The sequence below is a fragment of the Sceloporus occidentalis genome, unplaced genomic scaffold (assembly GCF_023333645.1).
Source record: "Sceloporus occidentalis isolate IW3139 unplaced genomic scaffold, rSceOcc1.0.p SCAF_4, whole genome shotgun sequence".
NCBI classification, from domain to species: Eukaryota; Metazoa; Chordata; class Lepidosauria; order Squamata; family Phrynosomatidae; genus Sceloporus; species Sceloporus occidentalis.
In genome coordinates, this window is record NW_028316984.1 from 5134480 (window position 1) to 5205673 (window position 71194).

Consider the following 71194-nt stretch of genomic DNA (forward strand, 5'->3'; position numbering starts at 1 on the left):
AAGTTTAATAAACATTGGGCTATTATACTGATGTTCTGTGTAAGCAAAGTGATATTCAAAATTTTACACTATATTTTCCATATATGGACAAACAAAAGCTGGTTTCAGAAAAGGAAGAGGCACAAGGGATCATATCTCAGGAATATATTGTATAATGGAACACACCAAAGAATTTCATAAGAAAATTAACCTACATGTCAACAGCAAAGCAAAGCTGTTGACTGTGTAGATCATGAGAAATTATGGTTCACTCTAAAAGTGAACAAGATTTGATTGTCCTGGTGCATAACTTCGGAACAAGAGGCCACTTTTGCAATACAGAGAAACAGAGTAGTGGTCAGACAAAGCTGCATTTTATCACTCTTATCTGTTTAATTTTTATGTAGAATATATAATATGGACATACTCAGACATAGTTGTGGCAGAAGAGCTCTAAGAAGCAGAGCATGTTTGCATTTGTTAGTATCCTTTATCAGAAACACATGTGATCAGAAGTATTTTGGTTTTTGGAATAGCTGTATTTGGATATACTTGTGTTGTGTCATATCACTATTTATGTTGTGTATGAGATGCGAGGCTGGAGAGAAACTAAGGATCTGTGAAATTGTGGGAATCCAAGCACAGTGCTCAGCATGAATTCATTCTTCCCATGAATTCACAGATCCTTGCATCTCTCTCCAATCTCACTGCATAGGAGATCTCTGGCAGCTTCTACCTTTGAGGAAGCTGCTGTAGTGCTGTGGCTCCTTCATCTCTCAATCTCTTTCCAACCTCTTATGTCATTAATTTTCTGCTTATGTTGTGTATGAGACACAAGGCTGGAGAGAGACCGAGGATATGAGAGACTAATGAGTATGAGTGCAGCAGCCATCACCTTGAACAGAGAAGTGGGCAGCAGGCACCAAAAAGTTTAGAGTTTTGGAGATTTTAAGATTTCTAGATAAATGTATATGCATAAAAACATCAGAGAGGGAAGAAAAAAGATTAAGCTGAAGGTAATAAGACCCGAGAAAACAGAAGAAAATCTTTCCTGGGCAAGACAAGTTGAAGAAGTGAAGAAAGAAGAGACAAGGACCAATACTGAAATATCAGTTTCAGTTTACACAATATCTTGCTTAGCGTAGGTAGTGATAGGAATTAACTCATTCATAGACGGCTTCTTCTCCAATGGCTGAGAATTCAAAGCAATCATTAACTAGACATTGGCCAAGTTATAAGGTGCATAAATGCATGTGTTTTAGAACACTTACAAACAAAAATAAACTGCACAGCAAACAAATGAAATTGAATAAGCAATATTGTATAGTGAATCTTTTGAAAATTTTCTTCAGCTATTTTCTTCATTGATTTTAAAGAGCAAATCAAAACAAGAAAATCTTGGCTACTCTGGAGTTCCAGACATATAACACTATAAATCAAACATTAATGACCACCTTACAGAAAAATATATAAAACATTCCATGCTTGCATTGCCAGCAATAAAATCAAACTGTGATTGAACAATAGCTTCAAAATGTTTTCTAAAGCAATGCAGTAAGCAAAGAAAAAAACAAAAAGTGGACATCAGGGTTGATATATTAGTTGTATTTGCAAATGATCTGGGAAATGATCCTTTTTAATACATCAATCACTTCATATCCCAAAAATAGAACAACTTATGTGAGAAAAAGAGGTTCTTTTTAGTGCCAAACTTACATCTGCTTCATTCAAACAGTTATGTAAAGATCCCTTGTGTACATGTGTTTATACAGCTCCTTGTGGGCATTTACAGCTGCCAGGGCAAAGTTCTTGTATCTCCTTACGTTGACAGGTAAAATATGTCACAATTGTTGTGCAGTCTTCACGCATATCAGTATATTCACATGCCCGAACTATGAGGAATAAACCAAAACAAATTTAGATACAAAAATGGAGAAATCCATCAGTTTAAAGCATTTAAACTGCATTATACAATCTTCTTAAAGACAAGCTGTTTTACTGTAATTATCCAGAACATTTACTGCCCTTATTCTGAAGCCTCCTTGTCAGGATAGTAAGGGTCCTGTCATACATACGTTGCTAAACTCAGATTTATTTCTGTAATGTACTTTATTTGGAGATGTATTTATAGTATCTGAAAGCTAGCACAGGTATATATAAATTCTGTAGCCCATTAACTAGTAATAGAAAATCAAAGGAGCCACACTGCTCCAGTTATGACTCAACTTCACTGGCTTCTGCACACTCCTAGGTTAAATTTTCTAATTTTTATTATAAGCCTCTGCACTATTCAGTTAAATATATATATATATTTGTGTGTGTATCTGTGTGTGATAAGAACAAATATCAATCTTAGAATAATAGAATCATAGAGTTGGAAGAGACCACAAGGGCCATCCAGTCCAACCCCCTGCCATACAGGAACTGAAAATCGAAGCACCCCCAATAGATGGCCATCCAGCCTCTGTTTAAAGACCTCCAAAGAAGGAGACTCCACCACACTCTGAGGGAATGTGTTCCACTGTCTTATTGTCATGTTCTTCCTAATGTTGAGGTGGAATCTCTATCCTCTAGTTTGAATCCATTGCGCTGGGTCCTATTTTCTAGAGTTGCAAAAAACAGGTCTGCTCCACTTTCAATATGATACCCCTTCAAATATTTGAACAGGGCTATCATATTACTTTTAAACCTTGTCTTCTCCAGGTGTCATCTGTAAATTTCAGAAGGATGCCCTCTATTCCCTCATCCAAGTCATTGAGAAACATGTTGAATAGCACTGGGCCCAGGACAGAACCCTGTGGTACCTCAAAAGTTACTTCTCTCCAGGAGGAGCCATTGCTGAGTATCCTTTGGGTTTGGCCAGTCAACCAATTACAAATCCACCTAATAGCAGCCTTGTCTAACTTTTTACTAGCTTGTTTACAAGAATATCATGGGGGACCTTGTCAAAGGCCTTACTGAAATTAAGATATGCTACATCCACAGTATTGCTTTCATCTACTAAACTAGTCATTTTATCAAAAAAAAGAGATCAGATTAGTCTGGTATGACTTGTTTTTCAGAAACCCATGTTGATTTTTTGCAGTTATAGCAAAATGTTCACAGACCCTCTGTTTAATGATCTGCTCTAGAATCTTTCCTGGTATTGATGTCAGGTTAACCAGGCAGTAGCTGTTGGGATCCTCTCCCACCCACCCCACCACCCTTTTTTTTGCCCTCCTCCAGTCTGCTCCTGTTCTCCAGGAGTTCTCAAAGATTATTGTCAATGGCTCTGAGATTACTTTAACCAGTTCTTTTTGTACCTTTGGATGTGGTTCATCTGGCCCTAGAGACTTGAGTTCATTTAGATTAACCAGATATTTCTTTACCACCTCTTTACTTATTCTGTGCTGCATTTCCTCTAATGCATCCTCTGCTCCATTTCCCTCAGATTGAACACCCTTTTCCTTTATGAGGAGACAAAGGTGTTGAGTAGTTCTGCCTTTTCTCTGTCCCTTGATAGTATTTTGCCATCTTCCCCATTCAATGACCTTACTGTTTCCTTCTTCTTCCTTTTGCTACCAACATAGCCAAAAAAGCACTTCTTATTGTTCTTAACCTCTCTAGCAAGCTGAGCTCATTTTGCACTTTAGCTTTTCTGACTTTTCCCCTAGATATGCTAGCTATTTGTTTGAATTCCGCTTTAGTGACTTCCCCCTTTCCCCATTTCTTATACATGCCTCTTTTAAAACTTAGCTCCATCGAAAGTTTTTTAGTCATCCATCCTGATTTCTTGAGACACCTGCCATTTTTTATCCTCATTGGAACATGTTGTGCCTTCAATATCTTCCTTTTGAGAAACTGTGATCCGTCCTCAATTTCCCTCTCTTTTACTATTTGTGACCCCCAGTTTTTCCCTAAGTTTACTGAAATCAGCTTTCTTTAACATCCAGAAAGTGTGTCTGACTGTGCTTAGCTTCTTCTCTCCACTGTATAACAAACTCCAGGAGAACATAATCACTCCCACCACTCGCACCCCACTAACCAGGTTATCCCTTTTGGTTAGGATCAAATCTAAAATAGCTGATCCCCTTGTTTCGTCCTCCACCTTTTGTACAATGACGTCTTCCAGGCATGTCAGGAATTTGCTGTAACGTGTTTTTGGTTGAATTCAATTTTCAGCTGAAATCATCCATCACTACTATATCTCTCCTTTCTGAGTATGTGATCATCTGTTCCAGAAAGGTATCATCCAATTAGGAGACTGTAGTAGACTCCCACAATAACATCCCTGTTGGTTCTTTCTCCTTTATTTTTCATCCAGATGCTCTCCACCTGGCTTCCTGGTGTAAATATCTCTCACGTATAATGCTCCAGCTCCTCCTTTTCTGTTTGGCCTAATTCTCTAATCCTCCTTTTCTGTTTGGCCAGGTGGAGAGCATCTGGATAAAAATTAAAGGGGAGGGAAACAACAGGGTTGTTATGGTGGGTCTACTACAGACCCCCAAATCAGATGGAGGAATTGGATGACGCCTTTTTAAAACAGATGACTACACACTCAGAAAGGAGAAATGTAGCAGTGATGGGTGACTTAAACTATCCTGATATTTATGGAATTTAAACTCAGCCAAATCCTGAAGGTCGAGCAAATTCCTCACTTGCCTCGAAGACAATTTTATTGTCCAAAGGGTGGAAGAGGTAACAAGGGGGTCAGCTATTTTAGATCTGATCCTAACCAACAAGGATGACTTGGTTAATGGGGTGCAAGTGGTGGGATCATTAGGTGGAAGTGACCACGTTCTCCTGGAGTTTGTTATACAATGGAAAGGAGAAGCCAGACATAGTCAGACACGCATTCTAGACTTTAGGAGAGCGGATTTCAGTAAACTTAGAGAAGTATTGAGGGTGATCCCGTTTTCAGAAATACTAAAAGATAAGGGAGTTCAGGACGGATGGGAGTTCTTAAAAGGGAGATACTGCAGGTACAATTTCAAACAGTTCTAATGAGGAAGAAAAATGGGAGATGACTCAAGAAACCAGAATGGATGACTAAGGAACTTTCAACTGAGCTAAGTTTTAAATGGAACATGTATAAGAAATGGAAAAAGGGGGAAATCACGAAAAAGGAATTCAAACAAATAGCAGGCATGTGTAGAGGTAAAGTCAGAAAAGCTAAAGCGCAGAATGAACTCAGGCTTGCAGCAAAAGGAAGAAGAAGGAAATGGTAGGGCCACTGTTAGGAGAAGATGGCAAAATGCTAACAGGGGACAGAGAAAAGGCAGAATTACTCAACACCTTCTTTGCCTCAGTCTTCTCAGAAAAGGCATAGGGTGCTCAACCTGAGGAAAATGGAGCAGAGGACAGAATAAGGGAATTTCAGAACAGAATAAGTAAAGCGTTAGTACAGGAATACCTTGTTAATCTAAATGAATTTAAGTCTCCAGGACCTGATGAACTACATCCAAAGGTATTAAAAGAACTGGCAAATGTAATATCAGAGCCATTGGCAATAATCTTTGAAAACTCCTGAAGAACAGGAGAAGTGGCAGCAGACTGGAGGAGGGCAAACGTTGTCCCCATCTTCAAAAAGGGGGAAAAAGAGGATCCCAACAATTAGCGTCCAGTTAGTCTGACATCAATACCAGGAAAGATTCTGGAGCAGATCATTAAACAGAGAGTCTGTGAACATCTAGATGGCAATTCCATAATCACAAAAAGTCAACACGGGTTTCAGAAAAACAAGTCATGCCAGACAAATTTTATCTCTTTCTTTGATAAAATTACCAGCTTGTTAGATCAAGGGAATGCTGTGGATATAGTATATCTTGATTTCAGTAAGGCCTTTGACACAGTTCTCCATGACATTCTTGAAAACAAGCTTGTAGAATATGGGCTGGACAATGTAACTATTATATAGATTTGTAATTGGTTGACTGGCCAAACCCAAAGGGTGCTCAACAATGGCTCCTTTTCATCCTGGAGAGAAGTGACCAGTGGGGTCCCACAGGGCTCTGTCCATGGCCCAGTACTGTTCAACATCTTCATCAATGACTTGGATGACAGAATTCGGGGCATACTCATCAAATTTTCAGATGACACCAAATTAGGATGAATAGCTAATACTCCAGCGGACAGGATCAAAATTCAAAATGACCTGAATAGACTAGAAAGCTGGGCCAAAGCTAACAAAATGAAATTCAACAGGGGGAAATGTAAGGTACTGCACTTAGGGAGGAAAAATGAAATGCACAGATATAGGATGGGGATACCTGGCTGTACAAGACTACATGTGAAAGGGATCTAGGTGTCCAAGTAGACCACAAGTTGAACATGAATCAACAGTGTGATGCGGCAGCTAAAAAGGCCAATGCAATTTTAGGTTGCATCAATAAAAGTATAGTGTCTAGATCAAGAGAAGTAATAGTGCCACTCTATTTAAAAAATCTTTGGTCAGGCCCCACCTGGAATATTCTGTGCAGTTCTGGGTGCCACAATTCAAAAAGGACATTGAGAAACTGGAGCATGTCCAAAGAAGGGCTACTAAAATGGTGAAGGGTCTGGAAACAATTTCCTATGAGGAACGACTTAGGAAGCTGGGGATGTTTAGCCTGGAGAAAAGAAGGTTAAGAGGTGATATGATAGCCCTGTTTAAATATTTGAAGGGATGTCATGTTCAGGATGGAGCCAGCTTATTTTCTGCTGCTGCAGAGACTAGGACCCGGAACAATGGATGCAAACTACCGGAAAAGAGATTCCACCTCAACATTAAGAGGAACTTCCTGAAAGTAAGGGCTGTTCGACAGTGGAACACACTCCCTTGAAGTGTGGTGGAATCTCCTTCTTTGGAGGTCTTTAAGCAGAGGCTGGATGGCCATCTGTCAGGTATGCTTTGACTGAAATTTCCTGCATGGCAGGGGGTTGGACTGGATGGCCCTTGTGGTCTCTTCCAACTCTACGATTGTATGATTCTATGATCTCCTCTATGCGTGTCTATGTAAATTTTTCCCCTTCATAACAGTTTGACTAAAATAGCCCTTGATGAACTCTTGCCCTTGATGAACTCCTGCCTTTCCAAAACTGTCTCCTTCCTCCATATAACTCAGTTTAAAGCATGCCTGATCAAATTTTTGAAACTACTGGCAAAAACCTTTCTGCCAACTGGCATGAGGTGCAACCCATACCTTGCCAGGAGTCCCCACCCCTCCTGAAAGCCCTGGCCATAGTCCAAAAATTCAAATTATTCTCAGTGGTACCATCTGCAGAGACAGTTGTCCATCCACTATTTTCCTCTCCCTTTCTGGACTGTGCCCTTCAAATGGGAGAACAGATGAGATGACAACTTGTGCATCCAGGTCTTTCAGCTACCCAGAGCCTCATAATCCCTTATGATATTCTGAAGGCTGTGCCTTGCAGTACTATTGTTTCCCATGTGGTGCAAAAGGAAGGGGTAACAGTCAGTAGGCTTGACAAGTCTTGTTAGCCTCATTATTAAGTCATGTACTTTTGCCCCAGGGAGATAACATACATCTTGAGACATCTTGTCATGCCCACACACCACGGCTTCTGTACCCCTGAACAAGGAGTCTCCCAGATGTTTCCCCTGAAGCTCGGCAATGGCCATTCCCTGTGCTGATTCTGCCACTTTCCCTGAGGACTTGCTCAGTTGCTTTCCGTCATTATCCCTGTTAAGGGACTTCGCTACTTCTACATGTAACATTCTTCCAACTGTCTATGTCCTGTGTATGGAAACTGACTACCTCCCTAGAAACTTCTTTTGTGTGTTTCCCATCCAGGACTGTCAAACCAGCTCTGTCCAGGAAAACCTCTTGCTCCCTTATACGCTGAAGTGCACATACCCAGACCTCCTGCTCCTGGACCTTCTGTTCCAAAATGACTATGAACTTGCACTTGGTGCAAGTGCAGTTACCTACAACTATTGGCAAGAAAACAAACATATCACTGCTGTTGCAGATGACTGCAGCAGATCCCTCACTGTCCATATTCAGTAGTCTTAACTAGGCACTGAAACATTCATGCAAAACACCAAGCCTGTTTACCAAGCTCCTGAGACTGCAGCTATATAGGAAAGCTACTGGTTGCTAGCTCCTCCCCCAGCCATGTCTCTTGACTCACTTCATCTGAGCAAAAGCCCCTACTCTCTGGAACCAGGTGCTCAGGAATGGGACCTAGGTCTATACCCCACAGGACAATGTAGTGCTAACAGACACACAATCACACCTCCACTCAGCTCACATAAACAATCAGCCTAAACTACAATTTAAAAAAATAGACACTACTGTTCATAAAGTCAGTCTTCCAGTAGATGCAAAACCAAACAACTTTACAACAACTGACCCTCACCGTTGACCCAACAAACTCTCTCAAAAAATAGTTTTTTGTGGACTTTTTGAGCTATGTGGCTATGTTCTATAAGAGTTTATTCCTGATGCTTCATCAGCATCTCTCAAAAAACTCTCTGGGACTGGGACCCCACAGACTCAAACTCACATTCTGCTGTCTCTTCCTCCACACTCACGCAAAACACCAAGCCTGTTTCCAAATCTGTTTACCAAGCTCTGTTGCTAAACTCCAGAGACTAAGACTGCAGCGATATAGGAAAGCTATGGGCAGCTAGTTCCTCCCTCATATTCAGCAGACTAATGTATTCAGTAGACTAATTGTTTTGAGTGGAGTTCAATCCCAGTTACTGCCCAAGAGGAGTGACTTTACTGCTGCTAAAGGAATTTAAATTTTACTACCTTTTCTCCCAGTCCTCACATCACCAAGAGAGGTGTGGCCTCAGCCTGCACTGAGATATGTTCAAACCAACTGAACTAAGCAGAGACAAAATCTACACAAAATTTAGTTCTGTGACTCCAACACACATCATTTTTCTTCCTCTTCTATGATTTTTTAAACAACTTTTTCCTGGTTAAGCGAATGGAGCATCAAAGGCTTGCATTACATGTTTGGTGCATTTTGTCTGGCCATGGATTTTGGATTCTGTTTTATTTCCCAATTATGTGTGCAGTGTAAATGGAAGAATTTTCTCCATAGTGAAAATCACAGGTTTAGAGCATGATACAATGACTGTTTCCAGATGATGATTAATTGTGGCATCATTGTAGTTGGCATCCTATTAGTAACATAACAGGATCATAGAAACATAGAGTTGGAAAAAATCACAAGGGCCATCCAGGCCAACCCCCTGCCATGCAGGAAAATACAATTAAAACACTCCTGACAGATGGCCATGGAATTAATTACCTCCTTTGTTCAATGACCCAGAACAGGTGTAAATTCCTCATTGTTCTTGGAAACCCCACTGCCACCAATGGCTGTAGAGAATATGGAAGGGTGATAGGAAAATGTCCATTTATGCATAATAATGACTTGAGTCTCCTCCAGAACATCACATGGTTCCTCCAAAAATTCCCAGAGGATCATTTCATTGTTGTGCTCCAGCTATGAGCACATAGTTGGACACTTCTCCCGCACCCACACTTTCCACCAGTCACTGAATGCCCATGGAACTGCAGTATGTGCAGGTACAGAGAAAGTTCTGGAGAAGGGAAGTGGAGAAGCAGAATGTAGTTCCACCCACAGAACTTAGGCCACATCACCACATCCAGCAATAATGAAACAACACTTACTCATTCACATGTTATGGGAGGAGGTTCATCATTAATTTGTTAATTTCCCCCTTTTCACAATTATTTTCCTAACTTTCCCCCTTAATCAGGAATATCTTTTTAAAAAATTGAAGCAGAAGCTCAATCTCATCATGTGCAAATGGTCTTTTGTTTTATAAGAAGTTTAGTTTTGAGTCAGAATATGTTTGGAAAATGAGCCACACTATAGCCACACTTTATTTTCCCGTCACTCCATTTTCTTTTTCACAATTTCATCTCTCTCTTTTTCCACTCTGGGGATCATCTCAGCAATTTTTAAAACATACCCACTGGTGTGGATTCGACCTTCCCATCCCTTTTCCCTAATGTGGAAAGAACAGTGGCCTCCACTGTAGTTTTTCTCAATTATGTTTGAAGCTTACAAAGGAAGAACAACAACTGGGTGCCACCAGGAGCTCCAAGTCTGGAAACCCTCAGTGTAAGATGTCTATAAGAACTACCAGAGATTACACTGTAGTGGCAATGGGTGTCTCTCAAGAGCAAATATAGAAATAAACTACCTCTGAGTCTGTGTTTGCACATACAGTATACATTGTAAAAACAGAAACTTACTGCAAAGTTTATCCTCACAGTCATTGGGGCAGTCTCCACAGGGTGGGCCTTCTTTGTAGGGTGTCGCAATTTGGTCTACCCTATTCCCACTGAAATTGCAAAGAAATGAATGCATTGACTATCAAGGTACAGTTCTTAAGCAATAAGGTTATTGATATACTAGGATCAAACTACATATGGCATTGAAGAGAAAGCTGCTTTAATTTAGAAAAGAAAATAGATGTAATAACAGTCTGGGAGAAAAGCAAAGCTTATGTGAGAGGATTACGTATTTATAAATTATGGTTCTAGATTTTAAAAAAGGATGCAAAGAAGTGTAAAATGTTCAATGAGGTGCACACTCTGGAAAGGAAATTGAAGGAAAACTTTGATTCAACAACAAATTTCAATGTTTTATTCCAAAAAATAATTGCTAAACTACTATATGTTAAACATTTTTAAAAAAATTTACCAGTACGTCACTTAAGATGATGTGTGATGGTGTACTAAGAAGAAGGAGGATGCTTACATTACAATGGAGAAATGCTTACATTCACAAAAGGGACAGACATATACAAAGAATTATAGACCTATTTCTTTATTTTACAATGACTACAAGAGATTTACTACAATTTTGGCAAACAGATTGAGGAAACATATTTCCAAGAATATACACGAAGATTTGGGTAGATTGGGTCAAAAAGACAATTAAGAGGCTCAGCAGATGGGCCTGGATAACCTGTTCTGTTCTGGTCTGGTGCTCACCCAAATCAGTCAACATGAGGGCAGGGGATTGTTTACACACCTGTCCCTGCACAGCCCCAGGACCTGCTAACAGCACATACTATTTATCTTGCTGCGTTGTTGCTGGTATTGAGAAGCCCCCTGTCATCACGTGTAATGCAGAAATGGGGAACCTGGATGCACCAGTGTGGGTGCCACCAGATGTGACAACTGGGGAGAAAGATCTCATTCTGAACTGTTCTGAATAGAACAGAATATTTTGAATTTCATATTGAGAAAAAGGCTGCCTTTATTTTTTTTTAGATATGGAAAAAGCCTTTGATCGTATTGCCTGGAATTATTTCTTTCAAGTGTTGAGGAAAATGCATTTGAGAGAAAACATCAGCTGGGCTATAAAAACAACATATTCAGTACAAAAAGGTAAAATTTTAAAAAATGCGACATGATGACACCCTTAAGAAGAAGCCACCTAGAGCGGCTCCGTTTTAGGGAGCACATCGGTGCCATGGCACCGACAAGGCGCAAAAATGGGTGGCATGGAGCCGCCTGTCTGTATCCCTCCTAAATTGAAAGCTTATGCAGATTATTTTGTGATACTGATACAAAATCCATGAGATTCAATGAAAGCTCATCTGGAACATTTGAGGGTAAGTGGGACATGAACTGGATTGAAAACGAATTGTGACAAAACAAAATTGTTGACTAAAATTATGCATATGGAAATGAGAATGAATTAATTCTTTCTTCTAATTTTAGCACAAAAATAGTGTATTGTTTCTAAATAATTGTGAGAAAATCTGAAAAGAAATGTAAAAAGAATTGGAAAAAATGGGGAAAGTTAAATTTATCTTTTCTAGGAACAATTTCACCCATAAAAAGAAATATTTTGCCAATGCTTCTATTTAACTTCAAATGATTATAAAAATGGATACCTTTTGCAAAATGGCAGAAAGATATTTCCAGATTTGTTTGGCAGGCAAAAAACCAACCCAAAATTAAATTTAAAATTGTGTGAGATATCAAAGAAAGGAATGGTTTAGGAATCCTTAACATTAAACTGTGTTATGATGACTGGTGTTTTGTGGGCCTGAAAGAATGGATTCTGCTCAGATTAGAGGCTTTTGGATTTGGATTTAATGTTTGATTGGCATGCTTATAACCTGTATGATAAAGCCAGGATTGTTGTTGTGTGCATTCAAGTTGTTTCTGACTTATGGTGATACTAAGGCAAACCTATTGGAATTTTCTTGGCAAGTTTCTTCAGGGGATTTGCCATTGCAGTCCTTTGAGGCTGAGAGAATGTGACTTGTCCAAGGTCACCCTGTAGATTTACATGTCTGAGCCAGGATTAGTACCCAGATCTTCAGACTCATAGTCAAGTGCTCAAACCACTTAACCATGCTGGCTCCCAAAGCCAAGGTACAGTTGTTGTGTGATTTCCCCCCTTAATAAAAGGAACACTTAACACTGCAAAATTCTGATGATGATGATGATGATGATGATGATGATGATGATGATGATGATGATGATAGGATTTATTTATATGCTGCCCAATCACTGGGAATCCAGGTGGCTTACAACAGAGGGGATAATAGACGATTCCCTGTCCTCAGGTTTATTCATCGTCATCCACAAAAAACGAGACACTAAAGTCTGCAGCAGCTATGCGACCACAGCATTGATTTCCCATGCAAACAAAATTCTGCTGGAAATTCTGCTAGTTATTCCGCTAGAAGGGCTGGGTGCATATGGACGCCCAGCCCTCCAGAGCCCTAAAATTGGCCCCACAACGGTGCTTTTGGTCATCTGTATCGGGCCTTATTATCTAAAAAGTAGTTTCAGCTTTATTTAAACTATCATTTTATTTAAGCACTGAACTACACATGGAGTTTGGTGCATCACTAGAGATTGCATGTGTCCTTAAAAACAGGATCAGGTTCCTTTTTCCTATTGTGGTCCCTTGTTGCCACGTCTTTAAAAAAAACAAACACTGATGGGACATCAAACAATGGCAACAGCATTGCACTGCAGCAACCTTTAGCCATGTCCTATTTATTCTCAGAAACTCCTCACAAGTTGCCATTTCTGTGGACATTGATTACACCCCCCCCCCAAAAAAAACTTTCAGCTCCCATTTTAGTTTATTCTTCTGTTAAGTTTGGACACCCTGTCACTTGTACAAAGGGATTCTACATGTGCATCACTGTGTGTGCATACCAGTCCTAGAACAGAGAAAGTATTTGTTTCCAAAGGATACTTACGCAGGGCAGAAACGGCAAACATATAAGAACTTGTACTCTTCTGCTGGACAGTAGGCAAGTGTACATCCAATCAGATATGAGTTATACCAAATCATCTGTCAGCATAAAAGGGGAAATGTATTAAAATTAAGTTTTAAGGCAAAGTACAACTTTGTTAAACCTAGGAGTTTATCAAACGGGAGGAATTTCTCTTAAATTAGAATGAAAAGAAAGTGGGGCCAGAACACATTCACTTAAAGTCGCTAGTTTCACGCACTTATGTGAATACGCATTGCATTCAAACTGGCTCCCCATTGCCCAAAAATAGCATGCCATTGCCCGAACTTGCGTGTGGCAGTCTATCACACAATAACGTGAAACCACATGATTGTGTTCAGACTGACTTCCCATTGCCCGAATTTGTGTGTAGTGGGTTATCACGTAATAACGTTAAACCCCATGATTGCGTTCAGATTGCCATCGGATTATACTTCCAATTCCCCTTTTCTGATAAACTCCCTAGAGTGTTGAAGCAGTATGAAGCATGACCAGTCAGTCTCTAAGAGACATCTTCATAGTTCATGTAATGTGCATATTGCATTGCATCCTTATCTGATCAATATACTAAACAATATACTTCATGTGACATGTGGTCCAAGCTTGAGAGAGAAAGAAAACTACCAAAAACCTGAACAGCAAGGCATTCCTGAGAATTTTCTTGGGCATTTTCTTAAGCAACCATTTTCTTTTCCTTATTATTACCCATTACCTGAATAGAGTTCCATTCAAGGAAAACCAACTGAATGGATGGAAAATTCAACACCTATATAAATTCAATTTTTCTGCAGCTCCAGAAAATAAGACCCAGAACAATGCACACTATAGGAAAAGAGATTCCACCTCAACATTAGGAAGAACTTCCTAACCAACCTCTTTTTCTTTTAATATCTTTATTACTTATTTCAGTTCCATAAAAAAACATGTTCCAATGTATTATACATTATACATTAAAACCAACCTCTTTTTAAAAACATTCAACGAAGGAGACTCCACCACTCTCTGAAGGAGTATGTTTTACTGTCAAAGAGTGGGGGAGTCTCCTTCTTTGGAAATTTTTAAACAGAGGCTGGATGTCCATCTGTCTGGGGTGCTTTGATTTGGGAGCTGAAGTCCAAAACACCTGGAGGGCCAGAGTTTGGACATCACTGGTCTAAACTAGGGCCCTGTATAGACGGGCCATTTAGTACGTACTCCTGGGGGCGTCTGTTTTAGATGCCCGCAACCCTAGTACGTACAGAATACATACAAAATGGCGGCACCTTGTTCACATGGGTGCTGCCATTACGACATCACAGCCAAGCCACCTCCACATGGTACTGCAGAAGGGCGCCTATGGCACCCTTTCCGCGGCGCTGGAAGGAGCTCCATTTTGGAGCTCCTTCCTAGGTTTGTGTTGCTGGTGCAGCCTTTACACAGCCGCGCCAGCAACACAAAGGAGAAAGGTGATACGCTGTCGGGTATCCTTGGGGCATGAAGCCCCAAGGACACCACTTTCCAGTATGTGGGGAAGTGGCTTTTTGCCGCTTCCCCACAGCCTGGAAAAGTGGCGGATTGGGGCCTTGCAGCTGCTGCTGTAACAACTGAGGCCCCGATCCATCGGGGAAAGGGGCGGGTACAGGCTGCCCCAAAAGGGCGGTTTGTAAATCACCTATGATAGCTTTGCTAAAGCATTGCTATAAACTGGAAATTACCTGAAGGTACACAACAATAAATATGATGAGACCGTTATTTTTTTATATTCATGAAAATTAAACCTTCCCTTTTTCTCTTAGAATTCTTGATGGTTTAACATCATGTCTTAAGGATAGGATAATATCATTACTGAGCTTTTTCATTTTGGGAAGTATTACACTATTGCAATTTTATGTATAAGTATGTTTATGTTTTATAACAAATGTGATTTCTAGAGTTATTGTTGATTTCTTTGTTGATGGGCAATTTAGGATTTGACATACATTGAACTAATGTAAATACTTCCCCATCATTATTTTTTTCATACCTGAGTATAACCATATACATCTTTAGTAGGGTCAACTGCCCCAGTTCCGTACTTGAAGTTTGATGATTTACGATTCCACAAGTCAATTACTTCTGACCAGGAGGATGAATAAGTTGCCCGAACTCTATTATCACCACACAGGACTCCTGAAAGAAGAAAAAATGTTTGTTCCAAATCAATTAGTGTAAATTCATAGGGATAAGAGCCAAGAATTTACATCATGCTGGCTATTTAGACCATAGTTGTCCCCATCAGGAACAAAATCCTATGTGAAAAATACTATTTTATTTGCTGTAGTGGTGTGCCTTCAAGTTATTTTCAATTTATGACAACCCTAGGGCTTGGGGTTTTCTTGGCAAGTTTCTTCAGAAGGAGTTTGCCATTGCCATCATCTGAGGCTGAGAGGGTGTGACTTGCCCAAGGCCACTCAGTGGGTTTCTATGGCCAAGCAGGGATTTGAATCCTGGTCTCCCACTAGGCTGTGATGGGCCACTGGAGGAATCGGGATGTCCCTCTGGCATACAAGAGTTCAGCACACAGAGAGTTTCTGGGAAAGCCTGGGAGCAACAAAGCTCCTCCTCAGCAGACAGAACAATCTAGTTCCCCACAGATCATAGGAAAGAAGCAGGAGAGTGGTTCAAGGAGGAAGCCGGACCTTGCTACTGAGGAAAAGGGGACAGGTGAGAGGTGTAGTCTTGCACCAAATCCAGGCTATCCTTCCTTTAATCTGCCTCTTAAAATCTCACAATTTGCTCCAGATCCCAAAAAATCTGGAGCACTCCAGAGCAAAGCCAGGTGACTGGCAGGCAGCCCTGGTGACACAGAGGTTAAATGCTGGCACTGCAGCCACAAGGTTGTGAGTTCGATCCCAGGGCTCCAAGGATGGCTCAGCCTTCCATCTTTTTGTAGGTCAGTAAAATGAAGACCCAGTTTGTTGGGGGCAATTGGTTTACAGATTGTAAACCGCTTAGAGAGTGCTCACTTCACTGGTATGTGGTACAGTGGTACCTCGGGATACGAAATACCCAGGTTACGAAATTTTCAGGATACGAAAAAAAATAATTTAAAAAAAATTTTCCGGGTTAAGAAAGTTTTTTCGGGTTACGAAAAAACTTTTGGTGCTTTTCGGCGCGATTTCACACGGAATCGCGGCTTTTCCCCATTAGCGCCTATGGGGATTCGGCTTGCGAAAGCCTTTCGGGTTACGAAATTGACAGCGGAACGAATTAATTTCGTAACCCGAGGCACCACTGTATAGAAATGTACATGCTATTGCTATTGCTATGCTATTGCATGGCATCCTGCAGTGCTGCTTACCACTGCAGGTCACTCCCACTGAGGTTATAATAAGGCACCCAGCCATTTGATCAATGCTGGGCACTTGCTTCCTGGCCTCAGAGGGATTGACCCATGTCAGTGGCTGTGTTGACAGCCACCTACCATCGCTCCAGAATGCATGGGTAATGGGGAATTCAGAGCAGCTTGGAGGCCGGAATAGTGGATGTGCAGTCTGGAGTATTCTGGCTAGTGTAAACTCACTACTTGCTGCACAATCTGTGAAACATTTTTCAATCTATTCATTTCACTTACCATCTATTGTTCGATCTGCTTTTGGAGGGGCTTTTGCAATACACTGTTGGGCCCATTCTTTAGCATTATTGGCAGCTTTATGACTCCATTTCTTAATAAAGCAAACACAAGGATGGAAATTACATTTCAGATTTGCAATCATTACCAATCTTTCCTTTAAAGTGCTTAACTCAAATGAATTTATTTTAAAAAAAATTACTAGGCATGATACTAGTAATATTTACACCCATTTCAGTGGGACAGACAAAAGTCTGAACATGAGCCAGTTCTCTTGAAATGCATGCTACATTTTATTGTTTCATATCATTTGATTTTATACATTGTGAGTCCCTGGGTTACTCAGGGAACAAAACTATTAATTTATTTAATTAATGTTTTAAATTAAAAATTGCCGTACTGCATTTGAAGTCAGTAGAAGTGAGTAGGATAAAGGTTGAATTGCTTCAAATGATCTATGTGGCAAAATTCGGAGGTGGCTCTTAAGAGATGTCAGGACCATGTGGTAAGCAGGTCTGAGAAAATGACAGAGGTAACTAAAGTAGCCTGCCATACCATTAATAGGATGTGGTGCAGTGCTGTAAATCAAACACCAAATTTCCTGTTACATGGTAGGGCACCCAACCTTAAGTACTTGAGGGTCTTTGGACAATTTGCTTCAGTATTGATTCCACCTCAGTTTGGGAAGAAAAATGATCCCAAGAGCCAGAGGCTACAATTTGTGGGTTATGTGTGGAATAAATATAGATTTCTGTTGGGTGGTGGCAGAATCCTGTACTCAAGAAGTGCAACATTTGAAAAGTATTCTGGATGGGAAAAGGTCCACTTAAACTAAGATGTTTTGTAAAGCTGAAAAGCAATAGTATAAACATCAGAAATGGAGGGGTGGATGCATCCAGGGATGTGAAGAAGCAGGAGCTTAGTACTTCACATCAGTCTAGCTGATCACACACACACAAACACAGAAAACACAAGAGAAAGAGCAGGTTCAGAAGCTAGATGCTCAGACCAGTAACAGCAGTGACACTGGGGGTGGTCAAGTCACATTCCTGATTTCCATGAGGTCACAGAGGTACAAGAAGCAGACAGAGATCTTTGTTGTGATAGCTGAGAAGACAAGGAACACTCAGGAGATGATCAAGGAGACATGCACTGAGCAGGAGGGGTGGAGAGGAACCAGAGGTCAGGTGTGTGTGTGGCTGCGCAGAGTGTGTTTGGTATGTTGGTCAAGCCTGTAGGCCATAGAATGGCTATGTCATGATTGGAATAAATGGTTATTCATTCCTGCCAGAATTGGTTGGTAATGAAAATATAGGTATAAATGGGCTAATGGTGGTTAACGTTGTTTTATAAAGAGATCTATCTGTTAAGGTTGTTATTGATATTATTGTTGCTGTTAAATCTGAGGCAGTAGTCCAGGGTACTTTCCTAGTATGAGCTGAGAAGGTTAACTCTCCGTTTTGGAGCTCCTCCCTGCACCCGCGCACGGCGCGACGGCATGACGTCCACGCCACTTCATTTGGAGGCAGCGCATTCGTGACGCCATCATGGCAGCCCCCATGTAGATGGGGCACTGCCATCTTGTACGTCCTCGGGATGTATTAGGCTTGAGGGCGTCAAGAAGTGATGCCCCTTTTTAAACCTAGGACATCCTGAGGACGTCCCTTATGGCGGTCTGTAATACGCCAAAGATTAAAGAACCCACATTTCAGAGAAACCTTGCTGTACTGAGATTCATTCCTGTGTGTGAGAGGAAGTTTGCTACACCACTAAGATTCTTCACAGACCTTCTGGGTGTCTTGTCCACGTACATAAACTCTGCTTGTGTTTGCTTCAACAAGGGGTTATAAATTGAGCACACAACTTGACTAAAGATGCTTGCCAACAAGGCCAGCAATTGCTGCAGCAATCAGTTCTTGAATCCCACTTGCACCTCTGGGATTTCTGTCTTCTGTTCTATGATTGGAGTCTGTGGAGATTATCACACGGAGGAGGCAAGTGCCCTTCTCCTATTAATAAACCATGTTAATTGTGCAATCAAGGGGAAGATTATCACACCTCCATGTGTTTATCCCATTCTTCTCCTGTTTGTAAACAGTAATGGACCAGTCCCAGAAATGGGAGTTTCTATTAATACCAAATGACAGGTCCATTACTGTTTATGGATAGGAGAAGAATGGGATAAGTGTGATAATCAAATAGACAGTATCTCACGCCTGTACAATACACAATACGACACCCACACTGGGCACTGGAGTTCCTCCCTTATATACATTTGCCATCTCCAGGCATTTAGTCCAGCCTCTTCCCAGTCTGGACATCTATACAAGTCCCCCATGTCACATGTGGCATGACTTTGCACTTTCTGCCACTTGTTGACTTTATGTCCTATCATGAACATGAGTGAACAGTGTGATGCGGCAGCTAAAAAGGCCAATGCTATTTTAGGCTGCATCAATAGAAGTATAGTGTCTAGATCAAGAGAAGTAATAGTGCCACTGTATTCTGCTTTGGTCAGGCCCCACCTAGAATATTGTGTCCAGTTCTGGGCACCACAATTCAGAAAGGACATTGAGAAACTGGAGTGTGTCCAAAGGAGGGCGACAAAAATGGTGAAGGGTCTGGAAACCATGCCCTATGAGGAACGACTTAGGGAGCTGGGGATGTTTAGCCTGGAGAAAAGAAGGTTAAGAGGTGATATGATAGCCCGGTTTAAATATTTGAAAGGATGTCATATTGAAGAGGGAGCAAGCTTGTTTTCTGCTGCTCCAGAAAACAGGACCCGGAACAATGGATGCAAGCTACAGGAAAAGAGATTCCACCTGAACATTAGGAGGAACTTCCTGACAGTAAGGGCTGTTCGACAATGGAATGCACTCCCTCGGAGGGTGATAGAGTCTCCTTCCTTGGAGGTCTTTAAACAGAGGCTGGATGGCCATCTGTCAGGGATGCTTTGATTTGGATTTCCTGCATGGCAGGGGGTTGGACTGGATGGCCCTTGTGGTCTCTTCCAACTCTATGATTCTATGATTCTATGATTGCTTCATTTGGGGCTAAATGCTTGGTCATCATGGCTTCATATGGCCCATAGTAACCTTTGTCCCACATCTGTACATTTTCCAGGATACCTAAATCCTGACATCTCCGTTGTTCTACACTTACTATGCTGGTTAGGAGCCTTATAGCATTATGATTCCTCCACCTTAACTGACATGGCTACATCCCATGGAATACTGGGGTTTTTAGTTTGGTGAAGCAGTAGAATTTTCTGGCTGAAAATTCTCAGTGCCCCTCTCTAAAGTATAAATCCCAAGATTCCATAGAATTCAACCATAATAAAAGGGAAACTGAAGTGCTATAACTGGGCAATGTGAAAGGGCCCTGATGCAGAAACATCTAGACCTTAACACTCCTGATAGCCTTAACTAGAATAGACACTAAGGTCCTGTACAGATTGGTGGTCTGCGCCAGCCTGAAGCCAAAATTAAGACTTGGTAGGGATGGGCGTCCACACACGCTCAGCCCTACTTTTGGCGCCCATGTGTCATATTGCCACACCCCTGTCCACATGGGGACATGCAACAATGACACATGGGCATCTAAGCGCTCAAACACTGCTCTTCGGAAGCGGCAGCATCATGGCGTGTGAGCACCATTATGACGTCCCTAAAAAGCAGCCACCTAGAGCAGCTCCTTTTTAGGGAGGACGTCAGTGCCACGCCGTGTGACTGGCATGGCACTGACGAGTGGCGAAAAGAGCCGCCCATCTGTATCCCCCCTAACTCACCATTCAACAATTGATTTAATAGATATTCTCTAGTTGGTACTGGATTCTGGACCTAGAGAAGTAAGAGCCTCCCTACCTCCACCCCCGCTTAGTTGGTTGTTAGTAGAATAGGAGAAAGCAATTCCGGCTCAGTTTTGGCTTGACTCTCAAAGAGACATCAGTTTGTAGTAGTTACAGTGTTGGACTAGGATTTGGAAGGTCTGCGTTTCTATCTGCACTGAGACATGAATCTCATTTCGTTACTTTCCCCTCTTGCTCTCACTCACTTTGTGATCCATCTCACAGGGCAATTATGAAGAAACATTGGGGAAGGGGTGACATGGACACCTTTTTGGGATCATTAGCAGAAAAGTCTGCAAATAAATAAAACTAATTTAAAAAAGAAAAAAAATTAAAATATGGCATTTAATACTGAAAGAGGATGAGAAGAATTGTGAACTGAAGATGTGGTGCTCAGTCTACAAATAAATTCTATGATGTTGATGACAGCAGAAAGAATTCTTGTGGACACTTAGGTTTCAGTGATTTAATCAATGACTTTGCAGAATTAGAAGCACAGAAAGCTTATTTCTAAGGTAAGAAACAATTCTTTAAGTAATAACAGTAGTTGTTGCTTAAAGTAGCAGATATACCTATGTTTTATACATGTAGTGCACATAACATTTATTTTTGTAGGGGGGAGTAACCTCTTTGTACTTTGTATTTTATTCTATTGTCTATCTGTCTATTTTCTATGCCACTGTTCCTCCAATACCTCACATGCAAAGGGAGACCTGGTTTTGAAATTGTTCCAGGCCCCCAGCTATTTTAATGCACACATGAATGGGAGACAAGCCAATACAATAAATCTTAAATCAAAGAAGCAAACAAATATAACTTTAAATTTTCAAGATGTACTAATTCTATCACCGTGGAAGTCAGAGTGTTGAAACTGTCTTCAAATGCCACCGAAAAAGCTTTAAACAATATTTAATGGTCTCATTAAATTCTATCTTACCATTTTCATCATATTGCTAGCAGTTGGCTGCACCCCTCTCCTGATAGCATTAAATTTCTCAAGAATTTCTTCCTGTATCTTCTCAGGGAGATCTGTTGCTATGCCTGGATACTGAAAAAACATTTTGGGTAGAAAGAAATTATGCCTGAGAATTCTTAAAAGTTGAAATATTCATCTCCTTTCTCTTGGTCATGAAGCTAATGCACATTAACAATGTTTATAACAATATCTTTCTCGTTTTTCTCGTCCTTCTTACACTTTCTTACACCTATCACTCCATCTCATTCTTCAGCTCTTCCCCTACAACACACACACACACACACACACACACACACACACACACACACACAATTTCCCCCTCCCTTTGTTGCCTTCCCATTAACTTTGGGTTAGTTTGTCCAGGAGAGATGCAATAGGAGGAGAAGGAAGAGAAGAAGAAGAAAAAGTGAAAGGGATACAGGAATGTAGACATGGCTAGGAATGTGCTAGGATGCTGTCACCGCTATCAAAAAGCTTCTTTTTTATGGACAAAAGGGCAGGCTCCATGCCTCTCCCATACAACATTTATCACTACCATCACCCACATAGGCAGTTCCTCTCTGGCAGCTCTAATTAACTAAGATGAACAAGAGTGAACTATGCATCTAGTTAGCCATTCCTTTAAAAAAAAATACTATCACCATCCTCAGCCTGCACAAACTGAAACACAGCAAATTTAACTAGCCAAGGGGTGAGGTTGATCTTGCACACAGTGATAGGAGTAGCAAGAATGAGCAGACCCACTCCTCCCACCACCACCAGTGTAATTATTATTTGGGCAGTCTATGGCCTGTTACAGAGTGCCAAAATAAAGCTGCTTCAGGTCTCTTTGGAGGTATGCTATTTAAATGATGCATGGGTCCTAAGAGTCCGGAGGTCGTGCCAAAGCCACGATCCAGTCCTAAGCACCAGAGTGCAGCTTTGGTCCAGCTTCCAGATTCTTAGGGTGCATGCATCATTTAAACAGCATACCTCCAAAGAGACCCGAAGCAGCTTTATTTTGGCAGTCTGTAACAGGCCAAAAAGGATTCAATTATAGTATTTGTTAGAGAATGTCTATGTTCTATGAAAGTCTTAAGACAAACCTGTCCTACAGATTGTTGCAACACAGCAGCCAAGGGCAGGAGTAGAAGTGGAGGAAACATTTCTAGAGAAACAGAAACAGACAGAAAATGTGATTAGAAGAATCACTAACTTAATGTGACTTTTGGGCATGTAAATTCTTTATTTTTAAATAAAGAATATTTAATGTATTTATTCAGCATTTCAACAGAATGTGCTCATTAGATAAGACTCAGATTAGATCCACAAGTAGAAGTGAATTTCTTCACTGTGAGGTGCCTTTCTTCGGCTGCTTGTGGTGGAGATCTTTTGTGGACAGGGGGTCTGCTAGGAGTGAACTCTGGCATGCAAGACTAACCTGCTGCTGCAATCTTCTGAGGTCACATTGGCAGCCCATGCTATGGGCTGCCTCAAATAGTCAAGGGAAATATAGCAAGAAGAGATAACATTATTTTATATTTTGACATATAGCTTATTAAAACATAGTGTTTACTAACTGGAAATAATAATAATACAAATAACATTTTGAGAAACTTATCAAAGTTTAATTACATCTGAATAGTTTTATTGAACTATTATTGAATTTGTCAGGATGCTTTTGTTATTGTTGTTGTTAAAATGAATTGTTTTTAAATTACCTTTACCAGTATATTCTTTTCTGTATCTTCTGAACAGCAGGAGATCTCAATTGCACTGTAGTACTGTGTATTTTTATATATATATATATAGCCAGAACCCTTCCTGCTTTGTGTAGGAAATCTTTATTTCAACCCCCGCAACTGCAAAAAAATCTAGATTATCACAAAGCTGTTTTTTTTTAAACCCTCTCATAACTATGATGATGTATAAATGCTTTCATTACCTAGTGCAATGGGCACAAGAGAAGTAGGAGGAATCACTAATTGTGGATACAATTTTGTGAATTAGTTTAGATAAAAGTATTGCTATTCCATACAAATGTTGGGCAACCAGTCTCTTGCCTGATGCCCTTAAAAACTGGGCACAGTAGATAGGCCATCCTGGGTCCATCCAGGCATGTCAACTACCAATTTGGGCCAGTGCCTAAGGTCTCTTCCAGCAATCATCAGTATTGAGAGAAGATAAGCCTGACAGCTTCCCCAGATACCCAGTGACCAGGGTACATTTACCCTGAGACAAAATGAATCACAAGTTATACAAACAACGAACAGTTCATAGAATCATAGGATCATAGAATCATAAAGGTGGAAGGGACCGCAAGGGCCATCCGGACCAACCCCCTGCCATGCAGGAAATTTCAATCAAAGCATACATGACAGATGGCCATCCAGCCTCTGCTTAAAGACCTCCAAGGAAGGAGACTCCACTACACTCCGAGGGAGTGTGTTCTACTGTTGAACAGCCCTTATTGTCGGGAAGTTCCTCCTAATGTTGAGGTGGAATCTCTTTTCCTGGAGCTTGCATCCATTGTTTTGGGTCCTGTTCTCTGGAGCAGCAGAAAACAAGCTTGCTCCCTCCTCAATATGACTTCCCTTCAAATATTTAAACAGGGCTATCATATCACCTCTTAACCTTCTCTTCTCCAGGCTAAACATCTCCAGCTCCCTAAGTCATTCCTCATAGGCATGGTTTCCAGACTCTTTACCATTTTAGTCGCCCTCCTTTGGATATGCTCCAGTTTCTCAACATCCTTTTTAAATTGTGGCGCCCAGAACTGGACACAATATTCCAGGTGGGGCCTGACCAAAGCAGAATACAGTGGCACTATTATTTCCCTTGATCTAAACACTATACTTTTATTGATGCAGCCTAACCTGCATTGGCCTTTTAAGCTGCCACATCACACTGTTGACTCATGTTCAACTTGTGGTCTACTTGGACTCCTAGATTCCTTTCACACGTAGTCTCATTCAGCCAGGTGTCCCCCATCCTATATCTCTGCATTTCTTTCCACCCTAAGTGCAGTACCTTACATTTCTCCAGGATGAAAAGAAGCCATTGATGAACACCCTTTGGGTTCGAAACAAAGTTGAATTGATACACAGAGGACAAGAATCCCATTTTCTAATCCACTCCCCTGAACAGCTCTTTGGCAGAAAATTCAAGGTGTCTCACAAAAGTATAAATTTCAGGATTCTCTATGATGCAGCCATGGTACTTCAAATGACATCACATGTTTGGTGGATACCACAGTATGTGTTTTTAAATAGATATTATATTCCATGTTTTAACTGCTTTGCTTCTTTGGATAAACTGACCAGGAATTTTAGCTGCATACTATAAAGGAATGGATTAATTCTGTTAGTACTAGTGTTGTACCATAGCAAATGACTTAGACACTAAATCATTGCCATAATATTTTCTTGCTCATCTGGATTAAAGATAAGCTCCCATAAAATATTTTTATAAAACTAGTAATTGAAATTACAGTTAATTCTGTGGAATGGTAAGCTTTCATCTTAACAATAATTAAAAGGTTCTTGTCGTACTCTAATGACCACCCAGTCTTGGAATGGCAACTGGTGCATTCCTTGTCAGTGATCGCCACACTCCTTTTAATGTTTGATAATGTTCTTTTATTTTTTTAAAGAACTAACAGATTATCAAGGTCAGTTTGGATGCACAATCCTTGCATTGGTGGATTTATGAGGCACACAGCATACACAAATGATATCTTGATAAGCTGTAAAATACTTGTTAACAGTTCCTGGAATCATTCTGTGCTATTTTCTGGTGCCAAAACTTTTCCCTTTTTAAGACAGTCACATGTTATTCAGAGATGAAAGGTTACACAGTGGGTACATGGCAGTACTACTGAGGTACAGTGAACCATTTTTAGGTACATGATCTTAAGCAGAAAGATAACAGTGATATTGAATAAGCTCTGATATTTGTTCTAGCTAATGGTTACACAAATACAAATCCAGTCTTAAAAATTCCTGACAATATCTAAGTAATGGTCTTCCTTCTTCTCTCTGTATAAATAAATCCTTATCATGACCCCATACATAATGCTGTCATTCCCTCTAATAGACATTTAGCTAGCTCCTTTCAAATCTTAATCTTCTGATTTCTTAACTAGTCACCATTTTGCTTCATAACTGTGCTAAGGTGTAGGAAATCTTTATTTTGGTGTATTTGGCTGCTGCCATACTACAGAATTAATATAATTTTATACTGCTGTAACTGTCATGGCTCCATACTATAGATTCCTGGTATTTGTACTTTGTTATGGCACCAGAATACTCTGACAAAGAAAGCTAAATATATTACAAAACTACAAACCCCACCTATGGCAGTTAAAGTGGTGTCAAACTGGATTAATCCTGCACTGTAGACACAGCCCTAGTTACCCAGTTTAAAGTTATATGAATCACTTGTGGTCAGAAAATCATAGAATCATAGAATCATAGAGTTGGAAGAGACCACAAGGGCCATCCAGTCCAACCCCCTGCCATGCAGGAACTCACAATCAAAGCATCCCCGATAGATGGCCATCCAGCCTCTGCTTAAAGATCTCCAAAGAAGGAGACTCCACTACACTCCGAGGGAGTTTGTTCCACTGTTGAACAGCCCTTATTGTCGGGAAGTTCCTCCTAATGTTGAGGTAGAATCTCTTTTCCTGTAGCTTACATACATTCTTTTGGGTCCTATTCTCTGGAGCAGCAGAAAACAAGCTTGCTCCCTTCTCAATATGACATCCCTTCAAATATTTAAACAGGGCTATTGTATCACCTCTTAACCTTCTTTTCTCCAGGCTAAACATCCCCAGCTCCCTGAGTCATTCCTCATAGGACATGGTTTCCAGACCCGTCAGCATTTTAGTCGACCTCCTTTGGACACGCTCCAGTTTCTCAATGTCCTTTTTGAATTTTGGTGCCCAGAACTGCACAGAATATTCCAGGTGAGGCCTGACCAGAGCAGAATAGAGTGGCACTATTACTTCTCTTGAACTAAACACTATACTTTTATTGATACAGCCTAAAATTGCATTGGCCTTTTTAGCTGCCGCATCACACTGTTGACTCATGTTTAACTTGTGATATACTTGGACTCCTAGGTCTCTTTCACATGTAGTTTCATTCAGCCAGGTGTCCCCCATCCTATATCTGTCCATTTCATTTTTCCGCCCTAAGTGCAGTACCTTACATTTCTCCGTGTTGAATTTCATTTTGTTAGCTTTGGCCCAGCTTTCTAGTCTATTCAGGTCATTTTGAATTTTGATCCTGTCCTCTGGAGTATTAGCTATTCCTCCTAATTTGGTGTCTTCTGCAAATTTGATGAGTAGGCCCCCAATTCTGTCTTCCATATCAAGGGCTTCTACTACTGTGAATAGTGACTTCCAATTTTTAGTTCTGTAGGTATATATGATAAACAAACAGGTAAACATATGTCACTAGTTATTGATTAATTGTTATGTAGCTGGTTAAATGTGTAATGATTTTTTATATTTGGCTTTCACTGAATGTTCATGAAAAGGAATCTGTAAGATTCCCCCCCCCCCCTTTCTTTGCTTGTTAGGCCACTATTATCAGCTTCTGTGATGGTTAGAACTATCGGGTTTTTCCAGGGTGTTAACCCTTTTAAAGAGAAACAAAAATATGCAAGTATGAAAGTTAAAGTTCAGCTTTCATCAGCAAATGCGCTGACTGAGACCGTGAACCGGTTGAACGAAACCTTCCGAGATCTTCAGCTGAGGGCGATGCAGCATTCCTCGAAAGGGGAATTCCTGGACCACATCTGCTGCTTGCAGGATGTACAGACTCTCGGTGGAGGGGAACAGCTGCCGCCTCCCACGTGGAGCGCCTGAGTGACCAGTTGACCGAAGTGGGAGGCGAGGTGGGCAGCATGAACCGGACTCTGTCCTACGACCTGGGCATCCACCACACCCGTATCCAGGACCTGCAGGTCTTGATCAGCAATGCCACCGTGGATGTGCGGCAGATGCACCTGGTCCACATTGCCATGGAGCAGCAGCTGAAGCATGAGTTGGCCATCTTAAACAATGTCACCGAAAACCTGACGCTCAAAGACTGGGAGCACTCTGTCACCTTGAGTAATAGGAGGTACGGGGATGCAGCGAAACTCTAGGGCAGTGATTCCCAAACTTTGCTCCTCCAGATGTTTTGAACTTCAGCTCCCAACATTCCTGACTTCTGGCCAAGTAGGTTGAGGCTTCTGGGAGTTGAAGTCCAAAACATCAGGAGGATTAAGTTTGGGGGATCATCGCTATAGAGTCATCATCATACAGGTTGAGTCTCCCTTTTCTGATATGCTTGGGACCAGTATGGTTGATTGGTTTGAGCGCTGGACTATGCCTTTGGAGAGCAGGGTTTGAACCCAGGGTTGGCCCTGGAAAACCCCACCGTGTGCCTTTGGCAAGTCGCACTCTCTCAGCCTCAGAGGAGGGCAATTGCAACCTCCCTCTGAAGACATTAATCAGGAAAACCTGTGGAAGGTTGTGTTAGGGTCACCATAAGGCACACAGCAACAGCAAAAACGACAATGTACGCTTTATACACATAGCCTGAAGGTGAATTTATCCATAAAATTTTTCACCATGTTGTGCATGAAACAAAGTTTGTGTACGCTGAACCATCAGAAGGCAAAGGTGTCACTATCTCAGCCACCCGTGTGGATGATTTTGGATGTTAGAATACTTCAAATTTTGGAATTCCAGATAAGGGAGACGCAAACTGTACCCCTGAAGCTCTGAATTAACTGAGCGTCATGTAGGTGGTCAAAAGATCTCCTCTCTGCCGGGGACGGATATCTTTCTAAATTATGTTGCCCTAGCAAATAATTAATAATTTTATCATTCTTCTCTCTGTTGTGGGAAAGTCCTCAAATCTATGCAGTTTTCAAGGATGTATTTGTAGTATGGAGCTGATGGGTGCGGGCATATATGTCTTTTCATTATTTTCTGTGCAAAAATGTTATTTTCTCTTACAGAAAATCACATTTGCTGTGCAAAAAAACCTTTTTCTGCCCACGCTTTTTGGGGGCCATAAAATGGATTCAGTCCACCATAAATCCACCTAATCCATCTGTCTTTATTCTATTTATTTATTTTTAATCTGAACATTAAAATACATAAATTTATACACATATACAAAACATCATCATCATCATCATCATCATCTTTTATTTATATCCTGCCTACTCTGATTAGAACCGAGGCAGTTTACAGTAAAAGAGTCAAAACATGGTAAAATGACAATATACAATAATCCTAAATTCTACCCCTCCCTTAAAATAACAATTAAATCACTGTTATATTTAAAAATCATACTAAAAAGATTAATTAAAAGAAATAAACAGTTTAGAAGACAACAGTTAAATTTCTTGAGCCCAGGATAGGTTTCTTCATTCTAATTTGTAACTCTCTCTTTCGCTTTTGAATCTGTATGCTTCTATCCAGATTATAATTTCATCAGTTCTTCTTCCCCTTATCATGTTATAGTGAATTATATTATCATATCACCTCTACATTCATCTGTATCATAGAAATTATATTTACCTTTTAAATATAATGCAGATATTTATTCAAAAACAAAAGCGTTATGCACTGAATCATTTCCTGTTGAAGCTGCCCAATTTGCTTTGACCAAGGAGCTGAATCTGGAGTTTGGGTTAGCATAAAACAGGGATAGGATACTATTCAGGGAGAGATGTATCAGTTAGTTACAACTCTGTGTCAGTTTTGCAATTTTGCATCACTAAATTTGACACAACCCTCTTTCTGCAAGTAATAGAGCATGCCACCAGGAAACACAAGAGTTGATCTGAAATATGGGAAGGACTGTCATGGAGGTGATGGAGCGAGCTTTTTTTCTGTTGCTCCAGAGACTAGGACAGAGACCAATGGACAGTTGTAACCGATTTTGAGTCTTGAACTGGGAAACAGGTAGAATATCATCATCATCATCATCATCATCATCATCGAATCATAAATCCTGGGATTGAGAGGGCCACAAGAGCCATATATTCCATATACAGGAATCCACAATTACCAAAAGATGACCAACCACCCTCTGTTTAAAGACCTCCAAAGCTGGAGAGTCCACCACCCTCCAAAGCAATCTCTTCTGCAGTTGCACTACTTTTACAGTAATTTTTACAAAAGGTTCTTCCTAATATTTCAGTACAATCTCTTTTCTTGTCATTTGAATCCATGGGATTGTGTTGATTGATTTGCATCTATCGTCCCCGCCATACAGAGATCTTCAGTTTTGGCCCTGAGATACTCTTGACCTGGCAACCATAATTCCAGCCAAACTGGGTGCCGTTCGGAGAGGAAGATCCAAATTGTTTTGGAAAATGAGGACCAGCTCCCCAAGATGATTTCCATTTGGCGAGGGCCCAGGTTCCTTCTTGGAGAAGGCATCTCAGCTCCATAAACCTCCACGTGGCGTTCCATAAAGGTCTACCAAGTTCTATAAAGTTCCTGTAGAGGTTGAAAGCAAGAGAAATAAAATAAATAAAAAAGATATTGTTTTATTTCTATCCATATATACATAGTGCCCCCCTCTTAAAACAAGATTAAACAGTATAAGATCCCAAGTAATCCAAATAATCATCATCATGGGAAGTCTTATTCGTGGCCGAGCGTTTTATTTCCGGGAAGGCCTGCCGGAAGAGATCCGTCTTAATGATCTTTTAAAGCCCTCTAGATCGGTTATTTGACGGATCTCATCCCGCAAGAGAGCTGCATCTGATTCTCATTCGGCAAGGAAAGGAGGAATGTGCATCCATCCAAACTGGGCTAATGCCTCCATCTTCCTCAGTGGCTGAGAGTGTGTGACTTGCTCAAGGTTACCCAGTCAGTTTCCAAGACTGATCAGGGATTCAAAGCCTGATCTCCCAATGCTCAAACCACTACACCACAGTGGCTCTTAGGCTTATGGTGACCCTCCCTTAGGGTTTTCTTGACGAGGTTTCTTCAGAAGGGCTTTGCCTTTGCTCTCCCCTGGGCCTGAGAGATTGGGACTTGCCTAAGCTCAGATGTGAGCAGAGTTGTGCGTCTCATGCCATCACATGTTGTTGCACGCTTTCAAGTCATACCCAATTTATGGCGATCCGAAGGTGAATGTATCCCAAGGTTTTCTTGGCAAGACTGGTTCAGAGAGGGTTTTCCCTTTGCCTTCCTCTGAAGTTGCGAGCATGACTTGCACAGGATCACTCAATAGGTTGCCATGTTTGAGTGGAGATTTGAATCCTGGTTTTCCAGAATCCAAGACTCAAACCACTATACCACTAAAATCCATCAATGAGACCTTTATTGGCCAAGCGAAATGCACAATATACTTGTTGCAAGCAGTGTGACTCCTTAGCCCCATTCCCACTGGCTTATGAAGTGGATCAAGACTGGGATTATGGTGCATCGTTCCCATTTGAGGGCGCATTCGGGGCAAACGCATGGGAATGACAAGGGTGAGGAGAGCCATTGAACACCGTTTTTAACTATTCTATTGTCTTTCATTTTACATGCCTGCTCGATTGCCCCCCAGACAGCCGAGGGAGCAATGGGGGAGGCAAAAGGACTTGGGGGGATGGAGGCTTCTTTCCTTTCCCCAGAGGGTCTCTTGGAAGACATAGGACAGCCTGGGAGGCAAAGGGACTTGGGGGCGTGGATGCTCCTTCTCTTTTCCCCAGAGGGAGAGCACCTATTTTCATTGACTGCCAGCCCCCTCTCTAAAAAATAAAAAAGACAAAGGACACAAATGGGAATGGGGAGCAAAATGAACCGTGTCAAAGTGCTTCGAATTAGGTGACAACACTGTGACGTCAGGAGCCTATGCGCTCAATTGACGGCTTGTTTAAAAAAAGCCTCTGGAGGGAGCAATGGGAAAAATCGATATATAAAACCCACACTTTCTTTACTTCTGACTGGTTTAAATCATGCTTTTCATTAGCCCTTTTAGGCTTGTTGGATCATACTACAAACAGAGAGAAAGAAAGTCACAATGAATAGAAGCCCCTCAGGTCTATATTCTTGGTTTAGTGTCTCCGTGTTCCTCGGTTCCCAGACTAAGATTCCCAAGTACTCCAAATTTCTCCTGCCCATGCTCTTTCTTCCAACCTATTGAGCATATAAAATATAATCAATATATTTACATTACCTTTTAGAATTAGGAGTGTCATCTTGCCCTTCGGACCACCCATTGCAATAGAAAGAAGAATATGAAGAGACGTAAACAACATCAAATTCTTACCAAATTGTATTGCTCCGATCTTCTTTGGAAGCAAGCTTTTCATTTTAAACTGTTCTTCTTATTAATGACTGATCTGAAAACATGATAGATTTCCCACATTCTCTAATTTAATAAGAGCCTTAATAAACAGGTGTCACTAGCTTCACAACATCCCCAAATCGGCCTTATTTGAACAGCTTCCAAAGTGAATCAATTGGTATATCTTTGCTTGCCTTCTTTATAAAATATAAATCTTACTAGTCCAGAATATGTGATGATGTTCAATCTAGATATTAGGAACCTACCTTGACTTCACAATACTTAATATTTCAAGGAATACGAAATTTACAAAATGTATCTGAAGAGCACATAGAAGGCTTCGTATTCAAAAGAGTATTGTAGAAAAGGTGTATTTTGGTAGTGTCTTTGAGTCTAAGGGTACATCTACACTAGAGTAATAATGCTATTTGACACCACATCCTATGGAATCCAATGGAATTTGTAGTTTTACATAGTCTTTGGCTCTCTTTGCCAAGGAATGCTGCTGCCTCACAAAACTACAAATGCCAGGAGTCTGTAGGATGGAGCCATGGCAGTTAAAGTGGTTTTCTTTCCTCAGCGAAGATGCAGAGACAGAAACTGAGAGAAAGGAAGGAAGGAAGGAAGGAAGGAAGGAAGGAAGGAAGGTAGTGGCAGGACATGGTAGTGCATGAGAGGACCTAGAGATTCCTAGAGAAAACACTCCTCTAGGCATTTGTATGTCCTACGGCAGTGGTTCCCAATCTGTGGGTCGGGACCCCTTTGGGGGTCGAACGACCCTTTCACAGGGGTCGCCTGAGACCATCGGATAACACCTATTTGCATGTAGCAATGAAAATAATTGTATGGTTGGGGGTCGCCACAACATGAGGAACTGTATTAAAGGGTCGCGGCATTAGAAAGGTTGGGAACCACTGTCCTACGGTATGATGCTATGGTTAATCTCCAGCAGGTGTTGAACATAAGAGTTGTGCTGGAGGACCTAGAAATTCCTAGACTGCTGTTATTTCAGTTAAATTAAAACCAGTGTGCTTTGATTTCCCTTTTCCCCACCATCTCAAAGGTCCTGTGCCCCTAAGCCCAGGGAATCTGGTTGTATGTGAAATAAGAAAAGGCAGAAAGAGGAGAGGAGAGCTGCATTGGGAGGAAAGCGTGGGCACCGCAGGGACTTGAACCCCATCCCGGAAACCAGGAGTGCCAACCACCAGCGCCTTTTGCTTTTTTCTGGCAATGCAACAAGGGGAAAAGCAAAACCCGAGAGAACACAGAGAGGAGTGTTCTCTCAGGAAAAAGAAAACCTGACAGAATTAGAAGGACTGCCTTTAAGATGCATCCTTGAGATTGGATTTGTTAGGGATCTGTTCCTAACACACTTTTGTACTTCAAGAGCAAGTCTCAGCAAATGCCAACAACATTGTCTCAACAACTACCAACTACAGTGTCTCAACAAATACCAACAACAGTGTCTAAACCTACCAGATCTTCCAACTACAATGCAAAGGGGTGTGGAATGATTTCGGGCAAATGGTTGTGTGGATTCTTCATAGGAACTGCTAGAACCCCTGAAAAGGAGAGAAACCCCGCATACAAACACCCACAGAGAGGCATTCTCCTTCTATTCATGATGTGGAAAGAGAGAATAGACACCTGACCTGTTCCTTGATCCATTATGTGTGAACGTTTTGCCTCTGAGACACTGCCTCCTTCTCCTGATCTGTGAAAAGCAAACTTAAGATCTCGGGGTTCCCCAGTCTCTCCAAGTAACCCCAAAGGAAGTGAGTGGAAAGGGGTTCTCAATGGTCTTATGGGAATGACTTCCATTCATTGATCTTGGAGAGAAGGCATTCTTTTCAGGTCTGTGTGTTCTTGGTCGCAACTGTTGAAAACCAAGAAAAGGAGAAACCCGCCACTGCCACAAAAACTCCAATACAAAAGCAATGCACTAAAGAAGGTCAAAGAGTGATTGAATGTTGGTTATTTTCTTTGAAAGTTTGCTTTCTTGTAAATATGTGATCCCAAGAGGCAAAAGGTTTCAGTGCCCCCCCCACACACACACTATTGCCACTAGAACAAAGTCCCCAAATGCATTCAAAGCCCAATCGCGGCAAAGTCTCGGAGGGTCACTCACTGTCCAGTTGCCTTCGCCCATGAAAATCCAGAGGGGCACCCAGAGCTTGGCACAGGAATTGGCATCCATCGCAAAGAGTCAGCAGTTGCTCCGCAGAGAGGACCCTGCAAGGCCAACAAAGGATACCCATAACTCTGGCGCTGCCAAGGAATCACAGGACTTTCACTCTTGGGGGGTTGCAACTCTGCAGGATTAAGGTCACAAGAAAGCCTGGGTTGTGTAGTTTGCTGTGGCAGAGTTCTCTCAGCAGTTGCCAGGAGTGCATTTGCACCTCGCAAACTTATGTGCCGTCTGAGCCCATTCATTCAGATGTCACATCTGCCTGGACTGCTCTCTGAGCCTGGATGCCCAGGTCTTAGCAGTGGTCAGGAGTGCATTTGCACAGCTTAAACTTGTGTGACAGCTGCACCCTCATCAAAGGTGGGGCAGGTGGGTTTTTAGTCTATTTTAAGTTCTGCATATTTTATGTGATGATTTATATAGACTTTGCAATTGATTGAATGTTATAACCATTTTAAACATTTTAGCTGTGAGCCACCTTTTGTCCCTCCGGTGAGAATGGCGGTATAGAAATGAAATGAAATCAAATCAAATCAAATTAATACAGAGGGAATACAGGACAGAAGAACGCAAGCGCAGTTCGCACAAAGCTATCTCCATTGGCCTTAATATCACAAAACTAGGAGCAAGATTTGAGCCCAGATGTGAAGGAAGCGAGGAGCAGCAGCCAAGAGATATAGCTTTCTTTGTGACACACTTGGACTAGGAACTACATAATGTTCTTCTGCCAGAGGTTTAAGGCCATCTAAGCCCTCCTCAAATACTACAACCTTCTCCATAACGTAAGGGCAAGCCACCAAGCTCTACTAGATAAGGGGCCTTCCCCTCTTTCCAGTAATAGCAGAAATATCAATATTAAGCAAATGATTGTCTGTCATACATTTACCTTCCTTTCTTCTTTTCTTCTTTCCTTCTGTCATTAAAGTCTTAAGCCTCTTGCTCATCCTAACTGTAGCAGATAATATTAACCACAGCAGAAAGAAACAGACACTTGGTAAAACAAACCAAAGCTGAAATCAAAATTTCTTTTGAAAAAACCAAAGTATCATCTGTCGGATATTTACCTTTTTTCTTCCTTCCTTCCTTCCTTCCTTTCTTCCTTCCTCCTGTAATTAAAGCCTTAAACCACTTGTTAATCCTAACTGTATTAGCTAATACTAACTAGGGCAGAAATCAAGGCATCCTTAGTGCCTTGAAAATACATCATGGCGCTTTCTCTTGTGAGGGATCTCTCCCTAAAACACTGTTGTTGGTATTTATTGCTATTGAAAAACAGAAAAGAGGACTTACCTGATCGTGCAGCTGGAGTTTCTGATAATACTAACCTCAGTAGAAATCAACAGACGCTTGGGAAACCAAAGCACCTGTCCAAATCCCATTGAATCACTCTGCTTAGGATAAGGCAGTGAATTCAGCCCAAATTCCCCTCCGTTGTTCGATTTTCTGTCCTTTCTGTTCATTGCCCTCCTAACCCTTAATAACAGCCAATGTGTAAAAGCCAATATTCAGAGCTATAAACTGATCAGTATAGAATCCCTCAGTTAACTTTAGGAAATACTTAGCTCCAGCTTTCAGAAGCATTCTAGCTGTTTCTATTTTCCTCTTTGAGAGGTGGTCTTAAACCTCCTTTGGCCCCCAATTCCTCTAACCATTCAGCCTGACTCTCCCTCCACTTCTGACCAGAGAAGTCCATGGAGGCTGGCGGTTGGCCAGAGGCAGCCTGGATCCTTCCGCCTTCGTTATACGCATCACAATGGCACAGGAAAGTAGTCCCTGGAGACCTTGAGCCAATGGAGGGAAAAGTCCATTGCTGTCCATTGGGAGATATTTGATGGGGAAAGTGGACATGGCTCTGTTAGTGGACATATACTGGCTTCACAGAAATACACACACACACACACTTTGGAATAAAATCTCAGTATTTTTTTCAAAGACCAGACTGAACAAACGTGAAAAGACACTCAAATCCAACCCATTTGGAGAAATGGACAAATGAGTGACCAGAGTAGCGCATGGAGCATGGCAAAGTACAGCCTCACTCCTGAAGCAGCCTCCTTCCTTCTGCCTTCATTGTATGCTTAGCAATAGTGCAAAAAAGGCGTTTCTGGGAGCAAGGAGTTGGTGGAAGAAAAATGTTCCTTTTCAATGTTGTGAGATGTTTGCTGGGGAAGTTACTACTGTTATGTTGGTGGACATACTGGCACAAAGAAATATACATGCACAGACACACACAGACAGACCTACTTTGGAAAAAATCTCAATTATTTTTCAAAGACACATAAACATATGCGTGTTTGTGCATGCACGCACATGTCTCTGTGTGTAAATATGTACCTACACACACACACACACATGCTTTCACACATGCTTTGGAAGAATAAGCCTCTGGTTTCTGGAAGTCCAGACTGAACAAAAGCGGAAAGGCATGGAAATTCCATAAGTATTGAGTGTATTATCTATTTATTTATCAGTGACTTGGATGAAAGAATAGAGGACATGCCTGTGAAATTTGCAGATGAATCCAAATTAGGAGGAGTAGGTAATACCCCAGAGGAGAGGATCAAAATTCAAAATGATCTGAATAGATTAGAAAATGTAATCTATCCAAAATCTAGCCAAAGTTAACAACATGAAGTTCAGCAGGGGGAAATGTAAGGTACTACAATTAGGCAGGAAGACATGGAATTGATAGATATAGGATGGGGAGATCCATGCAAAATGGATCTAGGAGTCTTAGTAGCCCACAAGTTGAAGGTGAGCCAAGAGGGTGATGCAGCAGCCAAAATGGCCAATGCGATTTTAATAGGAATCAATAGCAGTATAGTGTCTAGATCAAGAAAAGTAATAGAATTATAGAACTGGAAGAGGCCAGAAGGCCATCCAGTCCAAGACCATGCCATGCAGGAACTCACAATCAAAGCATCCCTGACAGATGGCTATCCAGCCTCCAAAGAAGGAGACTGCATCACTCTCCAAGGAAGTGTTAGGTTCCTCCTAATGTTGAGCTGGAATCTCTTTTCCTTTACTTTGCATCCATTGCTCTGGGTCCTATTCTCTGGAGCAGCAGAAAACAAGCTTGCTCCATCCTCAATATGACATTCCTTCAAATATTTAAATAGGACTATCATATTGCCTCTTAACCTTCTCTTCTCCAGACTAAACATCCATAGCTCCCTAAGTCGTTCCTCATAGGACATGGTTTCCAGACCCTTCACCATTTTGGTTGCCCTCCTTTAGACAAGCTCCAGTTTCTCAACATCCTATTTGAATTGTGGCACCCAGAACTGGACACAATATTGCAGGTGGGGCCTGACCAGAGCAGAATAGAGTGGTACTATGTCTTGCCTTGATCTAGCCAATATACTTGTACAGTGTACCCTCCCCTAATGTGGGGATCCGTTCCTTTTAGTTCTTCTGGGGCATGCAATGGGCTCTTCCAGCACGGCTTTCAGCATATGCTTTAAGCTGCATATGGCGTGCCCACGTAAAACACGAGCATGCAGTATTGATGCAGCCTAGAATCAGATTTCTCAAGCATAGTTCTCCTCATAGGGCATAGTTTCCAGATCCTTCAATACATATTAAATCAATAGATATCAAATTAATAAATCAAATCATATCCATCAATTCATATCAGTACAGTCGGCCCCTTGTATCCACAGATTGATTTGATCCAAGGATTCAAGCATCCATGGCTTGAAAATATTCAAAAAAGTAGAAATTCCCAATAGCAAACCTTGACTTCCCATCTTTGTGTACTAGAGTCGCCATTTTCCTTTTCCATTATATTTAACGGGACTTGAGCATCCATGGATTTGGTTATCCTCGAGGGGTCATGGAACCAAACACCAGGATATACGTCACTTGGAATATTTTGTCCAGTTCTGCCCACCATAATTGCAAAAGGATATGGACAAGCGCGAGCTTGTGCAGTCAAAATGGTGAACGACCAAGCCCTGTGAGGAGAGACTATGGGAGCTGGATATGTTTAGCCTCGAGAAGAGAAGGTTAAGAAGTGGTGTGATAGCCCTGTTCAGATATTTGAAAGGGTGTCATTGAAAGGTTGGAGCAATGTTGTTTTCTGCTGTTCCAAGGAATAGGACACCGAGCAAGGGATGCAAGCTCCAGGAAAAGAGATTCCACCTAAACATTGGGAGGAACTTCCTGACAGGGAGAACTGCTCCACAGTGGAAGACACTGGTCCCTCGGAGGGTGGTGGTGTCTCCTTTGGAGGTCTTTAATCAGAGGTTGGATGGTGCTTTGGTTCTGTGGGAGGCCGTCCTCTGAGGTTGAGAGAGTGTGACTTTTCCATGGTCGTCAATGGGTTTTCATGACCGAGATGTTATTCGAACCTTGGTCTCCTCAGTCCTCGTCCAACACTCAGACCATCATGCCATGCTGACTAAGGTGGGAATGCACACACTCTTTTCTATTCATGTTGGCCTCGTTTTCTGCACTGGTGGTGCAGAATAGGTTTTCCATTTTCTCCCAGTTTGAGATGTCTCCTTCTCTCCTTAGCAGTTTCCCAACCTCAGAGTTCCCCAGAGGATCTCAAAGCGCTGACTGAGACCGTGAACCGGTTGAACGAAACCTTCCAAGACTTTCAGCTGAGGGCGATGCAGCATTCCTCGAAAGGGGAATGCCTGGACCACATCTGCTGCTTGCAGGATATACAGACTCTCGGTGGAGGGGAACAGCCGCCGCCTCCTCCCACGTGGAGCGCCTGAGTGACCAGTTCACCGAAGTGGGAGGCGAGGTGGGCAGCATGCACCGAACTCTGTCCTACGACCTGGGCATCCACCACACCCGTATCCAGGACCTGCAGGTCTTGATCAGCAATGCCACCGTGGATGTGCGGCAGATGCACCTGGTCCACATTGCCATGGAGCAGCAGCTGAAGCATGAGTTGGCCATCTTAAACAATGTCACCGAAAACCTGACGCTCAAAGACTGGGAGCACTCTGTCACCTTGAGTAATAGGAGGTACGGGGATGCAGCGAAACTCTAGGGCAGTGATTCCCAAACTTTGCTCCTCCAGATGTTTTGAACTTCAGCTCTCAACATTCCTGACTTCTGGCCAAGTAGGTTGAGGCTTCTGGGAGTTGAAGTCCAAAACATCAGGAGGATTAAGTTTGGGGATCATCGCTATAGAGTCATCATCATACAGGGTGAGTCTCTCTTTTCTGATATGCTTGGGACCAGAAGTGTTTTGGGTTTTGGATCCTCCCCCCACAAGTCTTTGGAATATCGCAATATACTTTAGCCGCCTCGACTCCCTTTATCAGGTGGATGGTGGGGTATAAATAAATAAAATACAAATAATAATAATGATAACTTACCTTGCAGATGGAATCCATGTCTAAACATGAAATTCATTAATGTTCCATGAGCCAGTATGGTTGATTGGTTTGAGCGCTGGACTATGCCTTTGGAGAGCAGGGTTTGAACCCAGGGTTGGCCCTGGAAAACCCCACTGTGTGCCTTTGGCAAGTTGCACTCTCTCAGCCTCAGAGGAGGGCAATTGCAACCTCCCTCTGAAGACATTAATCAGGAAAACCTGTGGAAGGTTGTGTTAGGGTCACCATAAGTTGGAAACAGCTTGAAGGCACACAGCAACAGCAAAAACGACAATGTACGCTTTATACACATAGCCTGAAGGTGAATTTATCCATAAAATTTTTAACCATGTTGTGCATGAAACAAAGGTTGTGTACGCTGAACCATCAGACGGCAAAGGTGTCACTATCTCAGCCACCTGTGTGGATGATTTTGGATGTTAGAATACTTCAAATTTTGGAATTCCAGATAAGGGAGACGCAAACTGTACCCCTGAAGCTCTGAATTAACTGAGAGTCTTGTAGGTGGTCAAAAGATCTCCTCTCTGCCGGGGACGGATATCTTTCTAAATTATGTTGCCCTAGCAAATAATTAATAATTTTATCATTCTTCTCTCTGTTGTGGGAAAGTCCTCAAATCTATGCAGTTTTCAAGGATGTATTTGTAGTATGGAGCTGATGGGTGTGGGCATATATGTCTTTTCATTATTTTCTGTGCAAAAATGTTATTTTCTCTTACAGAAAATCACATTTGCTGTGCAAAAAAACCTTTTTCTGCCCACACTTTTTGGGGGCCATAAAATGGATTCAGTCCACCATAAATCTACCTAATCTATCTGTCTTTATTCTATTTATTTATTTTTAATCTGAACATTAAAATACATAAATATATACACATATACAAAACATCATCATCATCATCATCATCATCATCATCTTTTATTTATATCCTGCCTACTCTGATTAGAATCGAGGCAGTTTACAGTAAAAGAGTCAAAACATGGTAAAATGACAATATACAATAATCCTAAATTCTACCCCTCCCTTAAAATGACAATTGAATCACTGTTATATTTAAAAATCATACCAAAAATATTAATTAAAACAAATAAACAGTTTAGAAGACAACAGTTAAATTTCTTGAGCCCAGGATAGGTTTCTTCATTCTAATTTGTAACTCTCTGTTTTGCTTTTGAATCTGTATGCTTCTATCCAGATTATAATTTCATCAGTTCTTCTTCTCCTTATCATATTATAGTGAATTATATTATCATATCACCTCTACATTCATCTGTATCATAGAAATTATATTTACCTTTTACATATAATGCAGATATTTATTCAAAAACAAAAGCCTTAGGCATTGAATCATTTCCTGTTGAAGCTGCCCAATTTGCTTTGACCAAGGAGCTGAATCTGGAGTTTGGGTTAGCATAAAACAGGGATAGGATACTATTCAGGGAGAGATGCGTCAGTTAGTTACAACTCTGTGTCAGTTTTGCAATTTTGCATCACTAAATTTGACACAACCCTCTTTCTGCAAGTAATAGAGCATGCCACCAGGAAACATAAAAGTTGATCTGAAATATGGGAAGGACTGTCATGGAGGTGATGGAGCGAGCTTTTTTTCTGTTGCTCCAGAGACTAGGACAGAGACCAATGGACAGTTGTAACCGATTTTGAGTCTTGAACTGGGAAACAGGTAGAATATCATCATAATCATCATCATCATCGAATCATAAATCCTGGGATTGAGAGGGCCACAAGAGCCATATATTCCATATACAGGAATCCACAATTACCAAAAGATGACCAACCACCCTCTGTTTAAAGACCTCCAAAGCTGGAGAGTCCACCACCCTCCAAAGCAATCTCTTCTGCAGTTGCACTACTTTTACAGTAATTTTTACAAAAGGTTCTTCCTAATATTTCAGTACAATCTCTTTTCTTGTCATTTGAATCCATGGGATTGTGTTGATTGATTTGCATCTATCGTCCCCGCCATACAGAGATCTTCAGTTTTGGCCCTGAGATACTCTTGACCTGGCAACCATAATTCCAGCCAAACTGGGTGCCGTTCGGAGAGGAAGATCCAAATTGTTTTGGAAAATGAGGACCAGCTCCCCAAGATGATTTCCATTTGGCGAGGGCCCAGGTTCCTTCTTGGAGAAGGCATCTCAGCTCCATAAACCTCCACGTGGCGTTCCATAAAGGTCTACCAAGTTCTATAAAGTTCCTGTAGAGGTTGAAAGCAAGAGAAATAAAATAAATAAAAAAGATATTGTTTTATTTCTATCCATATATACATAGTGCCCCCCTCTTAAAACAAGATTAAACAGTATAAGATCCCAAGTAATCCAAATAATCATCATCATGGGAAGTCTTATTCGTGGCCGAGCGTTTTATTTCCGGGAAGGCCTGCCGGAAGAGATCCGTCTTAATGATCTTTTAAAGCCCTCTAGATCGGTTATTTGACGGATCTCATCCCGCAAGAGAGCTGCATCTGATTCTCATTCGGCAAGGAAAGGAGGAATGTGCATCCATCCAAACTGGGCTAATGCCGCCATCTTCCTCAGAGGCTGAGAGTGTGTGACTTGCTCAAGGTTACCCAGTCAGTTTCCAAGACTGATCAGGGATTCAAAGCCTGATCTCCCAATGCTCAAACCACTACACCACAGTGGCCCTTAGGCTTATGGTGACCCTCCCTTAGGGTTTTCTTGACAAGATTTCTTCAGAAGGGCTTTGCCTTTGCTCTCCCCTGGGGCTGAGAGATTGGGACTTGCCTAAGGTCAGAGGCCAGCAGAGTTGTGCGTCTCATGCCATCACATGTTCTTGCATGCTTTCAAGTCATACCCAATTTATGGCGATCTGAAGGTGAATGCATCCCAAGGTTTTCTTGGCAAGACTGGTTCAGAGAGGGTTTTCCCTTTGCCTTCCTCTGCAGTTGCGAGCGTGACTTGCACAGGATCACTCAATAGCTTGCCATGTTTGAGTGGAGATTTGAATCCTGGTTTTCCAGAATCCAACACTCAAACCACTATACCACTAAAATCCATCAATGAGACCTTTATTGGCCAAGCGAAATGCACAATATACTTGTTGCAAGCACTGTGACTCCTTAGCCCCATTCCCACTGGCTTATGAAGCGGATCAAGACTGGGATTATGGTGCATCGTTCCCATTTGAGGGCGCATTCGGGACAAACGAATGGGAATGACAAGGGTGAGGAGAGCCATTGAACACCGTTTTTAACTATTCTATTGTCTTTCATTTTACACGCCTGCTCGATTGCCCCCCAGACAGCCGAGGGAGCAATGGGGGAGGCAAAAGGACTTGGGGGGGATGGAGGCTCCCTTTCCCCAGAGGGTCTCTTGGAAGACATAGGACAGCCTGGGAGGCAAAGGGACTTGGGGGCGTGGATGCTCCTTCTCTTTTCCCCAGAGGGAGAGCACCTATTTTCATTGACTGCCAGCCCCCTCTCTAAAAAATAAAAAAAGACAAAGGACACAAATGGGAATGGGGAGCAAAATGAACCGTGTCAAAGTGCTTCGAATTAGGTGACAACACTGTGACGTCAGGAGCCTATGCGCTCAATTGACGGCTTGTTTAAAAAAAGCCTCTGGAGGGAGCAATGGGAAAAATCGATATATAAAACCCACACTTTCTTTACTTCTGACTGGTTTAAATCATGCTTTTCATTAGCCCTTTTAGGCTTGTTGGATCATACTACAAACAGAGAGAAAGAAAGTCACAATGAATAGAAGCCCCTCAGGTCTATATTCTTTGTTTAGTGTCTCCGTGTTCCTCGGTTCCCAGACTAAGATTCCCAAGTACTCCAAATTTCTCCTGCCCATGCTCTTTCTTCCAACCTATTGAGCATATAAAATATAATCAATATATTTACATTACCTTTTAGAATTAGGAGTGTCATCTTTCCCTTCAGACCACCCATTGCAATAGAAAGAAGAATATGAAGAGACGTAAACAACATCAAATTCTTACCAAATTGTATTGCTCCAATCTTCTTTGGAAGCAAGCTTTTCATTTTAAACTGTTCTTCTTATTAATGACTGATCTGAAAACATGATAGATTTCCCACATTCTATAATTTAATAAGAGCCTTAATAAACAGGTGTCACTAGCTTCACAACATCCCCAAATCGGCCTTATTTGAACAGCTTCCAAAGTGAATCAATTGGTATATCTTTGCTTGCCTTCTTTATAAAATATAAATCTTACTAGTCCAGAATATGTGATGATGTTCAATCTAGATATTAGGAACCTACCTTGACTTCACAATACTTAATATTTTAAGGAATAAAAAATTTACAAAATGTATCTGAAGAGCACATAGAAGGCTTAGTATTCAAAAGAGTATTGTAGAAAAGGTGTATTTTGGTAGTGTCTTTGAGTCTAAGGGTACATCTACACTAGAGTAATAATGCTATTTGACACCACATCCTATGGAATCCAATGGAATTTGTAGTTTTACATAGCCTTTGGCTCTCTTTGCCAAGGAATGCTGCTGCCTCACAAAACTACAAATGCCAGGAGTCTGTAGGATGGAGCCATGGCAGTTTAAGTGGTTTTCTTTCCTCAGCGAAGATGCAGAGACAGAAACTGAGAGAAAGGAAGGAAGGAAGGAAGGAAGGAAGGAAGGAAGGAAGGTAGTGGCAGCACAAGGTAGTGCATGAGAGGACCTAGAGATTCCTAGAGAAAACACTCCTCTAGGCATTTGTATGTCCTACGGCAGTGGTTCCCAACCTGTGGGTCGGGACCCCTTTGGGGGTCGAATGACCCTTTCACAGGGGTCGCCTGAGACCATCGGATAACACCTATTTGCATGTAGCAATGAAAATAATTGTATGGTTGGGCGTCGCCACAACATGAGGAACTGTATTAAAGGGTCGCGGCATTAGAAAGGTTGGGAACCACTGTCCTACGGTATGATGCTATGGTTAATCTCCAGCAGGTGTTGAACATAAGAGTTGTGCTGGAGGACCTAGAAATTCCTAGACTGCTGTTATTTCAGTTAAATTAAAACCAGTGTGCTTTGATTTCCCTTTTCCCCACCATCTCAAAGGTCCTGTGCCCCTAAGCCCAGGGAATCTGGTTGTATGTGAAATAAGAAAAGGCAGAAAGAGGAGAGGAGAGCTGCATTGGGAGGAAAGCGTGGGCACCGCAGGGACTTGAACCCCATCCCGGAAACCAGGAGTGCCAACCACCAGCGCCTTTTGCTTTTTTCTGGCAATGCAACAAGGGGAAAAGCAAAACCCGAGAGAACACAGAGAGGAGTGTTCTCTCAGGAAAAAGAAAACCTGACAGAATTAGAAGGACTGCCTTTAAGATGCATCCTTGAGATTGGATTTGTTAGGGATCTGTTCCTAACACACTTTTGTATTTCAAGAGCAAGTCTCAGCAAATGCCAACAGCATTGTCTCAACAACTACCAACTACAGTGTCTCAACAAATACCAACAAGAGTGTCTAAACCTACCAGATCTTCCAACTACAATGCGAAGGGGTGTGGAATGAATTCGGGCAAATGGTTGTGTGGATTCTTCATAGGAACTGCTAGAACCCCTGAAAAGGAGAGAAAGCCCGCATACAAACACCCACAGAGAGGCATTCTCATTCTATTCATGATGTGGAAAGAGAGAATAGACACCTGACCTGTTCCTTGATCCATTATGTGTGAACTTTTTGCCTCCTTCTCCTGATCTGTGAAAAGCAAACTTAAGATCTCGGGGTTCCCCAGTCTCTCCAAGTAACCCCAAAGGAAGTGAGTGGAAAGGGGTTCTCAATGGTCTTATGGGAATGACTTCCATTCATTGATCTTGGAGAGAAGGCATTCTTTTCAGGTCTGTGTGTTCTTGGTCGCAACTGTTGAAAACCAAGAAAAGGAGAAACCCGCCACTGCCACAAAAACTCCAATACAAAAGCAATGCACTAAAGAAGGTCAAAGAGTGATTGAATGTTGGTTATTTTCTTTGAAAGTTTGCTTTCTTGTAAGTATGTGATCCCAAGAGGCAAAAGGTTTCAGTGCCCCCCCCCCACACACACTATTGCCACTAGAACAAAGTCCCCAAATGCATTCAAAGCCCAATCGCGGCAAAGTCTCGGAGGGTCACTCACTGTCCAGTTGCCTTCGCCCATGAAAATCCAGAGGGGCACCGAGAGCTTGGCACAGGAATTGGCATCCATCGCAAAGAGTCAGCAGTTGCTCCGCAGAGAGGACCCTGCAGGGCCAACAAAGGATAACCATAACTCTGGCGCTGCCTAGGAATCGCAGGACTTTCACTCTTGGGGGGTTGCAACTCTGCAGGATTAAGGTCACAAGAAAGCCTGGGTTGTGTAGTTTGCTGTGGCAGAGTTCTCTCAGCAGTTGCCAGGAGTGCATTTGCACCTCGCAAACTTATGTGCCGTCTGAGCCCATTCATTCAGATGTCACATCTGCCTGGACTGCTCTTTGAGCCTGGATGCCCAGGTCTTAGCAGTGGTCAGGAGTGCATTTGCACAGCTTAAACTTGTGTGACAGCTGCACCCTCATCAAAGGTGGGGCAGGTGGGTTTTTAGTCTATTTTAAGTTCTGCATATTTTATGTGATGATTTATATAGACTTTGCAATTGATTGAATGTTATAACCATTTTAAACATTTTAGTTGTGAGCCACCTTTTTTCCCTCCGGTGAGAATGGCGGTATAGAAATGAAATGAAATCAAATCAAATCAAATTAATACAGAGGGAATACGAGACAGAAGAACGCAAGCGCAGTTCGCACAAAGCTATCTCCATTGGCCTTAATATCACAAAACTAGGAGCAAGATTTGAGCCCAGATGTGAAGGAAGCGAGGAGCAGCAGCCAAGAGATATAGCTTTCTTTGTGACACACTTGGACTAGGAACTACATAATGTTCTTCTGCCAGAGGTTTAAGGCCATCTAAGCCCTCCTCAAATACTACAACCTTCTCCATAACTTAAGGGCAAGCTACCAAGCTCTACTAGATAAGGGGCCTTCCCCTCTTTCCAGTAATAGCAGAAATATCAATATTAAGCAAATGATTGTCTGTCATACATTTACCTTCCTTTCTTCTTTTCTTCTTTCCTTCTGTCATTAAAGTCTTCAGCCTCTTGCTCATCCTAACTGTAGCAGATAATATTAACCACAGCAGAAAGAAACAGACACTTGGTAAAACAAACCAAAGCTGAAATCAAAATTTCTTTTGAAAAAACCAAAGTATCATCTGTCTGATATTTACCTTTTTCCTTCCTTCCATTCTTCCTTTCTTCCTTCCTCCTGTAATTAAAACCTTAAACCACTTGTTAATCCTAACTGTATTAGCTAATACTAACTAGGGCAGAAATCAAGGCATCCTTAGTGCCTTGAAAATACATCATGGCGCTTTCTCTTGTGAGGGATCTCTCCCTAAAACACTGTTGTTGGTATTTATTGCTATTGAAAAACAGAAAAGAGGACTTACCTGATCGTGCAGCTGGAGTTTCTGATAATACTAACCTCAGTAGAAATCAACAGATGCTTGGGAAACCAAAGCACCTGTCCAAATCCCATTGAATCACTCTACTTAGGATAAGGCAGTGAATTCAGCCCAAATTCCCTCCGTTGTTCGATTTTCTGTCCTTTCTGTTCATTGCCCTCCTAACCCTTAATAACAGCCAATGTGTAAAAGCCAATATTCAGAGCTATAAACTGATCAGTATAGAATCCCTCAGTTAACTTTAGGAAATACTTAGCTCCAGCTTTCAGAAGCATTCTAGCTGTTTCTATTTTCCTCTTTGAGAGGCGGTCTTAAGCCTCCTTTGGCCCCCATTTCCTCTAACCATTCAGCCTGACTCTCCCTCCACTTCTGACCAGAGAAGTCCATGGAGGCTGGCAGTTGGCCAGAGGCAGCCTGGATCCTTCCGCCTTCGTCATACGCATCACAATGGCGCAGAAAAGTAGTCCCTGGAAACCTTGGGCCAATGGAGGGAAAAGTCCATTGCTGTCCATTGGGAGATATTTGATGGGGAACGTGGCCATGGCTCTGTTAGTGGACATATACTGGCTTCACAGAAATACACACACACACACACACACACACTTTGGAATAAAATCTCAGTATTTTTTTCAAAGACCAGACTGAACAAACGTGAAAAGACACTCAAATCCAACCCATTTGGACAAATGGACAAATGAGTGACCAGAGAAGCGCATGGAGCATGGCAAAGTACAGCCTCACTCCTGAAGCAGCCTCCTTCCTTCTGCCTTCATTGTATGCTTAGCAATAGTGCAAAAAAGGCCTTTCTGGGAGCAAGGAGTTGGTGGAAGAAAAATGTTCCTTTTCAATGTTGTGAGATGTTTGCTGGGGAAGTTACTACTGTTATGTTGGTGGACATACTGGCACACAGAAATATACATGCACAGACACACACAGACAGACCTACTTTGGAAAAAATCTCAATTATTTTTCAAAGACACATAAACATATGCGTGTATGCGCATGCACGCACATGTCTGTGTGTGTAAATATGTACCTACACACACACACACACACACACACACTTTCACACATGCTTTGGAAGAATAAGCCTCTGGTTTCTGGAAGTCCAGACTGAACAAAAGCGGAAAGGCATGCAAATTCCATAAGTATTGGGTGTATTATCTATTTATTTGTCAGTGACTTGGATGAAAGAATAGAGGACATGCCTGTGAAATTTGCAGATGAATCCAAATTAGGAGGAGTAGGTAATACCCCAGAGGAGAGGATCAAAATTCAAAATGATCTGAATAGATTAGAAAATGTAATCTATCCAAAATCTAGCCAAAGTTAACAACATGAAGTTCAGCAGGGGGAAATGTAAGGTACTACAATTAGGCAGGAAGACATGGAATTCATAGATATAGGATGGGGAGAGCCATGCAAAATGGATCTAGGAGTCCTAGTAGCCCACAAGTTGAAGGTGAACCAAGAGGGTGATGCAGCAGCCAAAATGGCCAATGCGATTTTAACAGGAATCAATAGCAGTATAGTGTCTAGATCAAGAAAAGTAATAGAATTATAGAACTGGAAGAGGCCAGAAGGCCATCCAGTCCAAGACCATGCCATGCAGGAACTCACAATCAAAGCATCCCTGACAGATGGCTATCCAGCCTCCAAAGAAGGAGACTGCATCACTCTCCAAGGAAGTGTTAGGTTCCTCCTAATGTTGAGCTGGAATCTCTTTTCCTTTACTTTGCATCCATTGCTCTGGGTCCTATTCTCTGGAGCAGCAGAAAACAAGCTTGCTCCATCCTCAATATGACATTCCTTCAAATATTTAAACAGGACTATCATATTGCCTCTTAACCTTCTCTTCTCCAGACTAAACATCCATAGCTCCCTAAGTCGTTCCTCATAGGACATGGTTTCCAGACCCTTCACCATTTTGGTTGCGCTCCTTTAGACACGCTCCAGTTTCTCAACATCCTGTTTGAATTGTGGAACCCAGAACTGGACACAATATTGCAGGTGGGGCCTGACCAGAGCAGAACAGAGTGGTACTATGTCTTGCCTTGATTTAGACAATATACTTGTACAGTGTACCCTCCCCTAAGGTGGGGATCCGTTCCTTTTAGTTCTTCTGGGGCGTGCAATGGGCTCTTCCAGCGCGGCTTTCAGCATATGCTGAAAGCTGCATATGGCGCGCCCACGTAAAACATGAGCATGCAGTATTGATGCAGCCTAGAATCAGATTTCTCAAGCATAGTTCTCCTCATAGGGCATAGTTTCCAGATCCTTCAATACATATTAAATCAATAGATATCAAATTAATAAATCAAATCATATCCATCAATTCATATCAGTACAGTCGGCCCCTTGTATCCACAGATTGATTTGATCCAAGGATTCAAGCATCCATGGCTTGAAAATATTCAAAAAAGTAGAAATTCCCAATAGCAAACCTTGACTTCCCATCTTTGTGTACTAGAGTCGCCATTTTCCTGGCCAAGTAGGTTGAGGCTTCTGGGAGTTTAAGTCCAAAACATCAGGAGGATTAAGTTTGGGGGATGATTGCTATAGAGTCATCATCATACAGGTTGAGTCTCTCTTTTCTGATATGCTTGGGACCAGAAGTGTTTTGGGTTTTGGATCCTCCCCCCACAAGTCTTTGGAATATCGCAATATACTTTAGCCGCCTCGACTCCCTTTATCAGGTGGATGGTGGGGTGTAAATAAATAAAATACAAATAATAATAATGATAACATATCTTGCAGATGGAATCCATGTCTAAACATGAAATTCATTAATGTTGCATGAGCCAGTATGGTGGATTGGTTTGAGCGCTGGACTGTGCCTTTGGAGACCAGGGTTTGAACCCAGGGTTGCCCTGGAAAACCCCACTGTGTGCCTTTGGCAAGTCGCACTCTCTCAGCCTCAGAGGAGGGCAATTGCAACCTCCCTCTGAAGACATTAGTCAGGAAAACCTGTGGAAGGTTGTGTTAGGGTCACCATAAGTTGGAAACAGCTTGAAGGCACACAGCAACAGCAAAAAGAACAATGTACGCTTTATACACATAGCCTGAAGGTGAATTTATCCATAAAATTTTTAACCATGTTGTGCATGAAACAAAGTTTGTGTACGCTGAACCATCAGAAGGCAAAGGTGTCACTATCTCAGCCACCCGTGTGGATGATTTTGGATGTTAGAATACTTCAAATTTTGGAATTCCAGATAAGGGAGACGCAAACTGTACCCCTGAAGCTCTGAATTAACTGAGCGTCATGTAGGTGGTCAAAAGATCTCCTCTCTGCCGGGGACGGATATCTTTCTAAATTATGTTGCCCTAGCAAATAATTAATAATTTTATCATTCTTCTCTCTGTTGTGGGAAAGTCCTCAAATCTATGCAGTTTTCACGGATGTATTTGTAGTATGGGGCTGATGGGTGCGGGCATATATGTCTTTTCATTATTTTCTGTGCAAAAATGTTATTTTCTCTTACAGAAAATCACATTTGCTGTGCAAAAAAACCTTTTTCTGCCCACACTTTTTGGGGGCCATAAAATGGATTCAGTCCACCATAAATCCACCTAATCCATCTGTCTTTATTCTATGTACAGTGGTACCCCGGGATACGAATGCGCCGCCTTACGAAATTTCCGGGTTACGAAAAAAATCCTTTAAATTAATTGTTTCCGGGTTACGAAGGTTATTCCGGGTTACGAAACAAATTTTGGTGCTTTTCGGCGCGATTTCACACGAAATCGCGGCTTTCGCTATTAAAGCCTATGGGCTTTTCGGCTAGCGAAAGTTTTCCGGGTTACGAAAGCGGCGGCGGAACGAATTAATTTCGTAACCCGGGGTACCACTGTATTTATTTTTAATCTGAACATTAAAATACATAAATATATACACATATACAAAACATCATCATCATCATCATCATCATCATCATCATCATCATCATCATCATCTTTTATTTATATCCTGCCTACTCTGATTAGGATCGAGGCAGTTTACAGTAAAAGAGTCAAAACATGGTAAAATGACAATATACAATAATCCTAAATTCTACCCCTCCCTTAAAATAACAATTAAATCACTGTTATATTTAAAAATCATACTAAAAAGATTAATTAAAACAAATAAACAGTTCAGAAGACAACAGTTAAATTTCTTGAGCCCAGGATAGGTTTCTTCATTCTAATTTGTAACTCTCTCTTTCGCTTTTGAATCTGTATGCTTCTATCCAGATTATAATTTCATCAATTCTTCTTCCCCTTATCATATTATAGTGAATTATATTATCATATCACCTCTACATTCATCTGTATCATAGAAATTATATTTACCTTTTACATATAATGCAGACATTTATTCAAAAACAAAAGCCTTAGGCATTGAATCATTTCCTGTTGAAGCTGCCCAATTTGCTTTGACCAAGGAGCTGAATCTGGAGTTTGGGTTAGCATAAAACAGGGATAGGATACTATTCAGTGAGAGATGTGTCAGTTAGTTACAACTCTGTGTCAGTTTTGCAATTTTGCATCACTAAATTTGACACAACCCTCTTTCTGCAAGTAATAGAGCATGCCACCAGGAAACATAAAAGTTGATCTGAAATATGGGAAGGACTGTCATGGAGGTGATGGAGCAAGCTTTTTTTCTGTTGCTCCAGAGACTAGGACAGAGACCAATGGACAGTTGTAACCGATTTTGAGTCTTGAACTGGGAAACAGGTAGAATATCATCATCATCATCATCATCATCATCATCATCATCATCATCATCATCGAATCATAAATCCTGGGATTGAGAGGGCCACAAAAGCCATATATTCCATATACAGGAATCCACAATTACCAAAAGATGACCAACCACCCTCTGTTTAAAGACCTCCAAAGCTGGAGAGTCCACCACCCTCCAAAGCAATCTCTTCTGCAGTTGCACCACTTTTACAGTAATTTTTACAAAAGGTTCTTCCTAATATTTCAGTACAATCTCTTTTCTTGTCATTTGAATCCATGGGATTGTGTTGATTGATTTGCATCTATCGTCCCCGCCATACAGAGGTCTTCAGTTTTGGCCCTGAGATACTCTTGACCTGGCAATCATAATTCCAGCCAAACTGGGTGCCGTTCGGAGAGAAGGATCCAAATTGTTTTGGAAAATGAGGACCAGCTCCCCAAGATGATTTCCATTTGGCGAGGGCCCAGAGGTTCCTTCTTGGAGAAGGCATCTCAGCTCCATAAACCTCCACGTGGCGTTCCATAAAGGTCTACCAAGTTCTATAAAGTTCCTGTAGAGGTTGAAAGCAAGAGAAATAAAATAAATAAAAAAGATATTGTTTTATTTCTATCCATATATACATAGTGCCCCCCTCTTAAAACAAGATTAAACAGTATAAGATCCCAAGTAATCCAAATAATCATCATCATGGGAAGTCTTATTCGTGGCCGAGTGTTTTATTTCCGGGAAGGCCTGCCGGAAGAGATCCGTCTTAATGATTTTTTTAAAGCTCTCTAGATCGGTTATTTGACGGATCTCATCCCGCAAGAGAGCTGCATCTGATTCTCATTCGGCAAGGAAAGGAGGAATGTGCATCCATCCAAACTGGGCTAATGCCTCCATCTTCCTCAGAGGCTGAGAGAGTGTGACTTGCTGAAGGTTACCCAGTCAGTTTCCAAGACTGAGCAGGGATTCAAAGCCTGATCTCCCAATGCTCAAACCACTACACCACAGTGGCTCTTAGGCTTATGGTGACCCTCCCTTAGGGTTTTCTTGACAAGATTTCTTCAGAAGGGCTTTGCCTTTGCTCTCCCCTGGGGCTGAGAGATTGGGACTTGCCTAAGGTCAGAGGCCAGCAGAGTTGTGCGTCTCATGCCATCACATGTTCTTGCATGCTTTCAAGTCATACCGAATTTATGGCGATCTGAAGGTGAATGCATCCCAAGGTTTTCTTGGCAAGACTGGTTCAGAGAGGGTTTTCCCTTTGCCTTCCTCTGCAGTTGCGAGCGTGACTTGCACAAGATCACCCAATAGGTTGCCATGTTTGAGTGGAGATTTGAATCCTGGTTTTCCAGAATCCAACACTCAAACCACTATACCACTAAAATCCATCAATGAGACCTTTATTGGCCAAGCGAAATGCACAATATACTTGTTGCAAGCACTGTGACTCCTTGGCCCCATTCCCACTGGCTTATGAAGCGGATCAAGACTGGGATTATGGTGCATCGTTCCCATTTGAGGGCGCATTCGGGGCAAACGAATGGGAATGACAAGGGTGAGGAGAGCCATTGAACACCGTTTTTAACTATTCTATTGTCTTTCATTTTACATGCCTGCTCGATTGCCCCCCAGACAGCCGAGGGAGCAATGGGGGAGGCAAAAGGACTTGGGGGGAATGGAGGCTCCCTTTCCCCAGAGGGTCTCTTGGAAGACATAGGACAGCCTGGGAGGCAAAGGGACTTGGGGGCATGGATGCTCCTTCTCTTTTCCCCAGAGGGAGAGCACCTATTTTCATTGACTGCCAGCCCCCTCTCTAAAAAATAAAAAAGACAAAGGACACAAATGGGAATGGGGAGCAAAATGAACCGTGTCAAAGTGCTTCGAATTAGGTGACAACACTGTGACGTCAGGAGCCTATGCGCTCAATTGACGGCTTGTTTAAAAAAAGCCTCTGGAGGGAGCAATGGGAAAAATCGATATATAAAACCCACACTTTCTTTACTTCTGACTGGTTTAAATCATGCTTTTCATTAGCCCTTTTAGGCTTGTTGGATCATACTACAAACAGAGAGAAAGAAAGTCACAATGAATAGAAGCCCCTCAGGTCTATATTCTTGGTTTAGTGTCTCCGTGTTCCTCGGTTCCCAGACTAAGATTCCCAAGTACTCCAAATTTCTCCTGCCCATGCTCTTTCTTCCAACCTATTGAGCATATAAAATATAATCAATATATTTACATTACCTTTTAGAATTAGGAGTGTCATCTTGCCCTTCGGACCACCCATTGCAATAGAAAGAAGAATATGAAGAGACGTAAACAACATCAAATTCTTACCAAATTGTATTGCTCTGATCTTCTTTGGAAGCAAGCTTTTCATTTTAAACTGTTCTTCTTATTAATGACTGATCTGAAAACATGATAGATTTCCCACATTCTATAATTTAATAAGAGCCTTAATAAACAGGTGTCACTAGCTTCACAACATCCCCAAATCGGCCTTATTTGAACAGCTTCCAAAGTGAATCAATTGGTATATCTTTGCTTGCCTTCTTTATAAAATATAAATCTTACTAGTCCAGAATATGTGATGATGTTCAATCTAGATATTAGGAACCTACCTTGACTTCACAATACTTAATATTTCAAGGAATACGAAATTTACAAAATGTATCTGAAGAGCACATAGAAGGCTTCGTATTCAAAAGAGTATTGTAGAAAAGGTGTATTTTGGTAGTGTCTTTGAGTCTAAGGGTACATCTACACTAGAGTAATAATGCTATTTGACACCACATCCTATGGAATCCAATGGAATTTGTAGTTTTACATAGTCTTTGGCTCTCTTTGCCAAGGAATGCTGCTGCCTCACAAAACTACAAATCCCAGGAGTCTGTAGGATGGAGCCATGGCAGTTAAAGTGGTTTTCTTTCCTCAGCGAAGATGCAGAGACAGAAACTGAGAGAAAGGAAGGAAGGAAGGAAGGAAGGAAGGAAGGAAGGAAGGAAGGAAGGTAGGTAGGTAGTGGCAGCACAAGGTAGTGCATGAGAGGACTTAGAGATTCCTAGAGAAAACACTCCTCTAGGCATTTGTATGTCCTACGGCAGTGGTTCCCAACCTGTGGGTCGGGACCCCTATGGGGGTCGAACGACCCTTTCACAGGGGTCGCCTGAGACCATCGGATAACACCTATTTGCATGTAGCAATGAAAATAATTGTATGGTTGGGGGTCGCCACAACATGAGGAACTGTATTAAAGGGTCGCGGCATTAGAAAGGTTGGGAACCACTGTCCTACGGTATGATGCTATGGTTAATCTCCAGCAGGTGTTGAACATAAGAGTTGTGCTGGAGGACCTAGAAATTCCTAGACTGCTGTTATTTCAGTTAAATTAAAACCAGTGTGCTTTGATTTCCCTTTTCCCCACGATCTCAAAGGTCCTGTGCCCCTAAGCCCAGGGAATCTGGTTGTATGTGAAATAAGAAAAGGCAGAAAGAGGAGAGGAGAGCTGCATTGGGAGGAAAGCGTGGGCACCGCAGGGACTTGAACCCCATCCCGGAAACCAGGAGTGCCAACCACCAGCGCCTTTTGCTTTTTTCTGGCAATGCAACAAGGGGAAAAGCAAAACCCGAGAGAACACAGAGAGGAGTGTTCTCTCAGGAAAAAGAAAACCTGACAGAATTAGAAGGACTGCCTTTAAGATGCATCCTTGAGATTGGATTTGTTAGGGATCGGTTCCTAACACACTTTTGTATTTCAAGAGCAAGTCTCAGCAAATGCCAACAACATTGTCTCAACAACTACCAACTACAGTGTCTCAACAAATACCAACAACAGTGTCTAAACCTACCAGATCTTCCAACTACAATGCAAAGGGGTGTGGAATGATTTCGGGCAAATGGTTGTGTGGATTCTTCATAGGAACTGCTAGAACCCCTGAAAAGGAGAGAAACCCCGCATACAAACACCCACAGAGAGGCATTCTCCTTCTATTCATGATGTGGAAAGAGAGAATAGACACCTGACCTGTTCCTTGATCCATTATGTGTGAACGTTTTGCCTCTGAGACACTGCCTCCTTCTCCTGATCTGTGAAAAGCAAACTTAAGATCTCGGGGTTCCCCAGTCTCTCCAAGTAACCCCAAAGGAAGTGAGTGGAAAGGGGTTCTCAGTGGTCTTATGGGAATGACTTCCATTCATTGATCTTGGAGAGAAGGCATTCTTTTCAGGTCTGTGTGTTCTTGGTCGCAACTGTTGAAAACCAAGAAAAGGAGAAACCCACAAAAACTCCAATACAAAAGCAATGCACTAAAGAAGGTCAAAGAGTGATTGAATGTTGGTTATTTTCTTTGAAAGTTTGCTTTCTTGTAAATATGTGATCCCAAGAGGCAAAAGGTTTCAGTCCCCCCCCCCCCCCACTATTGCCACTAGAACAAAGTCCCCAAATGCATTCAAAGCCCAATCGCGGCAAAGTCTCGGAGGGTCACTCACTGTCCAGTTGCCTTCGCCCATGAAAATCCAGAGGGGCACCCCGAGCTTGGCACAGGAATTGGCATCCATCGCAAAGAGTCAGCAGTTGCTCCGCAGAGAGGACCCTGCAAGGCCAACAAAGGATACCCATAACTCTGGCGCTGCCAAGGAATCGCAGGACTTTCACTCTTGGGGGGTTGCAACTCTGCAGAATTAAGGTCACAAGAAAGCCTGGGTTGTGTAGTTTGCTGTGGCAGAGTTCTCTCAGCAGTTGCCAGGAGTGCATTTGCACCTCGCAAACTTATGTGCCATCTGAGCCCATTCATTCAGATGTCACATCTGCCTGGACTGCTCTCTGAGCCTGGATGCCCAGGTCTTAGCAGTGGTCAGGAGTGCATTTGCACAGCTTAAACTTGTGCGCCAGCTGCACCCTCATCAAAGGTGGGGCAGGTGGGTTTTTAGTCTATTTTAAGTTCTGCATATTTTATGTGATGATTTATATAGACTTTGCAATTGATTGAATGTTATAACCATTTTAAACATTTTAGCTGTGAGCCACTTTTTTTTCCTCCGGTGAGAATGGCGGTATAGAAATGAAATGAAATCAAATCAAATCAAATTAATACAGAGGGAATACGAGACAGAAGAACGCAAGCGCAGTTCGCACAAAGCTATCTCCATTGGCCTTAATATCACAAAACTAGGAGCAAGATTTGAGCCCAGATGTGAAGGAAGCGAGGAGCAGCAGCCAAGAGATATAGCTTTCTTTGTGACACACTTGGACTAGGAACTACATAATGTTCTTCTGCCAGAGGTTTAAGGCCATCTAAGCCCTCCTCAAATACTACAACCTTCTCCATAACTTAAGGGCAAGCCACCAAGCTCTACTAGATAAGGGGCCTTCCCCTCTTTCCAGTAATAGCAGAAATATCAATATTAAGCAAATGATTGTCTGTCATACATTTACCTTACTTTCTTCTTTTCTTCTTTCCTTCTGTCATTAAAGTCTTAAGCCTCTTGCTCATCTTAACTGTAGCAGATAATATTAACCACAGCAGAAAGAAACAGACACTTGGTAAAACAAACCAAAGCTGAAATCAAAATTTCTTTTGAAAAAACCAAAGTATCATCTGTCTGATATTTACCTTTTTCCTTCCTTCCATTCTTCCTTTCTTCCTTCCTCCTGTAATTAAAACCTTAAACCACTTGTTAATCCTAACTGTATTAGCTAATACTAACTAGGGCAGAAATCAAGGCATCCTTAGTGCCTTGAAAATACATCATGGCGCTTTCTCTTGTGAGGGATCTCTCCCTAAAACACTGTTGTTGGTATTTATTGCTATTGAAAAACAGAAAAGAGGACTTACCTGATCGTGCAGCTGGAGTTTCTGATAATACTAACCTCAGTAGAAATCAACAGATGCTTGGGAAACCAAAGCACCTGTCCAAATCCCATTGAATCACTCTACTTAGGATAAGGCAGTGAATTCAGCCCAAATTCCCTCCGTTGTTCGATTTTCTGTCCTTTCTGTTCATTGCCCTCCTAACCCTTAATAACAGCCAATGTGTAAAAGCCAATATTCAGAGCTATAAACTGATCAGTATAGAATCCCTCAGTTAACTTTAGGAAATACTTAGCTCCAGCTTTCAGAAGCATTCTAGCTGTTCCTATTTTCCTCTTTGAGAGGTGGTCTTAAACCTCCTTTGGCCCCCATTTCCTCTAACCATTCAGCCTGACTCTCCCTCCACTTCTGACCAGAGAAGTCCATGGAGGCTGGCAGTTGGCCAGAGGCAGCCTGGATCCTTCCGCCTTCGTCATACGCATCACAATGGCGCAGAAAAGTAGTCCCTGGAAACCTTGGGCCAATGGAGGGAAAAGTCCATTGCTGTCCATTGGGAGATATTTGATGGGGAACGTGGCCATGGCTCTGTTAGTGGACATATACTGGCTTCACAGAAATACACACACACACACACACACACACTTTGGAATAAAATCTCAGTATTTTTTTCAAAGACCAGACTGAACAAACGTGTAAAGACACTCAAATCCAACCCACCCACACACACACACTTTCACACATGCTTTGGAAGAATAAGCCTCTGGTTTCTGGAAGTCCAGACTGAACAAAAGCGGAAAGGCATGGAAATTCCATAAGTATTGAGTGTATTATCTATTTATTTATCAGTGACTTGAATGAAAGAATAGAGGACATGCCTGTGAAATTTGCAGATGAATCCAAATTAGGAGGAGTAGGTAATACCCCAGAGGAGAGGATCAAAATTCAAAATGATCTGAATAGATTAGAAAATGTAATCTATCCAAAATCTAGCCAAAGTTAACAACATGAAGTTCAGCAGGGAGAAATGTAAGGTACTACAATTAGGCAGGAAGACAAGGAATTGATAGATATAGGATGGGGAGATCCATGCAAAATGGATTTAGGAGTCCTAGTAGCCCACAAGTTGAAGGTGAGCCAAGAGGGTGATGCAGCAGCCAAAATGGCCAATGCGATTTTAACAGGAATCAATAGCAGTATAGTGTCTAGATCAAGAAAAGTAATAGAATTATAGAACTGGAAGAGGCCAGAAGGCCATCCAGTCCAAGACCATGCCATGCAGGAACTCACAATCAAAGCATCCCTGACAGATGGCTATCCAGCCTCCAAAGAAGCAGACTGCATCACTCTCCAAGGAAGTGTTAGGTTCCTCCTAATGTTGAGCTGGAATCTCTTTTCCTTTACTTTGCATCCATTGCTCTGGGTCCTATTCTCTGGAGCAGCAGAAAACAAGCTTGCTCCATCCTCAATATGACATTCCTTCAAATATTTAAATAGGACTATCGTATTGCCTCTTAACCTTCTCTTCTCTAGACTAAACATCCATAGCTCCCTAAGTCGTTCCTCATAGGACATGGTTTCCAGACCCTTCACCATTTTGGTTGCCCTCCTTTAGACACGCTCCAGTTTCTCAACATCCTGTTTGAATTGTGGTACCCAGAACTGGACACAATATTCCAGGTGGGGCCTGACCAGAGCAGAACAGAGTGGTACTATGTCTTGCCTTGATCTAGACAATATACTTGTACAGTGTACCCTCCCCTAATGTGGGGATCCGTTCCTTTTAGTTCTTCTGGGGCGTGCAATGGGCTCTTCCAGCGCGACTTTCAGCATATGCTGAAAGCTGCATATGGCGCGCCCACGTAAAACATGAGCATGCAGTATTGATGCAGCCTAGAATCAGATTTCTCAAGCATAGTTCTCCTCATAGGGCATAGTTTCCAGATCCTTCAATACATATTAAATCAATAGATATCAAATTAATAAATCAAATCATATCCATCAATTCATATCAGTACAGTCGGCCCCTTGTATCCACAGATTGATTTGATCCAAGGATTCAAGCATCCATGGCTTGAAAATATTCAAAAAAGTAGAAATTCCCAATAGCAAACCTTGACTTCCCATCTTTGTGTACTAGAGTCGCCATTTTCCTTTCCCCTTATATTTAACAGGACTTGAGCATCCATGGATTTGGTTATCCTCGAGGGGTCATGGAACCAAACACCAGGATATACCTCACTTGGAATATTTTGTCCAGTTCTGCCCACCTTAATTCCAAAAGGAAATGGACAAGCGCGAGCTTGTGCAGTCAAAATGGTGAACGACCAAGCCCTGTGAGGAGAGACTTTGGGAGCTGGATATGTTTAGCCTCGAGAAGAGAAGGTTAAGAAGTGGTGTGATAGCCCTGTTCAGATATTTGAAAGGGTGTCATTGAAAGGTTGGAGCAATGTTGTTTTCTGCTGTTCCAAGGAATAGGACACCGAGCAAGGGATGCAAGCTCCAGGAAAAGAGATTCCACCTAAACATTGGGAGGAACTTCCTGACAGGGAGAACTGCTCCACAGTGGAAGACACTGGTCCCTCGGAGAGTGGTGGAGTCTCCTTTGGAGATCTTTAAACAGAGGTTGGATGGTCATCTGTAGGGGGTGCTTTGGTTCTGTGGGAGGCCGTCCTCTGAGGTTGAGAGAGTGTGACTTTTCCATGGTCGTCAATGGGTTTTCATGACCGAGATGTTATTCGAACCTTGGTCTCCTCAGTCCTCGTCCAACACTGAGACCATCTATTCATGTTGGCCTCGTTTTCTGCACTGGTGGTGCAGAATGGGTTTTCCATTTTCTCCCAGTTTGAGATGTCTCCTTCTCTCCTTAGCAGTTTCCCAACCTCAGAATTCCCCAGAGGATCTCAAAGCGCTGACTGAGACCGTGAACCGGTTGAACGAAACCTTCCAAGATCTTCAGCTGAGGGCGATGCAGCATTCCTCGAAAGGGGAATTCCTGGACCACATCTGCTGCTTGCAGGATATACAGACTCTCGGTGGAGGGGAACAGCTGCCGCCTCCCACGTGGAGCGCCTGAGTGACCAGTTGACCGAAGTGGGAGGCGAGGTGGGCAGCATGAACCGGACTCTGTCCTACGACCTGGGCATCCACCACACCCGTATCCAGGACCTGCAGGTCTTGATCAGCAATGCCACCGTGGATGTGCAGCAGATGCACCTGGTCCACATTGCCATGGAGCAGCAGCTGAAGCATGAGTTGGCCATCTTAAACAATGTCACCGAAAACCTGACGCTCAAAGACTGGGAGCATTCTGTCACCTTGAGTAATAGTAGGTACGGGGATGCAGCGAAACTCTAGGGCAGTGATTCCCAAACTTTGCTCCTCCAGACGTTTTGAACTTCCGCTCCCAACATTCCTGACTTCTGGCCAAGTAGGTTGAGGCTTCTGGGAGTTGAAGTCCAAAACATCAGGAGGATTAAGTTTGGGGGATCATCGCTATAGAGTCATCATCATACAGGTTGAGTCTCCCTTTTCTGATATGCTTGGGACCAGTATGGTTGATTGGTTTGAGCGCTGGACTATGCCTTTGGAGAGCAGGGTTTGAACCCAGGGTTGGCCCTGGAAAACCCCACTGTGTGCCTTTGGCAAGTCGCACTCTCTCAGCCTCAGAGGAGGGCAATTCCTATTAATCAGGAAAACCTGTGGAAGTTTGTGTTAGGGTCACCATAAGTTGGAAACAGCTTGAAGGCACACAGCAACAGCAAAAACGACAATGTACGCTTTCTACACATAGCCTGAAGGTGAATTTATCCATAAAATTTTTAACCATGTTGTGCATGAAACAAAGTTTGTGTACGCGGAACCATCAGAAGGCAAAGGTGTCACTATCTCAGCCACCCGTGTGGATGATTTTGGATCTTAGAATACTTCAAATTTTGGAATTCCAGATAAGGGAGACGCAAACTGTACCCCTGAAGCTCTGAATTAACTGAGCGTCATGTAGGTGGTCAAAAGATCTCCTCTCTGCCGGGGACGGATATCTTTCTAAATTATGTTGCCCTAGCAAATAATTAATAATTTTATCATTCTTCTCTCTGTTGTGGGAAAGTCCCCAAATCTATGCAGTTTTCAAGGATGTATTTGTAGTATGGAGCTGATGGGTGCGGGCATATATGTCTTTGCATTATTTTCTGTGCAAAAATGTTATTTTCTCTTACAGAAAATCACATTTGCTGTGCAAAAAAACCTTTTTCTGCCCACACTTTTTGGGGGCCATAAAATGGATTCAGTCCACCATAAATCCACCTAATCCATCTGTCTTTATTCTATGTATTTATTTTTAATCTGAACATTAAAATACATAAATATATACACATATACAAAACATCATCATCATCATCATCATCATCATCATCATCATCTTTTATTTATATCCTGCCTACTCTGATTAGAATCGAGGCAGTTTACAGTAAAAGAGTCAAAACATGGTAAAATGACAATATACAATAATCCTAAATTCTACCCCTCCCTTAAAATGACAATTGAATCACTGTTATATTTAAAAATCATACCAAAAATATTAATTAAAACAAATAAACAGTTTAGAAGACAACAGTTAAATATCTTGAGCCCAGGATAGGTTTCTTCATTCTAATTTGTAACTCTCTCTTTCGCTTTTGAATCTGTATGCTTCTATCCAGATTATAATTTCATCAGTTCTTCTTCTCCTTATCATATTATAGTGAATTATATTATCATATCACCTCTACATTCATCTGTATCATAGAAATTATATTTACCTTTTAAATATAATGCAGACATTTATTCAAAAACAATAGCCTTAGGCATTGAATCATTTCCTGTTGAAGCTGCCCAATTTGCTTTGACCAAGGAGCTGAATCTGGAGTTTGGGTTAGCATAAAACAGGGATAGGATACTATTCAGGGAGAGATGTGTCAGTTAGTTACAACTCTGTGTCAGTTTTGCAATTTTGCATCACTAAATTTGACACAACCCTCTTTCTGCAAGTAATAGAGCATGCCACCAGGAAACATAAAAGTTGATCTGAAATATGGGAAGGACTGTCATGGAGGTGATGGAGCGAGCTTTTTTTCTGTTGCTCCAGAGACTAGGACAGAGACCAATGGACAGTTGTAACCGATTTTGAGTCTTGAACTGGGAAACAGGTAGAATATCATCATTGTTATGTAGCTGGTTAAATGTGTAATGATTTTTTATATTTGGCTTTCACTGAATGTTCATGAAACGGAATCTGTAAGATTCCTCCCCCCGTTTCTTTGCTTGTTAGGCCACTGTTATCATCTTGTGTGATGGTTAGTACTATCGGGTTTTTCCAGGGTGTTAACCCTTTTAAAGAGAAACAAAAATATGCAAGTATGAAAGTTAAACTTGTTAAAGTTCAGCTTTCATCAGCAAATGTGCGGGCCAGACTATTATTTTAAATCTGTCTTCCTAAAGAATAAAGACTTACTCCAAAAAACAATGAACATGCAGTCTGTAGTTTAAAAAAACAAATAATAATGACTTTAATAACTAAATACATAACAAACTAAACCCTATCCTAACTTTGGATCTCACCATCTTTAGTACGGGTTGTTCCCACTTAAGATTTGAAACGATTTAAAATACAACGTTTTTAATAAAATCGATTCAAAATAACACTGTTCTTATCCTGCCATCTGAATCGCTTTGTTCATCGTTCCCATCTGTTTGTTTAAATCGAAGTTTTTACCTGCAAGCGTTCCTACTTGGCATGAAATCGGTGTTTAAATAAAGCGATTCTTCTCCTCCATACCTTATTTGGAGCTGTCAATCAATAGTACGTCAGAATGACGTAACATTAATCCGGAATATTTGGAAGCGATTTATCTTTTGGCATCGTTTCCATTTCATTGACAGCCAGGGAGAATCCCTTCAGAGAGCACAGAGATCAATGAAGGAGGCTGCTGGCAAAAAGGGAAGCTCTTTCCAGAGGAACTATGGGATAGGTTTTGGAGGGCAGCATCCCCTCTTCATGTCTCCCAAGACAGCCAGGGAGAATCCCTTCAGAGAGCACAGAGATCAATGAAGGAGGCTGCTGGAAAAGCAGGGAGGGAGCACTCTTCCCAAAGATTCTCTTTCCAGGGTTGGAGGAGAAGGCAGATTCCGTTTGAGAAAGGGAGGGAGAAAGGCTCTATTCCCCCCCTCCCCCAATTGATCAGAGCCCTTCCTTGCCTGGGCGAGATCAGAGCCCAAGCGGGCAGGGAATGCCTCTTTGAGAGGAGCCTTCCCTTCCTGCCTCTCCTCCGTTAGAAATGGGCTCTCCCCACACAGAGGGGAGGTTGCAATCCACCGGCAGATGCAGGCGCTTGAGCAGCCGGGACTTCAGGCCGTTTCTCCTTCCCTCCCCGCCTTCCCAAACCGAAGGCATCGCTGCCTTGGGTCTGAGATGGCAAGGAGGGAAGGAGAAGTTGGCTCGGGCCATTTCTCTTTCCCTCCTTGCCTTCCCAAACCGAAGGCATCGCTGCCTTGGGTCTGAGATGGCAAGGAGGGAAGGAGAAGTTGGCTCGGGCCATTTCACTTTCCCTCCTTGCCTTCCCAAACCGAAGGCATCACTGCCTTGGGTCTGAGATGGCAAGGAGGGAAGGAGAAGTTGGCTCGGGCCATTTCTCTTTCCCTCCTTGCCTTCCCAAAACGAAGGCATCGCTGCCTTGGGTCTGAGATGGCAAGGAGGGAAGGAGAAGTTGGCTCGGGCCATTTCTCTTTCCCTCCTTGCCTTCCCAAACCGAAGGCATCGCTGCCTTGGGTCTGAGATGGCAAGGAGGGAAGGAGAAGAGTCATAATCCAGCACTCAAACCCCTTTCAACACGCTGGCGATTACTATGCTATGAGAAAGAGAGAGAGAGAGAGACATGCAGACAGACTAATTAGATAGGTACATTGGCTAGACAGAGAGATAGACTGGATAATTAGATAGATAGATAGATAGATAGATAGATAGATAGATAGATGTATATGGGTAGATAAATACATACATGGTTGGACAAACAGAGAGACAGACAGGATACATAGAGATGGATGGATAAATAGAGAGATTTAAACACTGGCTAAATAGACTGAAATAGAATAGAATGGACTGTCTTGGGAGCCATGAAGCAGGGATTTCCTGCGAAACCCATCCCATAGTTCCTCTGGAAAGAGCTTCGGTTCCCTAAATTCGCTTTGTACTCCCCATGGGGAGAGACAGCCCGCTTGGGCTCTGATCTCACCCAGGCAGGGAAGGGAAGGCTCCTCGCTTAAAGCGCTGAAGAGATTAAGCGCCTGTAAACCATTAAAATAAAAAATAAAAATAATCCTTATCTCTTATTGAAAGACCACAGCGGACAAAGGGGTGAGGGAAGCAAAAATGGCGACAGCCATGACAGATGGGGACAGAAAGGGCAACTCCCCCAAGGACAGCCCCATCGCACTCCGCTCCTCCCATTCATCTAACGCAATTTCAAAGGCTGTCGTTCCTATTTAAATGCTCCAGTTCCTAAATCGAATCAATGGAAAAACGTAGGTCAGACCCTAGTGTTTTTTTAACACGTGTTAAATGAGGAAAACTCGAATCAAAATTTTATTCCGCTCTACAATTCGATTTGTAGTGGAGACGATTGCGGGTTGCTCTAGAACCGTTCTAGGTTTAAATCGGATCCTAATAGGAACGCCACTCCTTGGATTCGATTCAGAACGCGGGGTTTCACCTAGTGAGAACAACCCCATATATACCAGAAAGAGATTTAACCTCAGTTAGAGTAACTGAGACTGAAAGAAGACACTTATAGAATCTTGAGAGAGAATCTGTTAAAACGCCTCCAAGAGTGATTGACAGATGTCACATGTTTAGATATAGTGCGCCCACGTATGATGTAGGCCCATTATACACTGCTTTCAGCAGATGCTGAAAGCAGCGCCAGAAAAAGCAGTGGCATGCGCTGGAAGGAACAATGGCACACGTGCTTGTGGTGCACATTATAGATCATCCATGTAAAAGAAGGGTGCACTGTATAATGAGATAGACAGAGGGAACTCCCTGTCTATCTAAGGAGGGAGAGGAGAATGCAAACATAAATTTTCCAACAAGAACAACTTTTTCTAGGCAAGGATGGTCTGGGAAAGAGGGAAAAAAACAATCAAAGAAGAACCAACTGTTTTGAGAACTGTGAAATGATTGAGCCTGCCAATTTTATGAGGTGGAACTAAAGCTTTTGATAGGCCTGTATTTGACCTATGTGTGCTTAGCCTTCAGTTCTGTCCAGAAAGCTGTACTAGTTGCATTTCCTTCACTCCAAAAATAAAGCTTACTGAATATCAATGGAAGCCTGATTTGCTGGGTTGGGGGGAAGAGTTCAGGTAGATCTGACAAGGCCATTTTTGCAATATGGAGTAGCTGATTAGTTTCTGTTGGCAAGTGGGTCAGACAAGGCTGCATTTTATCATCCCTGTGTCATTTTTATGCAGAAGGAAGACTAGACTCAGAGGAAGCACTCCTGTCTGTGTATGGTTATGAAAGCTGGACAGTGAAGAAAACTGACAGAAAAAGAATCAACTCATTTGAAATGTGGTGCTGAAGGAGAGCTCTATACCATGATCTACTAAAATGTCACTCAAGCCTGAAGTCTCACTAAAAGCCAAGATAACTAAACCAGTTTGGTAGATGAAGGGAATGCTGATATATCATACCTTGATTTTGGCAAGGCTTTCAACAAAGTCCCCCATGATATTCTCCCAAACAAGCTAGTAAAATGTGGGCTAGACAATGCAACTGTCTTACTTGCCTAATTAATGATCTAGATAACGGTTCATTACCACCTAAAGAGGCACAAAAAACTCTTGCAGTAGATATTCATAACAATCAGAAAAGTTCTTCATCAACAGAGTGGAGATCCCTTGCTTGCTGAAGACCCACACTTTGCAGCTCTTGCTGCTTTGATTTTTCCATATCCCCCTACTCAGCCTGAACAGAAGTTGGGAAAGTTGACTGTGAATACGACACTGCAATTTCCTACATTAGAAACATTGCAAACGTTACTTGGGCAGAGACAATAATCTTTTAATGAATGTAATTTAGTAACTTAATCTTAATTTTAATAATTATAATTTAGCAATTTAATAATTTTAGTAATAATATTTATTAATGCCAGTAGTTCGTTTTATCTCTTACAATGTTCGAGGTTTGGGATCCATATGTAAAAGAGCCAAAATCTTAAAACAGGTTATTCCACTCTGCTCTAATATTATCTTGTTACAGGAGACCCACAACAAGTTGAATAAGCCAGTGCTTCCTCTGTCAAGGTTTGGGGAACAATTTGTATCAGGGGGCTCTGGTAAAGCCAGAGGGGTGGCTATCATTATAGATAACACCACCCCATTTTCTGTAAAGGAGGTCAACAGGGTCCCCCAAAGGTAGATTTTTTATTGTTCAAGGGAAGTTATGGGATAGAGAGGTTACCCTTAGCAGCTTTTATGCTCCCAACTCCCATCAGGCAGACTTTATGAAGGGATTCCTACAGATACTGAAGGAAACAGCTAAGGAGACATCCTTATAGGAGGGGACTCTAACTCAGTTCTTGATCCTGTGATAGATAGGTCCTACCACCCTAAAAATAAGAAGAGCAAATCCTCTGTGCTCCCTATCCATGACCTGTTCAAACTAAACCTGGTAGATCCATGGCGAACTCTTCATTCCTGATCGAGATTACACCTTCTTCTCCCCGGTACATAATACTTACTCCAGAATAGATCAATTTTTATAAGTAGATGTTTAATTCCACAGGGGAGGGTTGAGATGGAAAACAGGGTAAAACACATTTGTTGTTATGTACCTTCAAGATGTTTCCTACTTCCCAGGGTTTTCTTGGCATGTTTCTTCAGAGAGGGTGAGTGTGAGTTGCCCAAGGTCATGCATTATTATTATTGTTGTTGTTGTTTATTTCTATAGCGCTGTAAATGTACACAGCACTGTACATACACATAATCAAATCAATAAAAATAGATAAAACAGATTTTCTGTGATAGGACGGGCTAGAAATAAAATTTATTTTTTTAAAAAAGATAAAATTAGACAATAAAATCTCATGAATAGTATTGTATATGGTAACCTCTGTGAGGATATTATATGTTAAATATTGGAAAAAGGAACAATTACCATGAGAAGAAGAATGGTTTGTAAAGTTGAGAGAAGCAATGGATATGGATATACTAACTTCCACAATGAATGATACAAATAGAAAAGCTATGGAAGAAGATTAGATCCGTCTTAAATTTTACAGTAAGAAAAAGGGTTGGAATTTTGACTAAAGAAAATACAAAAAGAAACAATAATAATAATGATAAAAATAAAAATTATAATTTATTTATTTTGGGAGAGAAATAGAACATTAATCTTTAATCTTTTAGAAATAGAGATGAAATCCTCCACTTCCATAGACTCTTTTTTTCTTTCTTTTTTTTTTTTTTTTTTAATATGGAGCAGACCCAGGAAAAATTCTGATTAAAGCTGAAATAATCTGAGACAAGAAGAACAGGAAAATACAAGAATTAAAACTTGGAAACAGAAGAACCATAAAGGAAATCTGAAAAACTTGATTAAGACAAGGTGAATTTATTTGATATAGGAGGATTCATAAAAGAATATTATGAAAATTATATAATTTCTTTTTTATGTTTGTCATAGATGTAAAAAGGTAATGTATGTTACGTATGTTGTGTATGTTACGTGGATTTGTAGATGATGTAGATCTGACTGTTTGTATATATGTGTTTTAAATATCAAATAAATAAAAATCTTTTTAAAATCCTGTATAAGATGCACATACTCATGTTCTGCCCAGCATCCATTCATTTCAGCAGCAGCAGCTGTCTGTCTAGGTTTCAAGGGGCTGCAGGAAGCAAGCAGAGATCTTTAAAATTTAAATGGACTCCAGATCAAACCAGAACTGCGAGAAGCAATGGTGCATGCACAAAATGATCAATTCCTTAATGATACAAGGGGAAGTTGAGTCAGTAGCAAAGAATCAGTTGGAAAGAATGATCCTTGATCTTACATGTCTCTACACTAGCCCACAAAACATGAGAAATATACATGCTAAATTTAACACAGGAAGACAAATGTTATTGCACTGAAACCTGGTAAATTGAATCTCATGGTTGAAATTTAGTAATAGGAAAGTATATAACCTATTCCAAACATGAAAGAAAGAGTAATAGCATTATATGTAAACCATATTGGCACCTGTGATGAGATCAATGACTTAGAAAGAGGCAAACACGCTGAAAAATGAAAATAAAGGGGAAAGAAACAACAATGACCTCTTTGCAGGGATCTACTAAAAGGCCCACTATTCAGAATAAAGTTTTGGATGATGCTTTCTAAAACAAAAGATCAAAAGGAGAGAGATAACAGTAATAGGAGACTTCAACTACCCTGATATTTTTTGGAAATAAAACTTGCCAAGTATGTAACCTCCGACAAATTCCTCACTGGCCTTGCATACAATTTCATTGGGAAGAAGGCAACAAAGGAATCAGTTATTTTGAATTTGATCTTAACCAACAGAGATGAACTGGTCATTGGAGTGGAAATAGAGTGGGAAAAAAATCTGTGAGTGGAAGTGACCATGTCCTATTGGAATTTGTTACGTATAAGGAATGGGAAGCCAAATGTGGTCAGACACTCACTCTGGACTTCAAAGAACGATAAACTGTAGGAAAATACTGAGTGAGATCCCATGGACAGAAACTCTCAAGGCAAAGGGAGTTCATTGATAAAGATGTTGAATAGCACTGGGCCCAGGACAGAACCCCGTGGGACTCCACTGGTCACTTCGCTCCAGGATGAAAAAGAGCCATTGTTCAGCACCCTTTGGGTTCCGCCAGTCAACCAATTACAAATCCGTGTAATGGTTACTTTGTCTACCCCACATTTCACTAGCTTGTTTGCAAGAATGTATTGGGGAACCCTGTTAAAAGCCTTACTGAAATCAAGATATACAATATCCACAGCATTCCCTTCATCTACCAAGCTGGTAATTTTATCAGAAAAAGAGATTAGATTTGTCTGGCGTGACTTGTTTCTCTGAAACCCATGTTGACTTTGTGATTATGGCATTGCCTTCTAGATGTTCACAGACTTTCTGTTTAATTATCTGCTCTAGAATCTTTCCTGATATAGATGTCAGATTAACTGGATGATAATTGTTGGGATCCTCTTTTTTTCCCTTTTTGAAGATGGGTCAACAGTCTGCTGGGACTTCTCCTGTTCTCCAGAAGTTCTCAAAGATTATTGCCAATGGCTCCAATATTACATTTACCAGTTCTTTTAATATCCTTGGATGTAGTTCATCTGGTCCCGGAGACTTATATTAATTTAGATTAAACAGGTATTCCTGTACTATCTCTTTACTTATTCTGTGCTGAATTTCCCCTGTTCTGTCTTCTGCTCCGTTTTCCTGTGGTTGAGCACCCTTTGCCTTTTTTGAGAACACTGCGGAGAAAAACATAAGAAATAGAAGAAGGGAGGCCTTTGTCTTCTGCCAAAAAGAAAACATTCCTTAACCTAGGATCAATGGAATGTTTGATGTAGTAAGGGAAATGAAACAAAGAACAAGTAAGGAAGTCATAGATAAAGAGGTAGTGCAGTAATACCTGGCTAATCTAAATGAATTCAAGGGGCTATACAGATGGTCAGAGAAAGGTGGCATGAAGCTGCCTTTTCTGAAATGCTTAGCAACCACACTGCCAGTTCCACGGCCGTGGTGAAGCTGCATGGGGCAACCACACTGGGGGGGGGGGGGGGGAGTGAATGCAGCTCATGTGGAGCCATACTCCAACCCCAGCAACCACACCGCTAGCTCACATGATGCTGGATGGTTCTCTCCTGCAACTCCCTTTGCTGCCTGCTGTTCTCTGCTTACCTCTCCATCGGCTGATGGGCATGAGCTGATCAATAGCACAAGCAGTTGTTGTGGCTGCTGAGCGACACACCCTCTTCCTCTAGATCACAATTAGGCAGTCCGCTGGAGGCATTGCAGCCTGCGGGTCCACATAAGTGCATGCCACCAAGTAGGTTTGCTGGGCGGCACTGGGGTAGATTTGTATATATATGCTGATATTTATTGGTACACCTGCTATTCCATGTGTGCGAGGTACATTCTGTGTAGAGGAATGATTAAGAAATTAGCTATGTCGCAAAGTGTGCATATCTGGCAGGTACTGCAGGGGAGAGACAAAGTGTCTTGACATATCTCTTGTTTTCTGTTTTCTTTAGGGTACTCCAACATCCTTATGAGGCTCGGGGCCCAAGACCAGAGGCTGGCCAGGCTGGAGCAGAGGGTGGCCAGGCTCGAGGCCATGGATGAGAGGGTGGGGAGGATAGCACTGGCCAGAAGACTTCCAGTAGTGTTTGGTGTTTGGTATTGTTGTTATTGTTTTTACATGATGTACAGTAATAAAATTTGTAGTAGTTTTGGATACAGTTGCATTGTGGTCATTTCTCACCTCCCAGTACCTCTCAGAAGTATTGTTGCCTGGAGTCCTATATATTTTGGACACAGGAACATTTGTCTAAAAATCAATTTATCTACCAGGGTGGTAGATGGAAACACACTAGCACTGTAGAAAACAAAACAATACAAATGGGACAGAAATGCCCTAGCAGGGAGTCCATTAGCAATGTAAAACCATTAGCAAAACAACCAAAATCTGAAAA

The 71194-nt window shown here is 41.7% G+C and overlaps 1 protein-coding gene and 1 pseudogene across 1 annotated transcript; one reads left to right on the top strand and one right to left on the bottom strand.

Moving 5' to 3' along the window:
• Window positions 1-1743: 1743 nt before the first annotated feature.
• LOC149313450 (cysteine-rich venom protein piscivorin-like) lies at window positions 1744-23401 on the bottom strand (annotated as a pseudogene).
• A 15334-nt stretch (window positions 23402-38735) lies between these two features.
• LOC149313451 (scavenger receptor class A member 5-like) lies at window positions 38736-70844 on the top strand. Its single transcript, XM_089522454.1, has 4 exons — window positions 38736-39079; window positions 39182-39264; window positions 60464-60776; window positions 70754-70844. The coding sequence occupies exons 1-4, from the start codon at window positions 38736-38738 to the stop codon at window positions 70842-70844; spliced, it is 831 nt and encodes a 276-aa protein (XP_089378580.1).
• The last annotated feature ends 350 nt before the right edge of the window (window positions 70845-71194 follow it).

What these genes read in the sequence shown, in the direction of transcription:
- LOC149313451 (XM_089522454.1), top strand. Translation starts at nt 38,736, where the DNA reads ATGCCTGGACCACATCTGCTGCTTGCAGGATATACAGACTCTCGGTGG. An exon ending in GTCACCTTGAGTAATAGGAG is followed by an intron (nt 39,080 to 39,181) that starts GTACGGGGATGC and finishes CTGGCCAAGTAG; the next exon opens with GTTGAGGCTTCTGGGAGTTG. An exon ending in GTCACCTTGAGTAATAGTAG is followed by an intron (nt 60,777 to 70,753) that starts GTACGGGGATGC and finishes TGTTTTCTTTAG; the next exon opens with GGTACTCCAACATCCTTATG.